The sequence below is a fragment of the Amblyomma americanum genome, chromosome 10 (genome assembly GCF_052857255.1).
Source record: "Amblyomma americanum isolate KBUSLIRL-KWMA chromosome 10, ASM5285725v1, whole genome shotgun sequence".
In the NCBI taxonomy this organism is placed as follows: domain Eukaryota; kingdom Metazoa; phylum Arthropoda; class Arachnida; order Ixodida; family Ixodidae; genus Amblyomma; species Amblyomma americanum.
Genome location: NC_135506.1, coordinates 66749014 through 66821102, shown reverse-complemented (window position 1 = coordinate 66821102; position 72089 = coordinate 66749014). Strand labels below are relative to the sequence as shown.

General features: G+C 46.8%; 1 protein-coding gene across 1 annotated transcript; it reads left to right on the top strand.

Annotated features, from left to right (window-relative positions):
• Positions 1-31634: 31634 nt before the first annotated feature.
• Positions 31635-50407, top strand: LOC144108790 (uncharacterized). The gene is made up of 13 exons (XM_077641972.1): positions 31635-31814; positions 32445-32696; positions 33113-33380; positions 35395-35560; positions 38086-38258; positions 40095-40165; positions 40728-40975; positions 41301-41535; positions 42419-42549; positions 44005-44137; positions 45377-45525; positions 47170-47520; positions 50090-50407. The coding sequence occupies exons 1-13, from the start codon at positions 31781-31783 to the stop codon at positions 50369-50371; spliced, it is 2493 nt and encodes an 830-aa protein (XP_077498098.1). The 5' UTR covers positions 31635-31780; the 3' UTR covers positions 50372-50407.
• Positions 50408-72089: the final 21682 nt, after the last annotated feature.

The following is a 72089-nucleotide window of genomic DNA, read 5'->3' as shown; positions in this document are numbered from 1 at the left end:
TCATAATAGCATCCTACAATATTCCGCAGTTGCCTCAAAATTGAAAATGATGTCCAAGAAAGATGACTTTATGCTTTTCCCGTGTAAATATGCTTCGTTTCCTTTATCTTTTTTCCCCGTGTAAAGCTGACGGCAAACCTGACTTCTACACCTGATGCTAAAGAAAATATCGGAGGGTCCTTTCCTTACTCATCGCAAGTGGCGGCAGCGAAGTGCAGTCAGCAGCTAAGAAACGGGCTAAAACAGTCCCTGTTTTGTAAATAAATTATCATAATCATCATCATCAGCCTGACTACACCCACTGCAGGGAAAAGGCCTCTCCCATGTCTCTCCAATTAACTCCTTGTAAATAAATTACGAAGCTGTAAATATTACATTCACTGCATTATCTGCTAACGAAGCTGTTCAGTTGGGTAGATTTTTACACAGCATCCTGGCTTATGTGCAGCAGTAAAGAGGCGCAGCTCCGTAGTTGACATTTATGTTTATATCAACGTTAAAATGTCTGTCTCCTTTATGAATCCCTGCCTGTATAATGCATTGTTATTCGTTGCTATCGATCGAAAGCCATCTGAACGAGCTCGCGCTTATGAAAGTTATCGAATTTCTTGAGAAGGCCCCGTTAGGCCTTCAGTTAAGCGTTGGTGGCAGTGGTACTCTGCTGCTGGCTACAAGTTCGAGCGGCCGCCGACGGCCATGACATCTTTATTGAGGTGCATGTGTAATGCATAAGACTTGTACTGAGTAACAGCTACGTTGGCGTTGAACCCGAGGAGGGCGTCTGAATAAATCCGCAATACTGCAGTATGGAGAGGTGCTCAGCCCTCAAAGTTTATTTAACAACTAAAAACTGGTACCCAATAACCTGAAAAACCAATAAGCAAAATTTTGGGTAGCACAGCAAGCCATTTAATCAAATATGTCTATTTACAACGCGACACCTGTTTAGAGGCCACAAACATTGTTAAGCCGTAGAGATATTCCATCGCATATAAAAAGTAGCTAAGCCACTGCGCACTGAACGCGTAAGAGTGAAATATAAATGATCCTGAATACCCGGTAAAAGGATTCGGTTGTCAAGATAAGGTTACCTGCCGCATTTCCGATCAAATGTAAGTTGATAAGACCGATACGAAAAACAAACAAACAAAAACACCCGAACCAAAAAAAGCCGCTTGAGAGACACTGGCTACACAGCAAAAAAAGATCAGTTCCTCGTTCTGCAAACATCCGCCGCATAAAACAAGCTTCCCCCATCGTCTCGCATATTGCGTGCTGGGATGCTGCTCCATCAATCATCCTAATACGGAGAGAGAGAAAAGAGAAGACAACAGGAAGGTGCCGCTTTTATAACCATTCTTCTTTACCACAGCGGTGAAGTGAATCCCGGCGGCGGCTACTTCAAAGCAGATGCTCGCCTCTTCCAGGCAGGTCGGTTTTCCGAGGCCAGATTCCTCCGGGCCGAATGGCTGGCCCCGGTGTTTGTCTAATGAGCACTTCGCGAAAGACGGTCTCGGTCGCGGACGCATTGTTGGAGCTGTCGCTGCTGTGATATATGGTCGAGGGCGCGTTTTCCTTTTGCCGCTGGTGTGCCATTATAGTGTTCTCTTTAGAGCCTGGGAACTATAACAGAACTCCACCTAAAGAGAAGAATTCTATCCGGACGCTTCTCCTATATCGTGCCTTTCGTACCGTCCAGTTTGCTTGCATGCTCTTCTTTCATTCTTTCTTATTTCCTTTCTTTCTTTCTTTCTTTCTTTCTTTCTTTCTTTCTTTCTTTCTTTCTTTCTTTCTTTCTTTCTTTCTTTCTTTCTTTCTTTCTTTCTTTCTTTCTTTCTTTCTTTCTTTCTTTCTTTATTTCTCTCTTTCCTTCTTTCTTATTTTCTTCCCTTCCTTCCTTTCTTCCCTTCCTTTCTTCAGTGTTTCTAGTCTTTCTTTCGTACTTTATATAGTTATTTCTTTCCTTTCGTTCATTTTCCTTCAGGTATGTGTAGATTAACGTGCCAGAGAACATCGCACAGCACAAGAATGTTTTTTATATTTCGTCTTCATCCTTTCTCTCCCTCTGGACTGCCACTATTAACAGCTGCATGTATGCACATAAATAGGTAAGCACTTCCAATGCTGCCGCGAGCTGTTATGGCTGCGAAAAGAGAGAGCCCTAACCAATGACCATCGCAGGCGCCGCAGCTCGCTAGAGGAAAAAAAGGGGTAGACGACGTCCATAATACGAGTAAAGGAGGACATGATAGAGAAATGTTTCACTGGTACCAGAAATAGACTTCTACTTGATGCACGTAAATGTCATTATTTTTAATTTGCCGTGAAATCTTGTAGACTTTTTCGCCTCCGTGTTCTTCAGCAGCCACGACTTAACGCTGAAAGAAAAAAGGGCAATGAAAATTAAAACACACAACGTAGCAATAACGGCAGCAGCAGTCTGCATAGGCGAGAAGCCACTGTTCCTTTCATTCATTCCTTTTAAAAGGCAACGTATGCAACTACTGCTATTGCGCTAGAATACCCTTTGCGCATGAAAACAATTATTGACGGCTATCAGGCTAGTGGCTCTGCCGGCATAATAATAATAACAATAATAATAATAATAATAATAATAATAATAATAATAATAATAATAATAATAATAATAATAATAATAATAATAATAATAATAATAATAATAATAATAATTGGTTTTTGGGGAAAGGAAATGGCGCAGTACCTGTCTCATATATCGTTGGACACCTGAACCGCTCCGTAAGGGAAGGGATGAAGGAAGGAGTGAAAGAAGAAAGGAAGAAGAGGTGCCGTAGTGGAGGGCTCCGGAATAATTTCGACCACCTGGGGATCTTTAACGTGCACTGACATCGCACAGCACACGGGCGCCTTAGCGTTTTTCCTCCATAAAAACGCAGCCGCCGCGGTCGGGTTCGAACCCGGGAACTCCGGATCAGTAGTCGAGCACCCTAACCACTGAGCCACCGCGGCGGTTCGGCAGCATATTCCCTGTGGCCAATTTTCGCGCGCACATAGCACGAGCGCTCCACATGAGCCGGTGACACTTCATGTCCAACTAAAGTCGGAAGCCGATAACTATAATTAAAGAAAGGGAGAACACCTAAACGGCGGAGTTAGATTTACGCGACTATAAATGACTGTGTGCTGGACCAGGTTAATTAGAAGTCGATGGCAAAAGATTTTTGTCCAATGGTGAACTAAAGGTACCCAATAAAAGGGACGATCATCAAGGCGAGGTTTTCTGCTGCGGGTGGTGTCCTTGTTTCAGGACTTCAGTGGCCATGGCTGTCCGAGCTGGACAGAGCGGTCTCCTACTCATCCTTTGTGTAGCGTGTTTGTCGACAGGGACAGGGCTGTCTACAAACACGCTACACTAAGGAAAGAATTTCTGGGTATGAGTACGACGATTTCGTTTACTGCAATTGTTTTGATTCTCGACGTAGGTCATCTTGGGAACCATTCTGAGACCGTGTGCACGAATCCACTTTCAATACGACCTGATTGGCCGTTCTGGTGCATAAGGATGGACCCCAGCAGTCATTATCTTACCGATTCAAGGCAAAAAGGCGCGCACTGATGTCTGGTGCATAAGTGCTCTGTATTAAATTTTATTTCGCCCCACCTGGTTCAACTTCAACCTTCGCTCCACTTAAAGCTAGAACACAGAATAAAACATAGGCACTCCGGTACCCAGAGTGGTGCCTCAATGTGTTCATAAATAAAAAGAAAAAAAAAGTTCAGCAGCATTACGATACGTAACAAACAAACAAACAAACAAACAAACAAACAAACAAACAAACAAACAAACAAACCTGACCACAAGCAGATGAAGTCTGAATATCTTTAACGTATACTAATGATGAAAAAACCGTTACAGACACATAAAAAAAATTGTATGAAGCCCGGACATAGTTTCATTTGAGTGCAAAGAAAGCATCTCTCAGAATCCCGCCAAGGCGTGCTTCAGCACCATTCATGCAAAGCCCGCGAAACGAGGGTGTGCCATACGCACTCAACTCAGGAGGCCTAAAGAAGACCTAAAGAATACGCCGAGTCTGCGTGTGGTTAGTATTTACTTCCAGTGGCGCACCAGACAAACATATGGAAAAGAAAAGTAAAAAAAAAACAATAGATGGGCTGTTGTAAAACTGCCATGGTGTGTGCACGGGGCCGCACCCAGCTAGGTCGGTTCATTCCGAAGCCACTGCTGCCAGTCCTCCTGAGAACAGCGGAAACAAGCCGTTTTACGACCCCGTAAGTCAATCCTGTCATACAGATGCTGCCCACCTCCCCCTCCTCCTTATTTCCTCCTCAGCTCTGTCTGTGCCCCTCAACGCCCTCACCTGAACTGCCCCCCGGCCAACTTACTTAAAGGAGTACAGACACCAAATTTTTTCTTGCGTGTTTTCTTCTTTCGAATGATGCGTTAGACATCAGTATACATGTTTCATCCCGTGGTATTCGCCTAAGAAAGCAAAATCACTTACAATATTGAATTTCTCTTTGAGGCTTTTTCGGTTCCGTTTTTGTCAGGCTAACGATGGCTGCGACGCGTAGTTTGTGTTCAGGTCACGTGAGGCATGAAAAAATAGCGATATAACTACTGATACGTTGCTTGTCATTACAGATCGAAGCAGGCTGACTTAAGTGTGTAGCGGGAGCCCATGTATCAGCGATTATAGCTTTTTTCGTGGCTGACGTGACCGAAAAACCAACTACACGTCACAGCCATCGTTCAGTTAATGAAACCGAAAAAGGCATCAAGAATAAATTCAATTATAAATGATATATTGGTAGTAGGCGAATACCAAGCGGTGACCCATGTATTTAAGTTTTTAAGGCATCGTTTGAAAGAAGAAAACATTAGTGTCTATGGTCATTTAAAGATGTAGACACAATCAGTTCACGATTTCGCGTTCTATTCTTTGGAATGGTGCTGAAGACATTAGTAGACGCGTATGACCACGTGTAATTCGTCTACGCGCGTTATATAGTTACTGACTGAGTTCATATTATTTCGTGCTGTTTAGATTTGAACCGCCGAGCAGTCGCTATGACAGCAAAGTTTCTAAGTGCCGTTTCTGCAACTTTATCTGCTGTATTGTCGAGCTAAAGACTACGTGTGACGTTTCGTGCCCATTACGTTTGCTTTATAGCCTAATAAATCATGAAGATGATGAATTAAAGTTCCCCAAGTCACGCGAGACACAAAACTTCAGTATAATTGCTGCTTCTCATTTATAATTCACTCTAACTAACGCCAGCCTTCCCAAAGAGCCGGAATTACGACGAATGAAGAAGCAAATACAACATCGCAGTTGTTATTTTAAGCGTTCACGTGACCGGAAATTGACTTTTCGTCATATAGCCACCGTTAAGCAGTCTAAACATAAACCCAAACAACACGAGAGAAGAAATTCAATTATATGAGTCATCTGCCAGGCTTAGAGGTATTCAACGTGGAGATTTATGCACAATATGTGCTCAGTTACTGAGAACACGGACCCACAGTCTGATTTCTGTACTGTTAGCTGGCTGTACTTTATCTCACCGCCTAACTACCGCCTAATACCTGATACCTGGTTTAATATCTGCACCGGGCCCTTGGACCTCAGATATTAAAGTTATTTTTGGAATATGGCGGAGTGTTTGGCTAGAAGCACTCTGGCACGGGTCGGCCCGGTATCGCATTGCCTCCGGGATCGGCCCTGGCCATATTAGCGCGGCGCGTCTTTTTTTTTTCTTTCACTCTTTGCTCTCCTATCCTTTACCCCTCCTACTTTCAGCACGCGGCAGCGAGCATGGCTCGGCTTAAGCCAGTAGGCAGGCCCGTGCACTTTCCTTTTCTTTCTTCCTCTCAGAAACATCAGTCAGTCAGTCAGTCAGTCGGTCGGTTGGTCGGTCAGTCAGTCAGTCAGTGAGTCAGTCAGTGAGTCAGTCAGTCAGTCAGTCAGTCAGTCAGTCAGTCAGTCAGTCAGTCAGTCAGTCAGTCAGTCAGTCAGTCAGTCAGTCAGTCAGTCAGTCAGTCAGTCAGTCAGTCAGTCAGTCAGTCAGTCAGTCAGTCAGTCCGCCTAACTAGTCTGTAGGCGTTTCTTGCTGTATCACTGTGCTGACTACATTTAGCACTATATTTGCTGCATCATTATTTTCATCTACATGTTTTCTCCGTGTCATCTGCTGCGATGTGTAATGCGGAGGTTAGGCCTCGTCAGGGGCCAACCAAGCCTCCTTTAGCGCACACCATGAAATGTTGTCCGAAATAAACTGATTGATTGATTTATTGATTGATTGATTTTAGGGTTTCATCGAAAAGAGATCGAAAGCGAAGGGGCACCGGATCTGTTTCATAACATGGTTGAGATGCAAGACATATTTGGCCTGAAGACTTTTCACCAAGTCTGCACATGCGTTCTTTACAATGTTTCCTGAGTTGTCCTATGTTCTGTGTGGTCCTGTAGCCTTAGGTAGTCGCTCTCATGACGTAATAAGGATGGGAAATGTGAGGGCGCTGCAGCACGTTAGGCAAAATGCGTGGCTCTGTTCTGTCAAGGAAGCAGCCTGCGTAACAAGCAGCCTTAGCACTGAGAGAGCATGAGAGGAAGAGAAGTGAAAATTTGGCACACATGTGAAAAGTAGTTTTGGAAAATAATTAAATTACGCTGCTAATTGGTTTGGTAAAATTGTGAAAATGTGATTATTAAACAGCGCAAATTAGTGCTCACAAACTGCAACGACATTTCATTACAGTAACTTACAAAAGTTAAGCATTTGCTTGTATAATAGGTTTTAGTTTTCGCGCCATAAAACTCAGTACATGGTCACAGCACACCTGCTTAGAAAATTTCGGAATTTATTGCAGCACAGGAGCAGCTGTGCTTCAACGTAGGCGTCAAAAATTTTGTTCCCCTTTAGTCGCTCTGCTCACAGAATTCAGGGCAACCAGGTGTTGCCCACGGTGACAAACTTTTCCAGACTTGGGTACGACTCAAAAATCGTTAAATCGCGTGACAGCGTGTGCGCGTGTGTGCGAAGTGCCAGAAGCTACGCAGCTACAGCGCCTGGGTGACAGCTCACAGAGTCACACCTGCGCACACCCATTTCCACTCCTCCACGTGCGCAGCTTCGCTGGCTTGCTGGCCCAGACTTTCTGAGCATTAGCTCCTGCTTTCGAGGAACCCGACCCGAAAAACGAAAGACCCTTACCCAGCAATTCTGGACAAAAGCACAATTGAGCGCGAAGTCGATTATGAACGCAATTTCTTCATATAATTTCAGATTTAACAATAAGAATCAATATATCCGCAGATCACCCGACGGCAGTCTTCTATTTTTTTTCTATTCACGTTTAGCTATCATCGAAAGCGTTCCTCACAGGTTTTCTATGGAAATCTTAACTGTTCAATGAGATCGATGGAAACACTGTAAAAGAAATAATTTGCTGCATATCCTGATAATGGACCATTACCTTCAATATTTCCATAACAGTGTCTTACAATTTTCCAATTTTCAAAATTTTTGCCCGAGAAGGCTGGACACGCAAATCTTTACAGAGCCAAAGAGCAACGCGGCACTTTATGGCTGCCTGTAGACACGCGACGTTGCTTTGACAGCAAAACACGGTTTTATTGCTAATAAAGCTGCTTTTAACAGTTTTTCTCCAGTCTTCCAGCGTGCTCCCTTTAGGTATGCTGCCCTAGCTCTGGGGTAGAGTTCCGGAACTCTACCGCAGAGAGAGTAAGTATTTCGTATTTTTAGTGATGGCCATCACTAAAAATACGAAATACTTACTGTTCGCCACGGAACCAAATTCCCTCTTCAAGACATGCGAAGTTTTAGCAGTTACGAAGATTTTAACCGAAGTTTCCATCTCCTCTATTTGTTAACTTCAGGGCCTTCGGTGGCGCGTTCAAAAGCCTCCCCCCATTGTTAACTGCCGCAAGTTACTATGCTTTGCAGTGCAAATGCACATCCGTTGCCAGAAATAAGCATTCTCTATATTTAGTGATCGAAATTCATTCCGAAACTTGGGCAGCATACCCTCCCCAAAAACGGAGTATACGCTAGAGGACATCTTACTCACTTTTTGCTCCCATATAGGTGTATTCGTGTTTAAATGTTTACCGGTTAAAGTGAGCGGTGGTTTTGTCCATCCTCGTGTGACCCGCGCCCGGAAAACTGTGTCGACTTTTCGCAGTTTACTTGAGAAAATGTCCGCGATGGCGACCTCATCAGCATCACCATCATCATCAGACCAACTACACCCACTGCAGGACAAAGGCCTCTCCTATATCTGTCCTATTAACCCTGCGTTTTGCTAGCTGCACCTACCCTATGCCTGCAAACTTCTTAATCGCACCCACCCACCTAACCTTCTCTGCCCGCTTTCGGTCTCTTAACGTTACACCTATCATTTTCCTTTCCATAATGGCAACACCGTAATGGCGACCCATGCATTCAATTTTTCAGCCTGTTCTGGCTTATAACATCTCTGTTTCCGGGAGAAAGCAGTGACTTTGTCATTCTAATGCGACAATCTGTCGATAAAGGCTAACTTCAATTTGTCCTCAGTACATATTTAATAAATCTAATTTCGAAAGTAAATTAAGCGCTTATTCGAGTAATGAACGCATTCTACACTTTGGCTGTGAAAAAGCAATTTTTTTCTCCTCTCCTGGAAATCGCACCCCTTTCTTTCTCCGCCAATTCTTTTATGAAGCTGAAAGCGAATAGGAGGGGGCACCCTTTTTGAATGCCGAAACACATACAAAATATTATAAAGATGCCATTACTCCCATGTCAAGACTACTATACCTCTTATTGCAGGACGAACATCCAATAAGGATGTTCCGAAAGGAATTCTACAACCTATAGAGAAAGCACGTCTGGTCACAACGGGTGTTTATATTCGACAGGATTGCAACAACTTTTTGTTGTGTGGCTTCGCGCTGAAAGGTACGCGCAAGTTAAGGCTAGAGTAAAATGCAGTTTGCGGTCAGTATTACGGGCTGATACGGCTGCTATACGTGCGAGAAGATAACACTCGCTCACTATGCTGCTGAGCATATAAACCGTGCTGAAGAGATAATGTGTTTTAACAGGTGCAGGATAAAGCGCTTTTATCTGTTCAAATTGTTTCTGAATATGTTACTCCGCGTAATACCCCCCCCCCCCCCCTCCCCGATTTCGAAGACTTTTTGACGAAAAAAGGGCGTCCATTATATGCGAGTAAATACGGTATTACTTTTGCAGCGAAATTATTGCCCCAGAGTAGCTCATTACAATACAGATAACCGAAAAAGAAAACAATATTAATGATGTAATTGCATTGCGGTAATAAGTTACTTCTATTCCTCTACAACCTCGAGCAGCTGCGAGCACTAACACTAACCACAGGTTCATTGATGTTTGATGCAGCTTATACGAGGACTAACCGAGAACTGTATAAAGTACTTTTTTAACAGCGACATTATATGCGAGTAAATACGGTATTACTTTTGCAGCGAAATTATTGCCCCAGAAGAGCTCATTACATTACAGATTACCGAAAACGAAAACAATATTAATGATGTAATTGCATTGCGGTAATAATTTACTTCTATTCCTCTACAACCTCGAGCCGCTGTGAGCACTAACACTAACCACAGGTTCATTGATGTTTGATGCAGCTTATACGAGGGCTAACCGATAACTGTATAAAGTACTTTTTCAACAGCGACATTATATGCGAGTAAATACGGTATTACTTTTGCAGCGAAATTATTGCCCCAGAGTAGCTCATTACATTACAGATTACCGAAAACGAAAACAATATTAATGATGTATTTGCATTGCGGTAATAATTTACTTCTATTCCTCTACAACCTCGAGCCGCTGTGAGCACTAACACTAACCACAGGTTCATTGATGTTTGATGCAGCTTATATGAGTACTAACCGAGAACTGTATAAACTACTTTTTCAACAGCGACGTTTCCAAGTGTACGAGATCACTTCGTCAATCTAGTAGAAGAGAGGTGTGCTCGACCACATGTAGCTTCTTCTCACAGAATTGTAGCTGGAACGATACCTGTATCCCAAGTGAGTGTCTAACTGTATCCTGTAAAGTGAGTGTTTAAAACAGCATCTATAGCCACTACGCCAGCGCGCTCGTAACACGATTTAGGTGGCGGGCTTGCTACATAGGAAAATTGATGAAAAGACGACGCAGAGTAAGCCATTATTAGGCTTTCTTGTTTTCTTAGTTTTTTTTAAATAAATAATTGCGTATCGATCAATAGCGATATGTCACGGCAGAAGGCGTCTCCGCAACATTTTGTTCCGATGCGCTGATGAGCTGATGAGCCCGCCACATTCATGAATGAAGAGGCTTAACTGCAGTAGAACGAACTACATCGACTCACATGTCACGTCGACTCACATGTCACTGACCTCTCACAAAGCAGCATGAGAAGAATCCGGGAGTATATCTTACGTCAAAACCACGGGAGGTACAAAAGGGCTAACCCCTCCTTCCCGCCCCCTTTCCAGTTACACTGGTTTCTTCTCTGGCACTATTTCAGCACCGACCGACACGCGCGAAGCCTTCCGTTTCCCACCACCCACCGACAACACACAAGCTCTTAAATCTCTTCTCAGCTTCTTTACACCCTGAAACCACGCAGCATCGTAGACCGTGCCACGGTCACCATTGTGTGGCAGAAAGTATAGGGTCTCGTTTCACTTTGCAGCGATTGGAAAACCTGAAACTTCACAAACCACTTTTCTCTGTTCGAACAGCAATGAGTAAGTTGGGGAGGTGAAGTCAGGAAACTGCTTGGAACCGGGCTAATTGGACCCCAGTGGGAGAGGGCTTCGTCCTGCAGTATATGCAAATTAGTTGATGATGACGGCGATAAAGAAGAAGAATAAGAATAAGTAGATGTTCAACGTTCCCTGGTTTTAAAATTTTATACAGGAAACAATGTGTGTGCAAACAGGAATGCTTAAGCTCTGGAGAGACCCTGCGCGCCAGTTTGATTTATGCACGGCCTATAATCGGCGCTTTAATCTTACACCAGACTCAAAACGAGTGCTTTGGCAACGCACAGTTTTTCTGAGGCTAGCAAGACGCTGTTTTGTCAAGGACCTTTCGTACCACCATTCGGTGATGTATTCTAGAATTTGTGCACGATACAAAAAGGCCGCGCGTATCGCTACAGTTTGTGCCTGGATTCCGACGACAAATTCGGCATCGCCTCAGTGCACAGCGCATCCGAAACATGACGACTTTCATTGCTGGCTTCAAATAAAGATACCTCTGGTATGAATGCCACGTAAGTGTCGCATGGCGTTGCAGACCGAACGTAAAAATCCCTCGCCTCCCACTGCGGAACGAAATGAGCAAGAAACGACCTCCTCTCACTTCCCACCCCCTGCAAAGAAAGATCTGAGGACAACTCTGAGAAAGCGCGTCTAGCTTTGCATTCAGAGCAGCAGGAGGGATATACGAGACAGCTGGGGTTGCCGCCGAGGGGTTCAGATGTTGGGTGGAGAGCGTGAGACGGGGAGGGAAGGCAGAGGGCAAGAAATACTTGGCATATCTCACGTCGCGTCAGGGAGGAGGCGTTTCTCAAAGGAGGGGTTGCTCCTCTTGGGGGGGGGGGGGGGGGGGGGGGGGGGTTGAGGTGGCGCGGGGTTCGGAATGTGTGAACTTCGGCACGGCGTCGCATCCGTGTGAAAAAGACCGACCAAGGGGGCAAGCTCACTTTCCAACCCCACGTGAACAGCCGTACTACCTTGTGTGCTAGGAAAGAAGGTCCGGCTCTTTAATAATAAACGCCTTCTTTTTCTTGGAGCCAGGTTTGGCTTCTGCAACGTGAAGGACCGGATGGTTAGAGGGAAATACAGCTGGAATCCTTTCGTACCCTGAATTCTTCTGAGCCGCGTTAGGGATAATGTGCTAGAGGAATAAAGCGACGGCGACAGCCGGGCTAAGCAAGTTCATTGGTTAGCGGTTCAAATAAATATCCGCTGTGAGAAGTATACTAAGCCCTACCCTTGCTGGATTGCGTTTCGCTCTCTTATTTTTATGCTGCAAGCGGCAAACTTGCACATGATATATGCGATTATTGCGTGCTGAAAGGAACAAGGAATTTTAAGTTGGGTTAAATTACTAGTTACAATTATTTTCGCTTTGCTGAATGGTATAAGCAGTCGGAGAAGAAAGTCAAGTACCATGACATTCTCCATAATCGGTGAGGGGAATGAATTAATAGAAAGTAATAAAGTACACTGCTCCATTTAGCAGTAATTTCCCGAGACTTCATTAAGGGTATATACCACGAGAGTAATATGAAGAAGCCAGGGAATGTTGCACGGATAATGGATTCCTATTGTTTTATTTTTTTTTTCAGGACATTTCAGAACCAGTCGCCGATTCCTATAGGCAGTTCAGCCTTTTGTATAAAAAATCCCAGCTCGGTCAACAGTGTCCGGACCACGATACCTAGTACCTCCTCGAGCCGCAACTCGGCGCGTGCATTGCTTTCGTTTTGTTTTCTCTTTGAGCCAATGTTCATTTGAAATGCAAGCGGGAGCAGCTTTAGAGGCCTCTACTTACACCAGTTCAGTTGTATGACAGGCGTGGTACAACATGCTTGGTGGGTTCCCAATTGTTCCCACCTGCAACAGGCCAGAGTGACATGCGAGCATGATGGCTGGTCGCCATATACATTGGTCGCAGGTGCTTAGCTACCAGTTAACCAGTCTGGCGTGATTACGTAGCCGCGAAGGCCGTACAGTCAATATACCAACAACTAAGCTGTGCCGACACTTATGTACTTTATTGGAATCTTGCTCCTCTTGTCAGGCGCTCCGGAACATTGAGGGGGAGGGGCGAATGCGTCCTTCCATTCTGCACTCAAAATAGGGTTCTTGGGTGGCTGCTTATCGCACTGGGGAAGGAGTTATGAAGAGCCTCTTTATTTTTGTCACACATTAAACGGCCACGACGTCTGTACGTTGGCCCCACCAAAGCTAGTTGGTAGTCCAGCTGGGGCACCGCCAGGCATGCGCGCCAGGATGGAGGCGGAGATAAAAAAAAGAATAGAAACAAGATTTCGTTTCCCGCCAGCATATGTGAATGGCGGTGCACCAGTTCGGAGCGAAGCTCAGTGAAACCGAGCGAGATCGTAAATCTAACAGACACTACTTCGGCCTCGACACGACATCGAGACGGTTAGAGTTCGTAGCCTTGAGCTGTACTGTACGCTGCAGGCTTTGCAGTGCTTCGCATGTCACGTCGCATCCTGGGCTGGCCGACAGGCCCTACATAATATACGACTCCCAGTCGGCCTGTTTCCGATCACCGAGTAACGGGAGGCAGGCGGGCCCGCTAATCTCGCCGAGTTTTAGAGGGAAAGGGAAGGACATGGCGGAGAAAGACCGCAAGTTCCATGGACGAACGCAAGGACAATCAGCGACAGATCGGCCCGAAGGGGGGGGGGGGGGGGGCACCCACGAGACAAACCTCACTTCTCGCTGCGGAAAAAGCGTGTTTTCACTTAAGGGTGTCTCGTTGTCCGCAGCTCTGCAGGCCCACCGAGGCACCCTATTTCCGCTTGACATGTCGCGCCATCTGTCAGCAACTGTTTAAAGCTGAGACCAGAGCGGTCGCTGTGGCGGCGGTCAAAGTTCACACCCGGGGTCAAGATGGGGGATACCGTTTCCTTCTTATCGCGACAGCGCAGAGTTGAAGACAAGAGGCGGAACTCGTTTTGGAAGATAGGGGAGAGGTGTGGTAACGTGTGGTACTGGAGGCGATAATTGGGGGAGGGGGGGATGAGTAGGGAAGACGTGGGGGCTGTGCAGATTGCACAGCGATATGGGGTTTGTAGGTCGCAAAACTTGCTCAGCAAAGACAGCTGAAACCTGCATGCGCATGGTTTTCTTCTTGCTGCAGTTCTTCAGGAATGAAGTCTGGGGCAAGAAAGGAAGACATGCCATCTTCTGGTAGCAAATCCAGCAAAGAACTCGAGCTCTTAACGACCAAGTGAACACCCTGCAATGCTTTGCAGCCTGCTTCGTAATGCCCATTAGGATCGTCGGGCGGCCACCTTTATTTATTTATTATAGCCTCAGGGCCACTACAGCATTATAGAGGGGTGTTCTTACTAAGCTACGGGTAGGAGAGGAGTTTTTGGTTTATACGAAAAATAAAGTCAATAAACGTACGCCGAAATAACTTCTTGAAATTCGTTTAACCCGCAGCGGTGGCTCAGTGGTTAGGGCTCTCGGCTACTTATCCGGAGTACCCGGGTTCGAACCCGACCGCGGCGGCTGCGTTTCGATGGAGGCGAAACGCAACGGCGCCCGTGTGCTGTGCGATGTCAGTGCACTTTAAACATCACCGGGTGGTCGAAATTATTCCGCAGCCCCCCCCCCCTACAGCACCTCATTCTTTTTTTCTTCGCTCAGTACCTCCTTATCGCTCCCCTTACGGCGCGGTTCAGGTGTCCGCCGAGATGTGAGACAGATACTGCTCCATTTCCCCAACAACCAGTTTTCCAGTTAAATTCGTTGAACAGAAAAAAAATCACTATCCTTCACATGCACTCCATGGCTTGCTGGCTATTGAGTACAGGTTACAACCGGTGGCAAGGAATAATTAATAAAGTGTAAAAGCGAGGAGCGGAATGAGACGGCAGAATCGTTGGATTAAGCAGTTTGGTGGCACGTTTTGAGGAATTGCTGTAAAGAAACATTAAAAAGCATAAAAAGCAGTTCCCTGGGAAGAAAGGCCAACCCGTGGGAAAGTGCAATAAATAAGGCAGAGACTCCACCAGAAGCCAGGACCCTCTTGGCGACACCCGGACGGCGGCACCCGAAAGAGAGCGGACAAAAGGCCACCCAGAGCAGGGCGCTTTTAATTGGCAGCGACGCAGAGAGCCGCGCGGTCGGCAACAAACGGCGCCTCTGCTGTGTACACTTCACGCCCGCGAGCGGTCCCACTGCCCAACTCCAGATGTCGGCCACGGCGCAAGTGTGGGGGTGGGGACGTGACCGCCAAGCCATGCACACGTGCCGGGGGAGACAGAAAGAGTGCCCTGTGGACACAGAGTGAAAAAGCGGGTGGACGGGGCCCGTGCGAAAAGAGGACTCGTCGGATGAAGACGTCTGTAATATTTCCTGAGTATATAGCTAATGTTTTGGTTGTCGTTATACAGCTTTCGTCCCCGTGCAATTTGTCCGCTATTGCTCGTACCCTAAAATTTATAGTTCAAGATTGTAGTATTAAGGCGATAGCCTTCAATGGCCCATACTCGCGTCCGTCCGTTACATTTTAGGTCACGTGACTACGTGAAGCTTGTGATGTAAAGTGATATCTCCGCCACACTCGTGCCAGCTGCTTTTCTCCTCTGTCGTGAAATGAATTCAAGCGCGGCAAATTCAAATCAGCGCAATGAGTCGCACACGGCTTTCGCCTTCCCGCAGTTAAGAGATATCTAAGTGCTTCCAACAAATTTTATCGTTAGATTCAAAAGCTAATACAATTGCTACGCTACTTAGACAAACTCCAAATACAGACCGAGACCCTCATCACGCTTCGTCTATACTAGCGTAGCGAACTCGCAAACCCACGACGTTGTCAGATTCTTTACTTGATTAAGGAGCTTTCGCATGACGTGTAACGACACTGACAATGTATGGAACCCTAACAAGCCGCCGTCAACTCGAAACCATGCACAAGCACACACACACACACAAAAGTGTCATGTTCTGTCTTCAGTGACGGCTCAGCGACGCTCCCATTGGTTCCGTCATCACGCGTACTACTTGATGAACACTAATTACTCCTGGATTTAAGCCCCAGTCACCTTTTCTCTTTCCAGCTCGTAACTTTGTACTTAAGAAGTGTTTGCTGCGTTCATATTCTCTTCTGTGAGTGAGGGATAGAACACTGCGTCGCAAGAAACAATTACACTTGTGTTTGTCACAACCAAATAAAATTATTCTGACACGAAGGATACCAGACAGAAAGGATCGAGTGCTTCCACTTTTTAAAAAATTTTAGTAAAAAGGTGATAAAAGGGTAAAAAGGTAATAAGTACAGAAGTTACTAACCCGGACTTCGTTTTACTACTTCTATTATTTTTACCCTGTTCAAGGCATAGTTAGTAAAAGTAGCCCTTGCTACCTTTATTTTAGTAACTATGGTCGCTAGTTACTACCTAGTTAGTAACCGTTCGTTTAATCTTAAAATAATGTCAACGAATATAACTGACACAGACTGCTGTGCGAAAGAATAGGTTTTGTAATTAAACATTTCTGCAGGGGTGTGCGGTTAGGTAGACTAAGCTGTTTCTACAATCTCAACTTGATAATTAACGCTGCCTTAGCTCAACGGGTAAGAGCCACTAGCCCGTAACTGAGAGTCATATTTGCGGAGTAACTGAGAAAGGTTCTCCTGTGCACGCGCAGTGCGCGTGTGTGACTCTTTCTGGTTTGTGCTTTTCTTGCATTCGGAACCTTTGTGTGCGCCCGGTAAGGTTGTTTGATGCCATCACCTCGCATACTTTGTGCACGTAATGCGCAATAAGCCTAAGACCAAATGTGCGATTTACGGCCAGCACACTCTGATATCCCTGGCTGGTTTCGGGAATTAGTTAAATTGACTATGTAGCAATTCATTTTTCCAGTGTGCACAAATTTAACAAGCCCCGCCAGCACACCGTACGAATAACCTAGCAACATATGCGAACGTTTCGATTCATTTTCCTAGTAAACACTACTACCTTCCCGTTACTAATTGCTATAGCAGTCGTTACTAACTCAGTGGTTATGGCGCTCGGCTGCCGGCCCGAAAGACGCGGGCTCGATCCCGGCCGTGGCGGTTGAATTTCGATGGAGGCGAAATTCTAGAGGCCCGTGTACTGTGCGATGTCAGTGCACGTAAAATAAACCCAGGTGGTCGAAATTTCCGGAGCCCTTCCCACATAGCCCACATAGCCTGAGTCGCTTCGGGACGTTAAACCCCCATAAACCAAACCAAACCTAAAGTTAGTAAGTACTGCTACCTTTTTTCTAAGGTTGCATAGTGGCGATGTGGTTAAGCGATGCGGCACAGCCCCGGCAGGTGGTTGTTTCAAGCACAGCACCAGCCGGTAGGGCTTGAGCGAACCAGGCTGCTCTTCCGAAGCAACCTCTCGCGACCAATCATTAAACTGCCACCTGCCACGGCGGGAAATTTGCACACAATCCATTGGGTAGGGAAATAAATTGAATTGAATTGAACGTCGCAAGGTCACGTGACCTAGGTGGCCTACTTATTTCTCTGGGGATTTTTCAAAAGCTAACGCCACCGACGACGGAACGAGGTGCCGTCAACAAAACGTTGACTGAGGATCATACGGAGTGATGCGGCGAAGCTGCGACTGCAGGGGGAGCTTTGCCTTTCGCTTTGGATTGGTCGCCTCCCCACTCCTGTCTTTGAGTTTTATTTCGCCGTCACTTTTCCGTTCCGCTGCCGCCTTGGCTTTTGGGGGGGTGGATGCTAACTGAGGGCGGACAAACATAGCCTAGCCGGGATTTTTAAGGCGAAAGGCTTTAATGCCTCGCCGTTGTCCGTCCGTACGCGAAATCTGTCACACTCTGATGTCATCAGTGGCATAATTGCTATAGCCCTTATACATCTAGCAATTGCTAAGTAATAGACAATTAGCAATTCGTTAATTAGTCATTAATTAGTAATCTATAAGAAGTAAAAAATAAAAGGTGTAGAAAATTAAAAATTACCGCTAAAACTAAGAAATAAATAAATAAAAAGTAAAAATAAATAAAATGATAGATAAATAAACATCGAAAAATTAAATAAATTAACAGATTTTAAGCAAAACATAAGAATAAACACATGAAAATGCAATGCCTACAGGCGCCGTGAAAAAAAAATCGGTTCTAGAAGTTCCATGCTTTGGCATTCCTGCACGCAAGCAGACTTAAGTGCCCTCAGATTTTTATTTTTTTTTGAGTGAGAGGAGGGAACGTAAATTCTTGAGTTCCAGGAAAGACGTCGCAGGTGGCAGGGTTCATTAACGCAATAGCATTTGGGAGCTCATGTCGCGGAAAATGCCATGTCGTTGGCGGTGGCGTCGGCGTCGTTGACCATGAACGAAAAATCCCCGAAAAAATCCGTAGAAATGAAACCTAGGAGGTAAGTGGGCCAGCTAGGTCACGTGATTTTCTGGCGTCGTCACAATCTGCCCACCGGATTGTGAGCAAACTGCACAGAGTGGCAGGTGACAGGTTTTTGTGAAGAGCAACCTGGTTCGCACAAGTCTCACTGGTGGCAGCACCTGCCATCGCAAGGCAATGCTGCATTGCTTAACAGCTGCGCCAATGCACCGTGAGAGGCATGTGTACTCTCAGGGATATATGAAAGTTCTGCAGAAAATGCGAAATATTTTATACATGGGCACTAATCCATTAGCTATCGCGTTTTACACTTAATGCAGAGCTAATTGAGTGTCCCCTCCAATTTTTTTCAGCGTGACACAGCACTTCGCCGTAGTTACATCTCGCTTATTTGCCTATATGAAAGATTATGGTTTATGAGGGCCTAACGTCCCAAAGTGCCTCAGGCTGTGAGGGACGCCGTAGTGAAGGGTTCCCGAAATATCTACCACATGTGGTTCTTTAATGTGCACTGACTTTCGGATCAGCAGTTGACCAACTGCATGAGCCACCACGGCGGCCGCTTATACAGAGTTTCACCCAAGAATTTATTAAGTTTTTCTAATTGGGGCTTTATGAGTTAGAAGAGCGCTTTTTCCGACATAGCATTGTCAGTGGTGTGGTACATCAGAATACAGCGATAAGTGCTAACTAGCAGGATGGCTAACTAATATTGATATTAATATTCATAAATAATATCGGCAAAATGCAATGCCAAAAAAGCGCTGTTCTAACTCGAAAGGTCTCAAAATATAAAGCACCGGACGGGAAATTCGGACGTCGTGGGTGCGGATCCCAACAGCGATTCTTTTTTTTGTTCTGCTGTCTACCTTATTAAACAAATCTCCCAATGATTAAAACCGCATATTAAAAGAGAAGAACACCATCTATGCTCCTTGATTGCCGTGACTGTTGGTTTCCGACATGCATTAAGTCTTATATACATTAACAAAGTCAATTGGGCACCACCTATGAGTCACGTGACGTGCTGTGTTTGAAACCGCCACCTGCAGGGGGCGGTGCCGCATCGCTTATCCACACCACTGCGCCAGAAGTGGCGTGAGCACCCCAACCATTTCCCCAATATGGGCATTAACGCCAAAACGCTATCGCGTTATACCCTTACAGCGGCACTTAATTGTCCCCTCCAGTTTTTTTTTTTTTTTCAGTGAAGCGAAGGGGACCTTTCAAAATGACCGAGAGGGAGCGGTTGCTGGGCGGAGCACTGACATAAAAAATTGCGATGGGTGGCTGGTGGGGAAGGGGGGGATTTTAGGGCCCCTTTATTCGCACCCCCGACCATTCACTATATGCCTGCCACGCCTGCCAAGGAGCTTAAAAGTGCTTATCGCTGGACCTTGCTCACATATAAGGCGCCCTCAACTACTGGTGGTTACTCTCCGAGGTGGCGCAGTGGCTAAGGCGTTACGCGACTGCGTCGGGCAGGTGCACGGGCTGGTAACCCGGCCTCGGAGACTGCACCCAGGTTGGAGAATGGGTGCGAAAACGCCCGTGTACCATACGGGTACACGCACAAGGGGAAGCCTTCCGCAGGACTCCACTGCGGGACAACTGTAAAATAACACAAATAAAAACTATAACAATACTCTAACTGTAGCATAATATAAAAACTAATAATACTGCAAGTGTAAAATAAATATATAATGTAAATAGTAATACCTTTAGCGTAGTGTGTATATTGTGATCGCTTACCGCGGCCGCTAGTGCGCATGCGCAGATGGAGGCGCGTGTGCATTGGCGGCTGGCGGCCGCGGTAAGGGGGAGGCGCGCGGGCGGGTGGGTGGTGGAAGCTCGTACGTGGGGGGATGAATTTTTTTACAGTGTGAATTTTTTTAGCGCGACAGCGTTAAAGGTCCCGTTCTCCAGAAAATCCGTAGTCAGCGCTGTCGGCGGCGGCGTTGTGAGCGAAATACCACGAGCCTTTCTCTGACGGGTGGTCCGCAGAGAGCAGCCTAGGAGGCATGTGGGCCGCCTGGGTCACGTGACCTTGCGGCGTCATCACAACCTGCAAACCATGGGAGGTGGCAGTTATATTAATGATTGGTCGTTCGAGAAGACCAACCTGGGTTCGACAAGCCCCGCCACTGGGAGCACCTGCCATCGCAGGGCAGTGGCACGTCGCTTAACCACTGCACCACTGCGCCCGCGAGGAGGCGCCGTGGTGGAAAGGGGGTGCAGCGTGCCGCACGGTGATTGACGGACTGGATCTCGTAATCCGCTCGCATGGCCTCAACCCGTCAGCGGCAGCGGCTGGTCTTTCTGGAGGAGACACTGAATGTAATACTAACTCGTACCAAACCGCATCCATCCCACTGATCGTCTGTGGTGGTTTTACGTATTTTTTTCCGCTTTTCTCATTCAAAAGCTCTGCAATGCTTGCGAGACGAAGAGGCTTTGTGAAGACTACAGCGCCCACCAGCTCTGCTTCTGTTCCATGCAGTGTGACTGGCTTCGCGGCAGCCTTAAGAGCCCCATGTCGCAGAAAAGCCGGCAGTGTTGGCCGTGAGCGAAAAATCCACAAATATTCCCCAGACAAGCAACTTATACTCCGTTTCATACATAGCTGTCTACACAGCCAAAGGTACGGAAGTAGTCCGTCAAAAAAAAACTAACAAAATGTGTCACTCCGCCTCGCGTCGTGGCTGAGTGGTACGAAGCGCGGGCATGTTTGTTCATTTTGTGAGGGGGCCCAGGTTCGATCCTCAGCGTAGGTTTGTTCTTTTTTTTATCTTTTTTCGGCGAATCTCTAGATAGAAAGTCTAAATGCGAGCCATATATAAGTGGCCTTTTTGTTATCAAAATGAAATGACTTCTTTAATAAGAAGCGTGCTGTTAACTTTTTCCGCAGGGAAACGAAAGTGAAGTGAGAGTTGGCAACGGACGTGCTGAGAGGCGCTGTTTTTCGGTGTTCACGGATTTTTTCGCATGCTGCACACAATGAATCATTAATTGTGGGGTGATAGAATTCAGCGTGGCTTCAATTATTTTACTCCGCCAGAAAGACCTTCTTTCTTAAACCTCACAACTGTCCGAGGGCTCACTCCGGTCATCTCGCCCACAATTGCGAGAACGTCACGCACAGTCTTCTCGGGGTGGAGCTTCCTTATGCTTGCGTAGACATTAACTATCACCGCCTTGCAGTCTTTAGAAAACTTTGGAGACTTCACCTTGGAAAAGAGGCGAACAGGAGATGTTTTCGAAGTCGAAGCGGGGGAAGAAAACAAGCGAGCAGGTGACAGCGACGCCATTTTCACAAACAGACCTGCCGGCTCAGCTGCGAAAACCTGATACAGCCGGCGCCTGAGAAAACGAAAAATCTGCGTCACTCGGTTCTGGAAAACATAAAAGAAAAATCAATCTATTTGCAAAATAAAACACTTCCATCGGTCTACTATAATATCAACTACTGTTCACTTTGCTTGTCAATTCATTCCTATTTTTATTTTTGACGCACTATATTATGATGCGGACGAGGATCGCAAACAGGCACCGTAGCCTTGGCTGCGTAGACAGTTAAGTATGAAACGGAGTATAGGTGGCAGGCGGCCACCACGTCACAAGGTCACGTGGGGGTGAGAATGCTTTTTCGGTATAGTATTGTCGGCGATGTAGTACATCAGAATACAGATAAGATGTGCTACGTAGCAGGCTCGTAAACTAATATTGAATAGTACTTTTTGGTTATTACTTCTAGGCTCCTTAATTATTAACAAGCATGTAGCGCACAGTAATCAATATCGATATCAGTTCATAGAATTCCGAAAACGCGGTTACCCTCCGTGCTGTGGCCGCAGAGGGCATGCGACGACGGTGTTGTTGGATAAGCAACGCAGTTGTGCGATTTGAGGTATTGCTCCGCTAGATTACATACTTCTGCATACCGAGAAGCATCATCTCCTCGCTGCCTATTAGCTAAGCACTGTTTATTCAATATCCTGATCTGCTTAGAGCAGCTAGTCGGTCTTGCATGCAGGCACAAAACCGTGCATTGGCGCGACGAAAAAGTAAGTTCTTGCATAATCTCTGGCTACCGTGACAATTGGGCGGCAGTTCCATCGCTGCCTCAACACGCTGACCACGTGATGCCCCGCCCTCGCGCTGAATCCGGCCCGACAACCCAACAGTAACATGCCAACCTAGTTCTTAGAGGTAAACTTCAACTTGTTTTTTTTTTTTCTGCCGGCTATCTCATTCAATTTGAGTTACTATTTTAATGATGCTAACCATTTCTTCTACAAGCACAGCTACAAATACTGCCACTTTAAAGCTAATTATTGATAAACAAACTGTTCGTGATGACAAATATGCTGATATATATTTCAACTGAATTTTCATCCTACAGGATTGCTGCATTAAATCACCGAAAAAAGTCGGCATTTCGTCGAAAATAATATCCGCAGAAAGAAACCGAAACTTTGGTTCTGAAGTAAAAACCGAGAAAAGTCACTAAATTTTCAAAAAATATAAGCCAGAACTTTCTATTGGGCGAGGAGTATGTGGGCTTAGTCTGTTTCTCAATTTTTTTTTATTTTTATTGAGTGCTCCGGTTGCCTTGTCTTTATAAAAGCGGCAAATGGTATTTTTCGTTCTTTTATTCTTCTTAACAGCTCGTTGTCAATCCTGCACTTATTGCATTTAGTCTGTGTTAATGCAAATGCTTCGCCATAAAGCTTTTTAATTAATGTAGCGAAACGGCCGAACGCCTTCACAGGATCTGTCAAGTTGTAGATGAAAGGCCAGTCTATTTTGCTTACTGATCTTACAAAATCATCAATCGTGTTCTTATTTATCGCTCTGTATGGTGGTCGCGCGTCATGTTTACTTTGTCGGTGTATTTTTGTTTCATGTGTAAAAAATACAAATATCGGCATATTAACACTTACTTCGGATATCAGGGCACCCGATTCTAGACCAGTTGTTTGCGCCGTGAAGCCGTGTTGGACCCGAAACTAGCCCCTGGCTATGGGTCCAGTTATTATTGTACATATTGAATTGTGCTCAGTTTCATTTTCGAAAAAAAAAATCAAGCAGGCTTTCAGATGCATTCGTTCCTCTGATCGGAACAGTAATGACATTTTTGTAGCCATAGGAAGAAAAAAACTAGATCCAAAAATGCCTGCGCGTAGGGCTTTAAATAAAGCAGGTTAATATTAAAATCACCCGTGACAATCGGAGATTTACCAAGTTGCGAGCAGTAATCAAGCATGCCTTCAATGAAATCTCACAACTTAGATACAATTTCAGCAGGTGGCCTGTAAATAACGACAAACATAGCGCTAGAACATTCAATCGTGAGAGGTTCGTAGTGGTCATGCATAACAGTGAAATCAAAAATGAAATCAAAGGAGAAGTCGCATGCAACATAAAAGGCTACACCTCCCCCCTTTTTTAGTTTTCCGATATAGTGAGGAACATCTGTACCCTGGGAAGTGCACCACGCCAGAATCATACCGAAGCCATGTATCAGAAAAAGCCAAAATGTCAACTTATTGGCGTAATTGATCTAGGAGCATGCAAACAAACAGACCCGTGTTTAGTATCTGAACTTTGGGTACTCATGGAACAAAGAAAACCGGTTGTTGTGAGATAAGGTTGTGCTCTTCAAAAGAAACGCTTATCGTAGTACTTCTATCTGTGGAAAGGGGCTGCCATTTCCATGGATCAGTAAACAACAACAAAAAAACTGTTGACTGTCTTTATCTTATTTTATCAAGGTCTTCCATCGTGACAATTCTGATAAACCGAGAGTGGGGAGCACGCCGTACAAACATTTTACCATTCTTGAGCCACGCAAATTGGTAATCTTTTTCATCAGCTTATGATTTCATGTGCCAGAAAAGCTTCTTGTTTTGCACTGTGAGATTTCCATTCAGAGAAATGTTTTACCTTAATTCTTTCAGTTAAGACTTTTTCTCGAGTCATGCATGGCCTGTTGTAGGGGATGTAAAGCGAACCAGGACGGGCGGGAACTTTACACTCTTATCTGTATTAGCTTTCTCGGTTTAGAAGTCTGACGTTTCAACTCGTGATTTCAACGGAATGCGGTGGGCGGCTTGAATCTCTTTCCAGAAAGATGCGCAAGGTGGTTAAGCTTTTCTAGCAGGTTTTCATTTCCATGTAGGGGCAGTCCATGCACTTCTAGATTGAGCCGCCTGCCGTACTGATCGCAATTAAGGTCAACTTGCTGCCGAAGCTCTTCAATTTCATGACCCTTTACTTTGACTTCCAATTTTTCCACACGTTTGCATGGACCTGCAATATCTGCATTTTGCTGCTTCATCTGAGTGGAGAGCTCACATTCTGAAGACATTTCTTGCATGCACTGTTGAACGCTTGCCACTGTTTCTTTGATTTCTGCCAAAGCCTCTACCTTAACTTTCATATCTAGAAGAATGACAAGTTTGCGGTGAATCTCTGATATTTTATCTCAAAGGCTAAGTTAAGCTATGTTGTCATCGGTTGTGGTATTCTAACCACTTCGTGCCTTGCCTGTTTTTCAAGCGACCGATTTCCAGGATTTTAGGGCAGCCTCTGATTTTTTTTCGGTGCGCATGCGCTTAGCGTTACCCCCGAACAGGCGCCCACATGATGACTGAATTGGCATTCTGAGCAAAATAAGTATACTTCGCCATCGCTAAGCGAACTTCCGCAGACTAGGCAGTCAGACATGATTCTAAAGAACAGGATCGCTCAGCAGCAGTGGTAGCCACACAGCCGATAAGTACAAATTAAAAGGAACCAACCTGTAACAGATGAAGAGCCGGGTTAGATGAGCGCCAGAAACATTCGGCACCGCTGCGGCTGAGTGTGTGTGAACACTGCTGTCGATGTGGGCGTCTTTCGTAGTGGTCTTGAGGTGACAAAAGCGGTTCGTATCGATCAACGGTGCAGAGGCGTCGTCTGCTGGTGGTCAGCCAGATCGGGCTTGCGGAAAGGACAGGGCACGTTCAAGTGACGGGGTGAATCCTGTAACATACGAGGAGCTGGCTCAGAAGGGCACCAGAAACATTCGGCATCGCTGCTGCTGAGTGTGTGTGACATAACATCATGACATTACAACGCCCTGTTTTCTTCTCTGCTCTATCCCAGTGCAGGCTGTCAGGCTGGAGAATCATGCCTCTGGCCGACCTCTTTTTTTTTTTCCTCTGAAAATTGGTCTCTCTCTCCACAACTTGCCCAAAGGGCTTTCAGGAGTACGCAAAGCCCGGCGGCCCGGTTCACTAATAATTCCGCCTAATCGCAAGACCTATTCGCAATCGGTCAACTCCTCGGCTAACATCTTGTCGGCTACCGTGATTGGAGAGCGCATGGGGATCGGAACATCGTGAACTGAACTTTTGTACGAACAAGACTCGCAAGTGCTGTCCAAGGAATAAGCACATTTACAGTGATAGCTGTCAGGCGCCCGTCACTGGCTTCCTCGTCGCCGCCGGCGTAACCGGTGGGTGCGGTAATGTCTCGATCAGGTGACCTTATGTCACGGTCGAGCTGGGTCGCTTAAGCCGAAGGGTGGCTCTGGAACAGCCACTTGCCAGCGCAAGGGTGCGTCACTTGACCACCACACCAGTGCGCCAGGAACATATTCCCAAAACTAACCGCCTAAACAGCTATCGCTGAACATCGCGTTACACAGTCGTAACGGTTCTGTGAGTTTTTTCCACCAAGTTCAGCACCTGCAATCGTCGCAAGCAAGATAATGCAAGGTAACAAGCAAGGTAATGCAAGAGTCCAGTCTGAGCCGTCCATTAAACCTTCGACTTACTTTCATATTTTTTTTTTATTTTTTCCTGATCGTTACTTCAGGCCGCGTGCCTGTCAGTCATATTGCCAGCGCAGTGTCAGCTCCCGTTGTACATCGTCCCACGTCGCGTGATAATTCCACAGGGCGAGAAAGTTGCGCTTTCGCTGATACACGACCTTGGCAGACTTCTTACATCCGGCGCCTCCCAGCTGGTTTTCATTCTTCGTTTTCACGTGTTACGGAACATTCTCTTCCGAAGCTGGTCGCCACATTTCGCTGAACTTCGCGGGGCGCTACCTGAGAAAGTTTTTGCCTGCCCGGTTCATGCTTCCAAATTTTTTGGGGTTTGGTTCATTTTCTGACGCTTGATATCACACAACACAGCCAAGCGAAAAACAAAGTATAGCCGAGTATTGAAACACACGAGTATGTATGTATGTATGTATGTATGTATGTATGTATGTATGTATGTATGTATGTATGTATGTATGTATGTATGTATGTATGTATGTATGTATGTATGTATGTATGTATGTATGTATGTATGTATGTATGTATGTATGTATGTATGTATGTATGTATGTATGTATGTATGTATGTATGTATGTATGTATGTATGTATGTATGTATGTATGTATGTATGCATGTATGTATGTATGTATGTATGCATGTGTGTGTGTGTGTGTGTGTGTGCGTGTGTGTGTGTGTGTGTGTATGTGCGTGTGTGTGTGTGTGTGCGCGTGCGTGCGTGTATGTATGTATGTATGTATGTATGTATGTATGTATGTATGTATGTATGTATGTATGTATGTATGTATGTATGTATGTATGTATGTATGTATGTATGTATGTATGTATGTATGTATGTATGTATGTATGTATGTATGTATGTATGTATGTATGTATGTATGTATGTATGTATGTATGTATGTATGTGCTCACGCGCACATGCACTTGCATGCTCGCATATGCATAGAAACCTTATATCTTACTAAGAACCCGCTCACCAACACGTTAAACACCCTCGATTAAGACCAGACGACCGCTATTACAGATGATGCAAGAATGCTGAAAGCTGAGTGCGGATGTTCCAAGCCTGAGCTTTCAGCTCATTTAACGCGCAACCATGAAATCTACGGAGGTGTGAAAAACACTCCCCCCTCCCGCAATTTTATGGTGTGCATTAACTGTGCACAATTTTAGGTGGGAAATGCTAAAAGGGGGTTGCCCATACCACCAGACGCAAAGCCTTGCCTGATAGCCTCGATCGGCTCAATACGCGCGGAGCGCCTTTGCCCCAAGGCGCGCGTTCTGCGCGCAAGACTCGTACAATGGGACTAATGAGGCGACTCCACCCGACGTTTGACTGGATGCCTCCCCTCCCTAAGGGCTTTCCTCAAGCGCTCTGCGTGCATGCTTTTGTTTCTGTCTACCGCTCTCTTCCACCCCGCACAATCGCGAGATTCTCGCAATCGCCTCGTAGGCCGTCGTCTTTCTCCATCACTTTCATTGCCGGCTCGACAATTCCGCCCATTACGCAAGCCTCTGCTGGTCGCCACTGCGTCCCCCGTGGGCGCTGAGCTTCGCTTTGCCGAGCGCGACTCTTCGCCGCTCGGCTTGACCAATCGAGTAGGAATAAAGAGAGAGAGGATGGGGGATTTGGGAAATGAGGAGGTGCTGGATTAGATGGCCACCACTTCGTAATGTTTTACCGTTAGCCCTCGTTGGGAACCAATATCCCCTCCTTCTCGTTCGTGGTATATAGCTCTGAGGCGAAGGCGTTCCCTGGCCGTGGGGCCAAGGCTGAGAGCGAGAGGAGGAAGATGCGAAGAAAGCAAATCTCGATTCAAGGCCAGGGCGACCGCATTTTTGTGAAGGCATGCGTACTATCGCCATCGATGCGAAAACACACAGATGTCGTAAGAAAACAAACGCCACGAGGGAAATACGAAGAGAAAATGAAATGAAGTAGGACAGAAATCAAAAGAGAATGAAAGGAAGCAGGAAGGAAAGAAATGATGAGAGGAAAGAAAGAAAAAAGACGGAAAGAAGGAAGCAAGGAAGGAAGGAAATGAAGAAAGAAGGAAGGGAAGAAAACAATAAAGAAGAAAGGGAAGAAAACATCAAGAAAGAAGGAAGGAAAGCGAGAAAAAGGAAGGAAGGAAATGAAGAAAGCAAGAAAAGGAAGGAAGACAGAAAGAAAGAGAGAAAGAAAGAAAGAAAGATGGAAAGAAAGAGAGAGAAAGAAAGGAAGAAAGAAATAAAGAAACCGTGCCCCAGACGACACACCACGCCTGCGCAGTGGAAAGAAGGAACACGGAGAAAAGAAATCAGAAATGATATGAAAACAAACAGAAAAGTAATGCAGGAGGAAAACACCGCAGGCGAAATTTAAGACCCAAGACTGGGAAACTCGAGTTGGCGTGAGCTTCGTCTGGACGTGCGCCTCGGCCGCTTGGAAACACCACGAAAGTGAAGAGCTCAACCCGCAAAAAACGAAGTTTTCGAATCTCACGAAGTACCGATATATGTAAAAAAAAACGCATTTCAAATTGGAAGGAGCTTAGCTTTGAGTGTTTATTTGCTTCCAGATCTAATCGTGTTGTCGCAAGCGCCGAACCTTCGCCCGCTGGGCTTATGTGCGGTCCCTTTCCTAACGCAATTATTACGAAGTCCAGCGTTGTCTTGTGCTCTTCGTCGCCTTTCCGTACACGGTTTTACCGCGCTAAACGTTGATCAGCTCACTAGCGGGAGGGCTATCGACAATCCAGCATTGTGTAACAACATCGGTCCCGCAGGAGCTCACTGCATCTCCCGCGGGCGGGACAAGAATTGCTCGACGCTCGCTCGTTTGGAGCAAAGAAAGAAGTAAATAGAAAAGAGCGTAAATCCTTCGTTCTATCCCCGGGGCGGCGAATGAGAGAATTAAGAGGCCGTGGTGATCAGCGACCAAGCTCGCGCCCCTTAAACCGGACAATCATGCATGGGTGTGTTCCCTCCGCGGTTCTTATGACTGTCATTACATGGCACCTTTTTCCTTTTCTTCCGTGTATCTCAGCCTTTGGGAGAGACTTCCGAAGCTGCTGCCACCGCTGCCGGCGCATTCACTTTTCGGTCAATCGGGGCGTGTGCTTCGGCGAAGCCTTTAGACGGCGGCGGGCAGAGCTGTGTGTATACGCTAGCCTATCGCTCCACTGCACTCTCCTTGACACTTTGCGGATGACAGCCGCCCCCGGCCTGGTAGGAAGAGGAAGGGTAGTGTACTATGCGTATAAGAAAATATTAAAAACAAAAAGAAAAAAAAGGGAGGAGAAGGGAGACACCATTTCTTTAGGGCTGCGCTTATATCCTTCAATTCACACTGCGGGCGAAGGCAGGGACCTGGGCGACACTTTGAGCGCGCTTTAACTCCTCGGCGAGGCGAAATGGCGACCGATAGCGACGCTATACGCAGGGTCGCGCTGTGTCTCCTTTCGTTGACCCGCTTGTTTGGGTGTGAGCGCGGGTGTTTTCGTGGAAAGTGGCTCGCGGCTGTATACTTGACACCGTTTTCGTGCTGGGCCATGCGTCGGCTTCCGCGACTGAGCGCGCGTGGTCGCGCGCTTTTGTGCGGCGAGACGACGAATACTGTTAACGGGAGGGAGACGTAATATAGGAGACTGAGAACAAGACGAGGACGCAGAGAAGACTGCTGTGAAGGCTACGGAGGTTCCTTGTTGCCACCAAAAAGAATGGGATGAAAAATAATGAAAAAGATGTGTACAGAACCAAGCAGGAGACCGTGAAGAAGATAAAAATATTAACGGTTGGCAAAGAACGGATGACGGCTTAGATAGATAAGATGGAAAAGGCGAATAGGTAAAATGGAACCTGTAAGCAACGAAAAAAAAAAGGTTAATATGCGAACTGCTCGGTACCACTGTTCCCATCGAATGAATTCCGATCGACTGCGCGCAGAAACCGCTGCATCACTTTAATCATTACTGCATCCTTCATCACACATTCGCCCATTGATGACCTGAGGCAATAAATATCGCTTAAAAAACAAGGAGCTGCTACATTACTTTAATCATTACTACATCCTTCATCACACCTACGCCCACTGATGACCCGAGGCAATAAATCTCGCTTAAGAAAAGAACCCGCGGCATTACTTTAATCATTACTGCATCCTTCATCACGCCTTCGCCCACTGATGCCCTGAGGCAATAAATCTCGCTTAAAAAAAGCCGCTGCATTGTATCGAAGCTAACTTCTTTCTAACTTCTAAGTACAATGCATTACCAACTAGCCCCGAACCTTGCTCTTCTGAACTTCATCTCTTGTTCCAGCGCTCGTGTGTGCCGTTTCTTCGTGGTGTCCGTGTTTCTTCGCGCTGTTTATAAGTACAATGCATCACCAACTAGCCCGGAACCTTGTTCTTTTTCTTCCCTCCTACTTATTTGTCCTCGTATTCTTTCAACCTTCCTAGATAATACGGGCAACCCACCAACGTGCAGCCGCGTAGCTATGTGTGCACTCTACGCTCTCACAGATGTGAGTGGCCTGTCATTGAAATTCAAGCGAGCTCCGGCAGTGCGGATTCAGAAGTGCTGCTGCGATGAGTGGACTATTGGGCCAAGATTTAGAATTCATATCCGCGTTAAAAACAAAGTGCAAGTGAAAAAAAGGGGGGGGGGACGAACAATTCCAGAGTGAAGTAGCCGAGAGACACAGCGAAGAAAAGAACTGTCTTGCTCCCTCATCATTCCACTTTCTCTTTTTTTTCTCTGTTACTTACATTAGTGACACCATTCTTCTATTTATGTTTTTCTTGATTACTTTTGAGGGAGGGGCGAGGGGGGGGGGCAAGGCCACACTAACTTTGGCCAAAAGAACTAACAGCGCACCGTTTATTTTTAGCTTTCACCGAACCAAATCTCCATGTTTCTGCGCCGCCACAAGTTGCATTTTCGTAAGCACGCTTCATCCGTGCATGAGCCTGGGCTGCTTTGACCATTTCATGCCTTTGCATCTCCCGTATTCGCGCTGTTGCTGCAGTACAGAGGCGGTGCAGCAAAAAGTGAGCTAAGTCTCAATTGTCTTCATGTCTGCGTGCGTTGGCGCGTTGATTTTTCATCACGAAGTAGCCCAATGCAGCTGTGGCTGGACTCCATGGAGAATGGCTTAGGGCTTGCCTCTTACACCTGTTTTCTTCTTTTCTCCCATAACCGAATAACTGCCGCCTTTCACTGATCACTATCATCCATCGTGCCAGAATCGCTCAGTCGCTGACGCCGCGCAGCAACCACTGTTTATTGAAAGCTGACCACAGTTCTAAGGTTTACCACTGTTACAATCTGTCGTCCCAATAGTCAGTCATCGCTAGGTACATAATGCGTGGTTTTGTGTTAGCCTACAACGCGTTACTTCTTTTCCACTCTTTACTGATCATCATCGTCATCCTCGGCCCCTGCTATAACTGAAGGTTCTACGACCAGGCATATAGCTCTAGCATCCACAGATCGGGCACCTCTATTTCCCAGTTTCGTTTCTAAGCTTTCTCTACCGTTGCGGAGCTGTGCGGAGGAAATGAAAATCGTTTCGTTCAAGTCTACGGCAGCGGTGGCGACGCTTGCGCCACTGGCAGCAGCGCGGCAGCAACCTGAGCACGTGCCCGGCGTCATCCCGTGCGCTGCCATCGGCCTGCGAGCCACGGTCGCCTCGCCGACGCAGGCCGGCCCAGCGACAGCCGCGGGAACGGGCGCCTCGGCTCCGCTTGTCCTGCTCCAGCTGGTGAACACCGGCAGAGACCATGGCGGCGGCGGTGGTATCGCCACCGGCAGACGGTGAGCCGAATGTTGATTGCAGCGCCTAGCTAGAGGAGGCCGACAAGGCCACATTTGAGCGAATGGAATACAGGAACAAGACAGGGGCAAGGGAAGGAGGTAGTGCTGTTCCCGTGTTCCCGATGTTGTGCCTTGTCCTAATCTGCTCTCTGTGCCACTTACTATGTTTCAGCCACTAGCTCAAACCGCTATCCTATCTGTCGCGCGTCCAGGCAAAGCGGCGTGTGCGCCTTTTCATCAGTGATAACTATCTGAAGGCAAGATAACCGCCGGTGCTTAAGGGTAACGGAGTGGATTCCAAGAAAAGGTAAGCGTATATAGCAGGAGGCGTCAGAAGGTTAGGTGGACGGATGAGATTAAGAAGTTTGCTAAGACACAGCGGCCGCAGCTTGCAAAGGACAGGCTTAATGGGAGAGACATGGGAGAGGTCTTTGCCCTGCAGTGGGCGTAGTCAGGCTGATGCTGATGATGATTTGAAGTACTTCACGCGGGGCATGCTATCCTTCAATGAATGTGCAGCAGTTTTCAGGAGTATTCTGAGGCAACTGGGCCACATAGCAGCGACGTCTGATGCAGAGCGCCGAAGTTACTGAGTGGTGAATTCCCGGCACACGTCGTGCATTTGCGCAGCGGAAGGCATGGAGGAGAAGAAGAGGACGGCAGCCAAGGTTGTCACCACGCTGTTCCCGCGGATTCCCAAGGTCACCACGGTGCTGCTGGAGTTCTACATCAGGCGCGAGAGCAAGATCGAGCTTGACCGGGAGCCGCTGCAGCACTTTTGCCAGGAGGAGGTGTTGCTCGCCGCCCAGGACATACTGGAGAAGCTGAACACACAGGTCATCACGTACCAGGACGTCCGGGACACGGCAGAGAACCTCATAGGTAGGAAGGATGTGATTGCAGTTTACATACCTTATTAAAGCTATGGTAGCCGGATCAACTTTCTCCTAGGAAGACCGCGCCGACAACAACATTGGCGTTATCGTCAGACCATATTGAGACCGAAAACTCTTTGAGGTCACTTACTGCCCAGAGACAATTGGAATGCGAACCGCAGGCGATTCAGAATAGTAGACGAGACGAGTGCAATAGGTGAGCGTTTTCACCCGCTCATTTATTCAGCTCTTGGACGACTTGTGTAGGCGGTGCTCGTGCAGGCCAGTGGTAGGCTAGCACAGTTAAACGCTTTGCCAACTTTGGAGGCACTACTTGTTCAAACCAACAGTTGGTGAGACAGATCAGCGAAGTGTATGCTCGCCAGCATAACTATGAAACACTTGGCCCTTTGACTTGAACAGGGCTGCACAACTTGGCGTACAAGAGGGCCCCAGAAATCGCCAAGATTTTGGGTGACCACATCCGCAAGCTTACTATCATCGTGGGCGAGCTGGCTACGTCGCTGGAGAAGGTGTCCGAGGTTCCGCCCACCGATTGGATGGGTGTGGGCGATACGGTTGTGGCCAAAACCGACAAGATCAACATGGCTGAGATTGCGCCCTTCTGGACATACATCCCCAAGATGAAGGACTTCCTGTCTATGAAGCTTTTGGGCGCCGGTGGATTCGGGTGAGTTAGTACTCAAACTTCTGGTTAGTGTATTGTCAGCAGTCAGAACCAGAAACTAAAAAAGAAATTAGCGGGCCTTTGGCCTAAAGGCCTTTACCCGAAAGGCATTTGCCATGATGGCTTTCACCCTAAAGGCTTTTACCATAAGGCCTCCACTCTAAAAGCATTTGGGGCCTTTGGGCCTAAAGGCCTTCTCCCAGGTGTACACCTGGCAAGTCCTTGAAGGCATTTGCCATTAAGGCCTTTATCCCGAAGGTCTTTGCGCGAAGATCTGGATAAATGTCTAAAGGCCTTCCCTTCACCCAAGTGTAGGCCTGCTAGGTGTACATACTTGGCGGGGCAGCCCCAACTCTGTGGCCAGGTGGCCCGCCTGCCAGAAAGTTGACTACAGGGAAAGACGCAGAGAATATTGATGGAATGGGAACTATACTCTTGACACAGTAATATTCTGCCTACACACTAAACAAATTCTCACCCTTAAGGGTGCAAATCTGCTGTCCCCAGACGAACACCCTTTTGGGGGCTAAAAAGGGTGCAGAGATCAGCACCCTTCAGGAAGGGTGTACAGCATGAAAGTTTATGAGGGAGCGCATCAGGCCAAGGCTTTTGCTTCATAGGTGGACCAATGTGGAGGACCCTTCCAACATGCATTCGTAGAGGTGTTATAGAAAAATAGTACCATTTAATGAGGGTGCAACCATTAAATCCTGTAAAGCATTATTAAGTGCACCCTTCCTTAAGGGTGCTGATCTCTGCACCCTTCTTTAGCACCGAACAATTAAAAAAGGGTGTTCGTCTGGGGACAGCTGATTTATACCCTAAAGGGTGAGAAATTGTTTAGTGTGTACTGAATGAGCGCCTTCAATTTGGCCTTTCGCACATCTCGGAGTATCCGCGCAAAGTGTGCCACATTCTAATTTTTGCTAATTTGTGAAATAGCGATTTCTCAAAATTTTAGTGGTGTTATCAAAATGTTTATATAGGTTTTGAATATGGTACATTATCTAGCATAATGTGGAAGTGATTATTGTTTTCTTTAATTCCGTCACAATTTGGGAATCAAAGGGTTAAATAGCAGTCAGAATGAGGTTAATGGCGACGCAGGCCGGGTACTGCTCTGTGGTATTGAAGGAACGGTACGTGTCGGCAACTCCATCTTTAATTTTTTTTTTGTAAAAATTGATTCCGTGCCTCTTTCTGGCTATATATCCAACATTCTTGAATAAAATTGTGAAATATTGAAAATTGCGAGGTGCTGTTATATAAATATTGAAGGTAATGGTCCATTCTTCTGATATGTAGCAAAATCAATCTTTCTTCTAAAGTGTTTCCATCGATCGCACCGAACAGCTAAGACTGCCATAAAAAAATCAGTGGGGAACGGTTTTGACGATAGAAAAAGCGTTAACAGACGTTTGTGTCGTGCCTGTTTATCGCGCTCCTCTCGACAATGTATACCCAGCTCGTCCACCCGATCACTCTTCAGCGGTTTATTGCTGTTAGGCTTAAAGGGGTTCTGAAACATCTTCCGAGGATAGCACAACTGGCTCAATCACTGCACTGTGCTGTCCTGAAAGTCTGTGCCAAATAATACACTTCTACACGCAGCAGAGGACCCACAATCACGTGCTAAAGTTGGCGAGCCCTTCCCGGCGATTTTTTGATGCTCGCACCGTCCTCTGCGTAGTTCTAGCGGGCCGGGAAGCTCCGCTCCCACAGGTGGGGCAAATGGAGTAGCGCCTACCTTCCGGCGTGCAAAAAGTGACGAGAGGGGAGGGAAAGGCGCGAATACGCGGAAATTCAAATTTTGACCACAGATAAGTCAATTTCTACAGAGCGCATTAAAAAAAAATCCTGCTGGACAATATTGGAGAAGCGGCGTGCTTTAACATCCCAGGAATACCGCAACTTCATTATAACTCCTTTCAGAGCCCCTTTAAGTAACGAACGCACGCTATAAATAAAACGACTCGAAACGCAACACGAGTTGTGATCCGGTGCATTTTCTCCGCAGCGCGGTGTACAAGGTGGCGTACAAGCCGACGAACCTGATCTGCACCATGAAGCTGGTGGCGTGCACGCTGTTCCAGAGGCACAAGCAGGCCTGCATCGACAAGGTCGTCGCGTCCGTCATCGGAAGCCCTTTCCTGGTCAAGTACTACTCCTGCTACTGTACGCGAGTAAGTGAACACGCGCGAAGTCTGCTGACGCCACGTGTACTGTTGGGGGCCAAAGTCTCCAGGGCACGCAACCGCAGGTCCTGGCACATACAGGTGCGAAGTGTGCCAACGGTCTGTTGATTTCACTAGCACACATTGGAGAGCCCAAGAGCAACTTTCATCTCCGCAAGTGTGGCTTGCGACCACAGGTTGATAACGAAGCTGCACACGTTGGTTGCCGATCGCGTGTCCTGGAGACTTTCGTCCCCGACAATACCTAGGCTTTAACGATCAATGGGTGGAAAATCGTTTTATTAATGCGGTAAGTGTTTCGGCATCGAGGTATACAGCCTTTCTTCCCTAGAAGTTTGTTTTGGTTTGGTTTATGAGGGTTTGGCCCGTTTCACATGCATGCGATTTTCGCCTGCGACAGTGCGAATTCTGTCGGTCTGCGAATGGGAGGGCCGTCGGTCTAGTCGCAGACGGCTTGCGATCGAGTTCCGTCCGGTTGGTATTCAGTCGCAGCGTCGATGTGTTCGCTCTGCGACTGACCAATGGGGAGCGCCGAGACGGCGTGCGACGTGTGGTCACGTGGGAGCTGTTGCCGCGGTGGAAGCAAAACTATTTATTCTAATGAAAACAAGCCAAATATTGACTTGCATCTAAAAATACGCTGGTCATAAAATCGTCAACACATTCTGTGTGACATTTCTGTCGCGTTTAATAATGGGTTGCCTGTGCAAACGTCAAGGAACCTTGCCTGTCCCTCCGACCGAATTCGTTGTGTCGATGTCGCATGTGGAAGCAGTGACCGAAAATCGCACTGCGGTTTCACCGACTACACCGGATATTTTCGGTCCAGTCGCAGCATGTGAAACGGGCCTTTAACGTCCCAAGGCGACTCAGGCTATGACGGACGCCGTAGTGAAGGACTCCGGAAATTTCGACCACCCGGGGATCTTTAACGTGCACTGACATCGCACAGTACACGGGCCTCTAGAATTTCGCCTCCATCGAAATCCGACCGCTGCGGCCGGGATTGAACCCGCGTCTTTTGTGTCTGCAGCCGAGCGCCACAACCATCGAGCCACCGCGGCGCGGCGGCTTTCCCTCGAAGTGAACCAATAATCGAAGACAAAAATTAAACGCAGGCAGTACTGCTGGCGGCTCTTTTTAGTGATACAAACATACTTTTTACTCCGTATACTTTTCTGGTCAGGTACGTAGCCAGGAGCTTTTTTTTATATTTTCTTCGGCAAGGGCTCAACGTACTTTTCTTGTATTGAGTGCAGGATGGGGGCAGGAGAGGATACATTCCCGACAAGGACACTGCCAAGAGAACTAGGGAACTGGGAGTAATGAGCTTGACTCTGGGAGGGGGTGTCCCTCGAGAAGGATGTGCGCCTGGTTCTGATGATTATAGTTGCTCTGGCGTTTGGCCGCAATTCCGCCCGGTCAACGGTTCAGCCACACAACTTGTGGCGTCGCCACCCTGCTTGTCTCGTAGCTTTCTAAACGGCGATTTTGGCTCAATAGCTGCTCAGAACCTGACCTAAAGATACCACATAGCAAGGGGATATGTTAAATGATTGGCGCGCTGTTAATCTCAGTTAAAAAACAACAGACGAGAAAAATTTATTTTCAGCATGATTCTTCGTACTAGTCTGTCGCGCGTCCAGAAACGCCGCAATAATTCATCAGTCAACAGAACAGATAGAAATGAACTCTTAGTTGTACTCTTGTCTATTATAAATGTTTTGTTCTTTGCCACTATGCAACGCTGCTTAACCAGCAGCTATAGGTGTGCACCGTTATCGGTGCGGGTCACGGGGCGTTCGGCTGCTGAGTGATACTTTCCAGACATAATCCCGGCACTCACTCACTCACTCACTCACTCACTCACTCACTCACTCACTCACTCACTCACTCACTCACTCACTCACTCACTCACTCACTCACTCACTCACTCACTCACTCACACACCCACTCACTCACTCACTCACTCACTCACTCACTCACTTAGTCATTCATTCATTCATTCACTCATTCATTCATTCATTCATTCATTCATTCATTCATTCATTCACCCACTAACTCAGTCACTCACTCACTCAATCATTCATTCATTCATTCATTCATTCATTCATTCATTCATTCATTCAGGCAGTCGGGCAGGCAGTCAGTCAATTGCTCAGTCAATCAATCAATCAATTGCTCAATCAATCGATCGATCAATCAACCAATAAATCAATCAGGTTTACAAATAATCCAGTATCAAAACGACGGAACCGCCAGACAGAGACACCAGCCGTCCTATGCCTTTCCATGCCTTGTGGTGTCGTTTTTCCCCTTTATACGCAACGCTATGCACCAGCGGGTTCAAAAATCCATATTATTACTGTGAAATTTGTCTGGTTTTTCAAACTCGCGCAGAGCAATCCACCACACGTTGAGGCTAATGAGCTACGACGTTTTCCCTTTTCCCCTTGCCGGAATACATAAATGCCCGACGAGCGTACGCAAACCCTAACCTTGATTCCTCCAAGGATGCGTACATCACTGTGATGGAGTACATCTGCGGCGCGGACTTGATGCGCGTGGTGGACAAGGCCATCTACCTGCCCACCGAGGAGTGCCGCATCGTGATGGCGCAGCTCGTGCTCGCGCTGGAGCACATGCACCTGCGAGGCCTGCTCCACAGGGACATCAAGGTCTCCAAGTGAGCACTGCTGCCCTGATGATCAACCGACGCGTTCCGACGCCATTCTGGCACACTTGTCACATTAGGATGAAGTGCGCAATGCTTCTCAAGACGTAAATGTGGTAGAGTAACTTAAAGGGGCTTTGAAACGCCTTCCGAGGAGATCGCATTAACTCACTTAATCACTGCACTGCGTTGCCATGAAAACCAGAGCCAAATAATACTCTTCTACACGCAGCAGACGACCCACAATCACGCGTCAAAGTTGTCAAGCCTTTCCCGGCGACATTTTCATGCTCGCACCCTCCTCCACCCCTCGCATCTGCGTAGACAAGGTGAGAGGTGGCCATTGGTTAGATTCTTGCAGACGTCAGGCAGCTACCGTGGCCGCTGCCAATAAGCCGCTTAGCTCCGGCGGGTCGGGAAGCTCCGTTCCCAGAGGGGGGTCGGCGAAGGAGCGCCTACCTTCCAGCGTGCAAAAAGTGACGAGAGGAGAGGGAAAGGCGCGAAGACGCTGAAATTTAAATTTTAACCACCGATAACTCAGCTTCTACAAAGCGCATTTAAAAAATCCTTGCTGGACACTATTTGTCAAGCGGCGTGCTTCAATATCCCAGGCATGCCGCGACTTTATTAGAGCCCTCTTCACAGCCCCTTTAAGTTGCTGGGCGCTGCAAGGAACTGCAAACGTTGTTTCTTTTATGGCATCCTTGCTGCGCGCTGTTGATCTTTCGGCAATAGACCCTGGAGGAACCAAAACGAGTATTGTGCCTGGGCTATCAAGAGTGCGCGGCCCACCTCAAAGATAGCGCTTCCGTCCTCTAACCACGATCAATTCGCCGCAGGTTGAGCCTTATATTTATGGTGAATGTAATTGCAGCTTCAAGAATGATGCACGAAGGAAATGATTAAGGGACAGAAAGTCGTGGTTATCCTTTCGTTTCGCTACCGATTCTGCGGACGTCGTCAAAAGACGGTCGTGTAGTTGATGAACTGAATTGCGTCAGCTTTCTGCAATACATTTAAACGTCGAAAGCACCAGAAGTGGTTTGTTTGCTACCACTGGTGACGGGACAGTCTGAAATTTTTAAAGTTCTGATACATACAGCGGGCTGGATTTCAAAACGGGGGTATATAGTATATAAGATCTGCGAGTTCTGTCAGTAGACAGGTTGCACTTGAGGCGTGTTTTTTTACCATAACTACTTCCGAAGCTCTTCTTACGCTACACGTCTCAAAGAAATGGCATAATGAATAAGCCGAAATTTGTGTGACATGTGAACTTAAATAAATGTTGTCAAAATTTATCTCCGTAGTTAATACAGTCCTTGAAATCTCACAGTCCAGTATAACATGCCATACCTAGCATACTTGATGGCGAAGAGGAGCTTATCATTAGCAGGAGACTTAATTTCGCTCTAAACGGTCGTTCCTGCACTACGAGTTAATCTTGGCTTCAAAAGGTGCACATCGCGATTACTCTTGAACATGCTCTTTTAAGATTCGAGCATATTTTCATCGGGAACCGAACCATGAACAATAACAGGAAGGGAATTTCAAGGAAATACCGGAATGGTTAGATATTCAGTGCGCTTTGCCCTATTTTCTCTTTCATAGTTGCAAAAAACAAGCTCTAGCTAACTTTCGCACAGAGTTTTGATCATAGTGACGGCTTTAATCATTATATAGCATAGAGGAAGGGTTCAACGCAGTCTCTGGGGCTGAAGTCAAGGCCAGCCAATGCCCCAGGTTAGCCATGCGGACCCTACTGAATGCACAGACATATATAAAATTTCGAAAATCCTTGTAGTACAGGTTAGCGAAGTGCATTTGGAATTTTCTTTCTCCTTTCAGCATGTTAATTGTTCCCGGTGGGAGAGTAAAGGTCATCGACTTCGACACGAACAAAGTTTGCATCGGGCACTGTAAGTCACAGCGCTGTTCTCTAATATTAGAAAAATAGAAAAAAAGTGTCTTACGCCACTATGAACAAATTTCAGCCGACCCTCAGTAAACTTGATTAGAATAGTAATTGTGCGCAAACATGGTTCTCAAGGTTACGCGTACTGTTCGCTTACGATGATAGCTGCAAAGAGTTTACTTAATATTACTACAATCCTAAAAATGAATTTAATAAAAAGAGACTGCACGCCTTTAGCAAAGGCAGGGTCCTAAAATATTAATAAAAACGGCATCATTTATGGAATCGCAGGTTCGAAACGGGAAGTGGTCATCAAAGTACCTAAGCCTTGAGTCCCACATAAGCACAGCCCTACGCCTTGTCTGCGCTTATGTGTAACTTTCGTCCCGTTTTCTTTGCGCAGTTTTACTCGCTTCCTAAAGTAGTTTTTACGCGATAGAAAGGGAGTGATTGTAAGATGGCGACTTACTTAGCACTTAGTGTGATTGAGCGATTAAAAGCCTTGATGGTGAATAAGTCGCCGGGCACGAGTGACTAACCAAGTGGCGGTGCCCTGCGGTGCGCAGTCTCCAAGCGTGTCTGCAAAGGCTATTTCACCAAGACCGCGTTCGAGTTTCACGACGGCGAGTCGGCAGGTACCGTTCCTTACATGGCCCCAGAGATCCTCAAGCGCAGGCCGTACGGCCGCTCTTGCGACTGGTGGTCGGCAGGCGCTACCCTGTACAAGATGATGACCGGCCGGGTGCCCTTCCGCGGGGAGACCAAGCAGGAGCTCACGGACAAGATCATCAACCAGCCGCTCAAGTGGCCCAAGGTGCGCAGATACAACGGATCATTAGTTAAGGCAAAAAATTAACGGGGGTTTAGCTTCGGCAAGCCAGGAGCCGATCACGTGACCCGATTTTGGTCGACCTTGACGACCGCGATGACCTTGAATTGACCTTGACCTTTAGCCTTGGCCATTGGTCTGACCACTGACCATTCACTGGTTGTCCAAACTTATAAAATGAAGGCTTGACCTTGGCTGAGCCTTGAAGGTCATGGGAAGTGCACGGCGATCTCAGCCCTTTACCTCCAGTAGTGAAGTTACCGCTTCAAAAGTCTGCTCTGTTCTGATCTCGCCTCTGTTCTCGCTTAAGGTCGAGGAGCACCCGCACTCGGCCACCCCCGAGGCCAAGGACATGGTGTTCAAGATGCTCAAGAAGAACCCCGTCGAGCGGCTGGGCTCGGCGACGTACGCAGAGATCCGCGAGCACCCGTACTTCGCCGGCTTCAACTGGAAGAGGCTGGCCACCACCAAGGACCTCTGCAACATCCCGGCCATCGGCGAGTGCATGACGCGAAAGAAAGACGGAGACAAGCCTGAGCGATTCAGTGAGCCAAATTCATTCCCTGTACACAGTCAGCCACACCCTTCACCTAACACATGTAACTTCTCTTAACAGCGTGAAGCGTTACCTATACGTTACCTATGCATCTATGATCTATAAGGTTTGCAGTTTAAGCACTTGTCATTTTCCACCCCTTAATTGAGTCACAGTAACGCATTACCTTTGCGCATTCATATCAATCCAGTACTTTTTACAGTCCCCGTCTTAAATGTATACAGCCCAAGGGGGTTGCTTCTAAGCTGTTAAGCGCGGCTCCCTAGTACATCTAGCAGTCCAAAACTTGGGAGGGTTGAGGACGGGAAGCTATTCCTCTTTCGAGAGATTACAGTAGCTGAGGATGCATTACTATAAGTACGCTGCAGGCCTCACAAGCAAACCCCTCGGGCCGTACACTTTTGAGGGGGCTGTACTTCAGCTGCTCTCGACCACCATCTTGTAAAGTCAACTGCTTTTTGTCCGAAGCAAGGAATTTCTGAACTTGCGTCCTGCATTATAGCGGCCTGTTATCATAGTCACGCGAAGAGAGACATCTTCATTTCAGCCAGCACTATACTGAACAGTTTTACAACGATGACATCGCGCCAGCCTCGTTTTTCAATTGACTACGCTCTGGTGTCGTTCATTTGTTCAGTTGCTATATTTACCTTATCATTCTCTTTGAATTAGTGCGGCTGTCCCTTTTTATGTCTGCGCCTTGCTTGTAACCCTGATCTATTCATTCGTAGTGCCGGTTTTGTTTAGAGTTTCTCGACAACACTACTTGCTTTATTTAGGCCTTTAGAGTAGTAGAATAAACAAAAGAAATGAATGTAGGTGCTGCTCACTGAAGGCGCAGCTAACCATATATTGTTGGTGGCTTTGCGCAGCCGTCAGCGCCACCAGCAACACCCTCAAGAGGAAACTGCTCAAGGTCGACGAGATGGTGGACATCGAGGCACAGACGCAGCGGCCTCTCTACACTTACGCCTCCCCGAGCTTCAAGAAGATGATCAACTTCGTGAGTTAAAGCGCTTAACGTCTTTCACTTACCTCTAACCTCCGCAAGGGCGATTCTTTAAATAGTCATCTACAATGAAATACTCCGAAAATCTTATCATTTTTCATCTAGAGCGGGAGGTCTTCTTCGACAGTAAGCGGGGTCGCCCGTTGCGCAGTGAGAACGTTGCCCAGACATGCTCAGGCCACAAGTCCTCAGCAAATTTCCTTCTGACATTCTTATAGACACTCTATGGACAATCTATAGATAGGCTTCAGACGGTATGTGGATTGTTGAAAATATTATAAGATACGGATCGATGACCCGCAGAGAGACCGCAGGGAGAGTGCGCTATTTGTAGCCATGTTGCCTTGATGCACTTGAGATATATGCGATACCGATGTCAATCAGGTCCCCTCCCTGCTCTGAGGTAGAGAGGAAGGTGTGCTATCTTTTATAACCTTCGTTACCTCGGCAACCGCCTGTATTAGAGGTGGTTGCCTCCCGTGGAAACTGGAGAAGACTGTAGGGACAGCTATACTGCCTCTTTTGAGTATTTTGAAGTGCAGCAGGCCTAGGAAGCCGTCAAATATGGGTGTGCACAAAGCGCCGCTATAAAAAGTTCGAGGATTCGACTCAGCAGCGATTTAATTGGGCTATGCTCATTTTCTTGCTTTGTTAGAAAGTTCTAATAGTACGTTATACCAAAAGGCAGAGCACAAACGAAGAGCGGGGAGTGCAATTTTCTGTTCACACTCTATGCCCTGCGTTTGGCTTCGGTGTCCCTTCTAAGTTCCAATGTTTAAGGGCAACAGTGCATGATTCAATTGACCCGGTGCTGGAATCTACGTGTTTCGTGTGTGACTGGAACGCGCTTCCAAGAGGGTGGAGTCTATACCTGAATAGAAAAGAGCAAGCTTAGGTTCACGTGAAATGACAGATGGAAAGCGTTACGTGGCCATAGCAGTCAATGGCATTTAGGAGTGCCCGTGTCATTAGCTGCCGGTGCTCTGCCCACGCCCATGTATTGTTCTGAAACTCGTGGTTATCTGACTGTCACGTCATTTGCTACATTCGGATAAACGTGTCAGCAGGCTCAACGCATTTTTACAGCTGGGAAATAAAATAGGCCTGGGTACCCAATATTTGAATGAGGACACGAAAGGTGGCGCCCCCATCGGCCACATTTCCAGGGATTGGCTTGAAGTCTGGGGCACTGTTAAATAACTCTTATTCACTTAACGAGCTCCGCTGTCTCAGAGGTAACATCTTAGCCACGGTGGGAAGCTTGCATACAAGGTTTAGCTTAACGTCCACTGGAAAAAGTCGGCTGCTTAACCGAATGACCTGCAGATAAGACCTGGGGGATTTTTTTAGTTTTGATAGAGCAAACTGCTGCTCCAGAAATAGGTAGTCAATGGCTTCTTTTTCGTGTCGTCGGAAGCATGAGCTAAGCTGCTTCTGCGGCCCCACCAGGCAAAAACGGCAGCCGGTCCTGTGGAGGTCAAGGAATCCTTCTTCAAAAGTGATGCCGGGGAATCGGAAGAGCTGGACTACAAGAAGGCTTCGGATGTGGACGTGAAGGCCGGTATCAGCGCCTACAGCGGAAGTAAGGAACATTTTCACGACTTAGCCTGGATGTGCTACGTCTGTCCCAAGGGACAGCCAGGACTATTTAAATCGTCTCCGATTAGCTACAGTTTAGGCCATTACAAAAAAAAAATTAATTGGGCTTAGTGTGGACAATGCGTTTATCTTTTTCCGCAGTCTAAGTATTTATTTACACGCTTGTATGGCCCACTTAGAGACAGTTCCTACGACCATCGATTGATAGTCATAGCCTTTTGCCTTACGTAGCTTCAGTTGAAAAATGCTCGCAGATTGTCTATATTCCATGTTTATTCCATATCTTTATCCTCTTAAACTTATAGCAGATATTCGTATATTATTGTCTATAGGCACCTCTGCCTGTATGTACCCAGACTTGCATCCTATTTTTTCGCATTTATATTTTTAACGTTATTAAGTGTTGTGCCCTTTAACTTTTTTGTTCTGTTCTTTCGGCTATGATGTATTAGTTTCTCTTCTGTATGCTTATCAGAAGAACATTCCTGAGCCTACAGTACGTAGTATTATTTATTATTGCACTACGTTTTTCTTCATAGTTTTCTATTTTTAAACTTTTTTCCAGCATTGAAGGTGTGGCTAGAATGCTTGTCTAGTTTCACACTTCGTCCTTTATTTGCCACAACCTCCCCCAGTGCCCATAGTCCAGCTGTAAACGCTTTGTGGCATTAAAGAGGAAAAATTAGATGCTTTAGTATCCGTTCTACCGAGCACGGCTGTACTTCAAATTCACCCAGTAAACATGAATTAACCAGTAATTGATCAACAAGCTTCAATCCACGCCATTCGTTTCGAGTGTTGATTCGAACTATAGTCGGATACAACTCAACAACGCAGCGGATTTTCCCCGTCAAAGGACCCACTTCCAACCAATGGCGTCGGTCGATTCTCATAACCCTGCTTACGTGACAATGCAGAGAGCGGTGCCACAATGGAGAGAGGGGTATATACCGCGACTATAGAGGAAAGAAATTATCCCCTTTGTCCTACCACTCCCTGATTTGTCACACTATCAGGGTCATGGGAATCAGCCGACGCCATTGGCTATAAGGGGATTCTTTGACGGGGAAAGCCGCTGCGTTCTTGAGTTGTGTCCGACTATATGCGGAGAAAGTAAGTCACCGAGCGTGTACTACGCGGAGAGTACGGCGCGGTAAAGAGCATCGTGACGTAGTAACGGGCGGTACTCTAATGTTTCCCTTTTGCTTTTCGTGGCCTTCAGCTGGAGCCTCAGCGGACAAGTCCATAACAGCCAAGGAAAAGATGGACGTGATTATGTTTCGGACGAAGAGTCTGGGCAAGTACTGGAGCTTCGGTATCAACATCGTGGATGTCGTGGGAGAGAACAACAAGAAGTTCTTCATGGTCGAGGTGAGCGCGGTTTGAAGGCATTCAATTCTGCGAAGAGAGCGGGAAGATATTAAGTGAAGAAGCGCTAAGAGATGAAAGCCTAGAATCTGCTTCTTCACGCAGCCATCCGCGCCTCCACCCGAGCTGTGTATAGCTATATACAGCTCGGGTTGAGGCGCTGATGGCTGCGTGTTCAGAAACAGCCTTATAGTGCCGATGACGTGCCTGGTCGGCTTTTCGCTCTCTACGCGTTGCACATCTGCGGGCTAGGAGGCGGCGCGAATATTTACAGCTTTACTCAAAAGTACGCAGGGCGCCGAGTTTTGATTCTATGCTATGCAACGTGGGCTCCCGATTTCTGAAATGTGTGAGCCACTATAGTCTTTTTCCCTCCAGAGCTTTCATACAATTCCAGGGGGGGATAAAGGTCACACTGTGTAGCCCAGCAAAAAATCCCAGTGAGCAGCATATTTTTCGCAAATGGTGTAGATTCGTGCGCCCACATGTAATGCTCGAAGTATCAGTGCGAGGGGTGTGAAAGCAGCCACGCTTCTTGCAAAGTTGTCTTGTGTGACCAGGGCTTCACTAAACTTAAATTTCAAAAATTGGTGTACATATCATCATTGACTACCCCTTTAAGCTCGATAATCGACTAATAAATCTGGCTGCCTGTTTTGCACCTCTAAATGTTTTTTTTTAAATGTATAGCATTCGCGAGACCTTTGGGAGCTGCGTTATGAGGGTAACTGCAGAATATGAAATAAAATTTGGTTTGCAGTTCCATGCAACCAACGAGGCAAAGAGGGCACTGTATTACGGTATCGGGTTGTCAGCGTGCAGTCGTGTCCAGCATTGTTAGGCAAAAATTTTTGAATAATTCAACATTGTAATCTACTAGTCGGAATATTGAACGTAATGGTCAATTGTTCCGATGAGCAGCAAAATCTTTCTTTTAAAATTTTTTCCATTGCTCGCATCGAGCAGTTAAAACTGCCATAGAAAAAGAATGGGCAACGTTTTTGTGGGTAGCAAAAACGCTAATAGCAAAAAAAAATTCAAGCCTGCTTACGGGAGATGTGCGGACCTTTATTTGCATTTTTGTTATGACATTAGATTTGCATATATAATATATATATATATATATATATATATATATATATATATATATATATATATATATATATATATATATATATATATTAGATATGTATTTCCTGTGTGTTATATACCGAGGCCACGCTTTCTAATGCAGTGGTTTTCCATCTCGTTTTATGCACATAATGTCACAAATTCTTTGTATTTTGTTGCCGTAATGTTATCACGTCTGTGGAAGTTCGTTATGCATTGTGCACCGCTGCCACTGTTCTAGGGGCCGGAACCTCGTCAGGCCAATTGTATTTTTGTCTTGGCCCCCTCTTTCTGCCCAAAGAGAGAAAATAGATTTCAGTTTCCACTATATCGATTGTTATAGTCAAATATTGCAATAAATGAAAAAATTGCGTTCATAAATTCTTTGCCATTGAAAAATGATTTTATGCAGAATTATTGGGTATGACAGGCAGTGTACCTCAAGCAGCGCAGGTAATTATCCCAATATTGGAAATGGATGGTTTCACTCCGGCCGCCGACGCTGTGCTGATGAAAAGTGCAACTCTCCTTGCGCAGAAAGTGAAAAGCGGCAGCCCCGCTGAGGTGTCCCACGTCCTGGAGGGTGACGTCATCGTGGCCGTAAACGGCCAGGACATATCGGAGCTACCCATTGCCGAAGTCAAGCGCCGGATGCAGGACTGCGGCGACCAGCTGGTGGTGACCGTGCTGTCTTCGAGCGCCTTCCGGCTGCTCGAGTCCCGGCGTGACTGGGACCAGATCCTCAAGGCAGCTGGTCAGGACACCATCTCGGTCAGAGCCATCAAGACAGCCTGCAGCGGCAGCGGCTACTACGGCTTCAAGGTCTTCGAGGCCAAGGCCTGGAACGAGGCGAAGAAGGCTCTCGTACACTGCCACGTCATCCAGAAGGTATAAGCGCGCACGATTTGTTGGCACAGCACCGATGAACGGCTGCTTATTGATAGTATACAGGGTTAGCTACAGAGCCACGACCTTGAATTGGGTCATGGTATGTGTACCCTTACAAGGGAGACGAATTGTACGAGAACTTGGGGGGGGGGGGAGCTATTTGCCAAATACAGCGTAGTCAGGTTGATGTTGATGATGATGACAGCGGCGATGGCAGCGCCACTCACCGGCGGGTGATTGCCACATCGAAAATGGCTGTAATGATACATTCTAAACGCCGGCTTGCCATCGGAGCTGTGAAGAGCGGATTAGAGCCGTGTTTTAAACTTGGAGGACGCCAGTTCCGAGTCTGCTATCTCGAAACTATCCTTGGGTGTGTTCAATCTCTTTTAGGTCGCAAATCGGGATGCTTAGTGGCTTGTAGCGTGGTCTAGGATGCTTTCGGTAAATGTTTTCTGCCATCTTTCTTTACAAATTTCTCACACGGTTGGCCAATTAATTTTGTTTTTTTAGCTCAAATTTACCGGCTAGATTTACAATTTTACATACGATCTTGGGTTTGTTGTTCCGTTTAGTTAAGGCCCTGTGACACTCTCCACACTCCCCGTGGTCCGTAAGTAGGGTTTCATGCTTTGTGCTTGTACAAGCTGCAGTTGGCCAATACGCATGGTATGCCTTTGATGCTCTCTCCATTACTTACATGTCGTATGGACCGCAACGAAAGCGAAATTTATAAGGAAAGCACAGAGCCACTTTGTTAGAAAGGAGAATTCGTCGAATGAATGTAAATTCTGGAAGTTGGTAGTCATAGAAACTCAGCTTTTGTTAATATTTTCAGATGCAATAATGCAAGAATAGAAATTCCAGTTTATCTGTGAATTTATTTTCCCACTGGAACTTGTGCCCTGCTGCTTTTGTGAGATACACGTCTTCCGACAACCTCATGAAATTATGGCCCTGGAAATTCAAATTGCAAACATCAACGGTTTCCTGAGCCTTATCATACGGTCTGTCGCGCCGTACTGCACGTCCAGTTGACGTTTATTCCCGTCGCAGTGTTCTTCAGTCTTCTTTTCGCCTCTGATCAATAAAATAACTAGTTCGTGATCCTCGGTAAAAAAGTAATAGATTTGTTTGAGGCCAACATAGATTTTGCGACGGAAAATTAAAATAAGTAGAAGTGGCGAGCGGCATCTAAGCGGGTCAAGTATCCTGGGTATATGTGCAGGATTTTATGGCAGGACTCTCTCTTTATTGACAGCGACGGACCCAAAAGCATCGCCCCCTCCCATGGCCATGATGAACAGAACTTTTATCTCTCTTATTTTCCACTCTATTTATTCCTCTCACTTAACGACATGCCTTTCTTCAGCCTCTTTATCCAGAGCGCAATAGAATCCCTCAGCGCGAAACCAAGTTAGATGAGCCCCCTCTGTATGCTCCAACCTCAAAGAGCACTGATATTTCACAATGTTCAGACAGCAGCAATCGCCTGGTGATTTGAGCATCCGCCGTGTATAAGGGAAGTGCTAGGCACGATACCCAGTGCCACCGGGTACCAGCTAGTTTTATAGTTTATAGCTTTCGTTCAGCTATATAGCGCGGCGTTCTACCTGTTTAATCTACGGGGTCAGCCGTAAGACCTGGATTACATAGTGCATTGTTTTGTTCAATTTAATTTAAAATTGGCAAGTGGCGAAGTGCAGAGAGAAAAATTCCTCACTCCACGTTTATGGGAGAGGAGGAAGAGGGTGGAAGGAAAGCGCTCGTGTTGTCCAAGTCTAAATTTCTATTTACACAAGTCGGGTTTGGCGCTCTCTCCCCTTTGTGCATTTTGCCGTGAGCCTGAATCTATAGAACATTTTTGGCTGTATTGTCGTCGATTCAACTCTCTGAGAAAAAGGTTGCTGGAGGAGCCTTTGCAGCATCTTTGCCTTATTTTGAGCAGCCCGCTCTTGCTATCATTTGGCGCCACCACATTTGGGTTCAGTCACAGATCTGTTTGTACCGCTGTTCTAAATTTCCTGATAGAAACTCACCGACTGCCTTGCTAAGTGTTCCAAAATTTTTCTTTTCTATCAATTATTACATTTTGACTTAATCATTACTATTTAATCCCTCTCTTTATTATTATTCTTATAATTTTGAAATCAAAACTCTCATCCCATTTCTGTTCATGAGGAAGAATTCACCGGTGTTGCCCTCCCACGTGCTTTTCCTTTTTATTAACTGCGTTCAGGTGAGTAGCCACCCGATTCTTGGCCGATCCCCCAGTGTGGGTATGTGCCATCTTTTGATAGGCTAACAACAACAAAGACAACCAAGTCTTTCTTTGTCCATGTTCTTGTGCGCTTTTACGTGTTTTCAATGCGCCAAGTCGACCATCAGTCTGTGCTCCTGGGATTAATGACAATGGCTAGACCAAAGCTATAACCGTTTTGCTGATTAATGCTCTAAGCCGGTAAGCTCAGCCCAGAAGATTTCTTAAATCGGCCAACAGCCCGCGCTGTTGTTGAGGTCATCTGTTCATCCCATGCCTTCCCTGACCCCTCTCCATGCTGGCGTGCAGACCCCTGACGTGCAAGTCGTGACGCCCAACAAGTTCATCTTCCCGGGTGACGTGCTCGTCATGGTGGACGGAGTGCCGGTTGACAACATGGACCAGTACGGCGTCAAGGCTGCCATGTCCAAGGGCGCCAACGAACTGAACATCACCATTGCGCCCATGTCGCCGCTGAGGCTGAAGAGGCCCTCGTACACGCGTCTGCACGAGACGGTCATGACGGACGCCAACGTCCCGGAGCCGTCGGCAAAGGCCAACATTGAAGCCGCGCCGCCCCCGGCTCCCTGAGCGCATCAGGATCCCGCACCCTGCTACCGTAATTGTGCGGTTGATTAATCTGACACTGCACTCAACTTCACAGGCCATGACTTGGCTGAACCCGTATTTCACGCAAATAAAGCGACCGAATGCATGCACCCGTCCGCAGGGTCGTGGCGCAAAAATTTAACCTCCCCCCTACGTCTGTGCATGAAAGCTGGCGTCGTGGTGTAGACCTTTCCACGACCTTCGGCGCATCTGGTTTTTTTAATCGTTAAAAGGGGACGCTCGAGCATCGTACCTCAGGTTTTCAGATAATCAGGTACGAAGATGCGGACAGACGTGGCAGGTTTCTTTATCGCCCTAGTGACAAATGTGGCGTTGTACTTCGACGTGTTTGTGAAAATCTCTACAGATTGTGTGTGTGAACTGAATCTGTAGAACTGCTGGTGTCCATGCAGGAAGCGCCTAGCTGCGCGGCGCTTTCTGCATGGACGCAGGATTTGAGTGAGAACACACACGATTACCCGAGTGGTGTTTTAACGCTCGTATCGGTGGCGGAAGATAATGCAGAAGTCTTAAGCAGGAACCATGAAGGCTACACTGTGGGTGCTAGCACATTTCGTTACTGGGGAGACTGCTCGTCCTAAGTTGGTCCACTTCGCGATTCAAAGGGCGTGAATTGGATTTGTACAAAAAAATCGTAGTGGCTGAGTAATTCGATGTGGATCAGGCAGACGCGGATTGACAACAGTCTTCATACATCTAACTCTCGCCATCTGACAGGTTTCGCAGCGGATGAAAGGAGTGTTAAGCTGGTGTACAAGGCGCGTGTGTCTAAAAGATGGACGCAATGGTTCATACTGATTAGAGAAATTGTGTGAGGAGGACTGACGGCGATAGTGATATTAAGGGACGACGATCCCTTGATTTAGTGGTGTCAAGTGGCTTCGTGGCGAGGGAGCGAATACTTGTTTTGCTGGCGCTATTCTACCGGGATACAAGCACCTATAGAACTAAGTGGTAGGTGATGGTACGTTGAAACTCAAGTAGAGAAGTTGCAGGGCACTGGCGATTCTGCTGTTCTGAAAGGTGCGCTTTGAAGCACTTAAGGCTGTCACACCTGACACTGCTGTTCACTCACACCGCATTGTATCTTATAACATTTTAATTCCTCACAGCAGGCTGTTCGGCTATACAACTAGTCATTAAATTGTAAATCTTTAAAGTGGCCGCTCATTGGCGTGCTTTTTCCCGTCCATTAGGCAGAAAGGGAGAAGAATTAAGCCAAAACACACGTTGTTCGACAGCACCTTTTATGGTTTATGGGTGTTTAACGTCCCAAAGCGACTCACGCTATGAGGGACGCCGTAGTGGAGGGCTCCGGAAATTTCGACCACCTGGGGTTCCTTAACGCACACTGACATCGCACAGTACACGGGCCTCTAGAAATCGCCTCCATCGAAATTCGACCGCCGCGGCCGGGATGGAACCCGCGTCTTTCGGGCCAGCAGCCGAGCGCCATAACCACTCAGCCACCGCGGCGGCTTACGGCACCTTTTAAAAGTTGTTGGGATTCTCCGATGCTAAAGAGAATGGAATGCCCTGCAAGACTGCTCAAGCGTTGCTCTATGGAGCTGAAAAAGCGAGAAATTGAAGCAGGTACTGGGTTTCACAGAAAATGCTTGTGCTCGAGCGCAGTTGCATATAGACATAAAAGCTACACTTGTGCAACCGCCGTGCCCCTAACAAAGCGGCAGCGCAATAATTTAGTTTTATTAATGCGAAACATTACTATAGGCTATGTTGGCGGGGTCGTGTCACCAAAACTTGTCATCAAAATGTGTCGGCAGCAGTTGTGGGAAACCCTGAAGAGATGGCGTGAAACGAGTGGCTGTAATCGAAAGAGGATGGTGTGAGGTTGGTGTGTAAAAAAAAAGCATGCCCATAGAGTGATAAGTTAATTAATTAGGGCCAAAAATGTCCAAAACGTGCGCTCAAAAGCGTGGCGCGAAATTTAAAAAAAAAAAAAAAAACGGAAGCGTGGGCAAAAGCCAACTTGGCGCGAAATTTGAAAAAAAACCGGCAGTGTGGGCGAAGCTAGAGTCACTAAATAAAGACTTAGAGTATCGTCACTGCAGCACGGCGGTAAGCAGGAACGGCCATTTTGTTGTTTATCATTGTTGCCAGATTGCCGCTTCGGCGACCTCGCCGCTAACTTTGGCCCGGCCATTTTGTAAACAACGCTGTTAGCCACCCTGCGCTGCGGCAGGGATCGTAGACGTACGCCATGGAGGAAAGCGCATGAAGCGTTTTCCATCATTCTGCGAGTTGAAACAGCCAACAACGCAGCAAAACGGCATCCTCGTATGCTCTTGTGCAGCTGAAATGCTGCGAGGCGCGGAATCCCTGGTCACTGAGTCGGTCACCGGCAGCACTCGCAGCACTAGGACTACCACAGTTGCCCGACTGAAAGCGCATAAGCCACAAAATGGCAGCCCCCATGAACCGCCGCAGTGTAAACAATTATCACGTGATGCAAACTGACCAATGATCGTGGCGGCGGCACATAACAGTAGGAGAAAAGAGTGCCGGTACTCTAAGTCTTTATTTAGTGACTCTAGGCGAAGCTATTGCGTCGGCGCCAAATTTGAAAACCCGAAATGTGTATTGAGTAAATAATTTAGTGTAATTACAGAATTAGTGTGTGAATTAAAATGACGAGTAACGAATTAAGGCTGAGTTAAGAATGAATTAAGGAATTAATCAACGCTTTCGCATTCCTCCAATGCGGGTAGCCGTAGTGACCTCTTAATTTTTTTCTCCGCAGCACACCTCTCCGGCGCTCTGTAGAACCCTGCTCATGACTACCCCTATCTCTTCATGTACCGTTATGTACGAAGTGAAACCCAAGAGAAGGCTAACCTTCCTGCAGCCTTTCCTTCCGAGGACCCGTGCTTACAACCTCCCTTGCGGTGAGGGGGGAGTATGAGAATAAGAGGAAGGCAAGGGCGAAAGTTAATCTCAACAAGAGAGCAGACATGAAGGATGTAGCGTCGTCTCCGCCTGGACAGACTGTCCTCCGGCGCCGCGGGGGAAGCCGGCCTCAGAGAGAGGCGATGACCTCGAATCGCCTCGCTGTCTACCCCGGTCGTCGCCGATGCGCGATAAGCGGGAGATTGCGCGCTTTGACCCACTGAACCGGCGAACGTTTGACTTTCGGCGCCAACGGGAACGTGCTCTTGGTCACGCAGAAAGCCAGTCGCCGCCGTTTGTTGTGGTGGGGGTGCGCTAAAGGGCTCTCGGCCGGTGTGCCGGACGAAGGAGTCACTTATTTAATTGTTATTTATTACGCATTTTCTGATGACTCAGATGACGTTAGAAAGGGGAAAAAGCAGTTACACTAACAATAGAAAATAACGATGAACAGTCGGTTATTTAAAGGGACACCGAGGACAATTTGAAATTGTCCTGTTGTCCGCTATTGAAAGCTTTTACAAGTTGCAAAAGGTAAAAGAAAAAATAGAATACAAGTATCAGCTTCACTGACTGTTTCACAACTGAACTCCGGTGGAGTCAATGCCGAATTTCAAACGAGGATTTCTGAGGATAGGCATTATTACAATTTAGTTCTCAACAGTGACCACAGAGTCCTCAACAGAGTCATTTGCGGTATTGACGTCACGACTGTGAATCGAGTGGTGCGAGAAAAACGCGCTGCATTTTTAAATACAATTTCCTCAGCAATAAACGAGTATTTTGCTGCTGGGAAAAAAGAAACGTCGAGAAAGCCACAGTTTCAAACAACTGGTTTTTATAAGAACAAAAATTGTGTGAAGCTGCACGCCCCTATAGTGTCTCTTTAACGGATGCACAGAGCGAAAGGAACCAGAGACAACAATAGGGAGACGTTTCTCTTGCGCTATGCTCCCATTAATACATTTTAAGAGATGAACAGCTGTCTTTAATTATAAGCAACACTAATGTAACTCATGTAGATCAAACTTCTGCGGCATCATAGCATAGGATTATGTCAACCGGCTGCCTCACTTTCCGCTTTAGTTAACCTTAGGACCTTTAGTTAACCTTCAATAAATTATTCTCGTATCTCTGTCGCATAACGAAGGCACGCAGTACAGATGATAGGGTAAAAAGCAAAAATGTTCAAGAAAGCATGGGAAGATTCTCTCTGTATTGGAAGCATTCACAACAGCAATTACAACACGCTCCAATAGAGAAGAGTACAAGAAGGTCATCATGTGACTGTAAGGCAAGATATGGCGGATCATTGGCGCGTGAATCATAGTGCTTTGCAATGTGGTAGGGCTGGGATTTTTCCCTTGGCTGTTTGTTTTCATATATCCAGCATGTAACACTGTAGAGCCTATGCAAGGAAGCACCCTGCGCCGAATGCGGCCTCACTCAACTAATTTCCTAGACGCATCTGCTCACTTGATTCGCAGCAGCCCGCTGCTGTGTTTTTTATTTATTTACTTAATAAATCAAAGTGCTACAACACCGCCAAGCATTACAGTTGGAGGGGAGATAGATAACGAAAGTAAACTAACAACACAAAAAAACGTAGCAAGTTATATAGTTTTGCAAAAAAAAAAAAATGAAGAGGAGTGTCTAATAGGAAACAATATAGAATAAATGTGTGCCAAACAAAATTGCAGTGCCCAGGTTTTCAAAACAGATCGATTATACGGACCATCTGCAATCTTTCTTCCGCATTGCATGCCCTGCTTACTGCCATATCCTGTAGCTCGCAGCTAGGATGTCTAACTCGCATGTTCTTTTCAACTGGCTGGCTTGAGCCCATTATGGTTGTTCACAGGGCAAAAAGGATCACAGGAACACTAGAACCAGACACACATAACCCTATAAACTCGTGACCTTATTCAACAACTTGCACAAAATCTCAGCATGACAAGCAAAACACGACAGGGAAGGATGCAAGAAGATCATCATGTGACTGGAAAGCCAGTGATTCAAAATCTGAACTAATAAATTTCTTTCCTTGTTAAGTGAACCGGCTGGTCACTGACGCACGAATCACTGGGTTTTACTATGCGGTAGGACTCGATTATCTTCCTTGTTAGCTGGGATTTGCCCCGAACCATGACATAGCAGTCTCTAAATACCGGCTGGCATTTTCCTTCGCTTAAAACGCCACAGTTGGCAGCTATGTTCTCAGGTACAGCTATATTTTCGACTTTATTTTATTGTTTGTTCTTTCTGTGCTCCCCTATTCATAACCAACAGCCTCTACCCTTGCGTTACACCTCTCGTTTTTCTTTTCGTAGGCCGCTGCGCTGGCCTAAAGCTCATGTCTTTTTGTTAGGCCCCAAGCTTCTGCCCCATATCTGAGTACACTGACAAAAAACACCTCCTTTTTTTGAAGTATACCGGTAAGCTGCTATTCATAACGTGACTGCCTAAACAAATGCACTGCGCCCCACTGTTCCCTTCCTAGTTGTTTCTCCTGCCTTTGTAACGGAAACCCGCCTACCAGAAGAGTCTCACTGAGCTTTGGGTTCCTCGTTTTCGAAACGAGCGAATTGTCGCTCCACTGGTTTGACAGCGTTTTCATGTTTGCCAAGCATGAAACAGGGCGCGAAACACGGTATGCGACGCACAGACACAGCGTCTCCACAAAGCGTCGATAGCCGCATGGCCCGGGGCTGTGCGCGGCTGGGGCGTTGGCGAAAAGCGAAAGTTGCGGTCGCTGCTGTCGCCTCCAAGTGGGCGAAAGTCGAGGACATGCCGCCCTGCTTTGGCGCGCACTTTTTTCTTTCTCATTTGCGTGTCTCTCTTTCATCTTTGTATCTTTTTTCGCCTCGGGATATAAACACACCTCCGAGGACCACCGCGCCGTCTGAGAGAAGGAAAGCGACCGGCCCCAATGTAAACAAACAGAGATCGGTGCCGGCGCCGCTGGCACGCGACTCGATATATTCATTAGGTATTAGGAAATGAGTACTGAAGGTGCTGTACTCGTTGCATACAGGGACTTTTTTTTTTTTGCGCACTGCAACTATACGTGCTTGCGATACGAAGTACCCTACGTTGCGGGAGGCAGCTCGAACAGCGCGATTTTGTGTATGCATTACGATGTTTTAGAGTAACTAAGCGACGAAGTTTCGCGATATGTACAGGTAACGGCAATATAAACCGGAGCACATTATGAGCATCCACCTCAATGATAATTACTCGAAATGTGAGTGAAAAGCATAATTTTTCATGGTAGTTCCCGTTTCTCCAAATAATACCCGAAATAGATTTTGAATCCCAGTACAAAAATGCAAGACGCGCTGCTATATGCAAATTCGAATTGATTTGTTCTCATTCATACATGCACCTACTAGTATATTAATGCACACCGATTACAAGGAGAAAGAATGGGTGTAGATACGATTTATTTATTTGTTTGCGTGCCCCAAGAGCAAGCACGGGCATCACATAATTAAGAGGGTATGTTCAATACAAAAAAAAATCTTCACAGTGCAGGCAACTACATAAATACAATAAATATCAGGAAAAGATACCATGCGTCACCGAACAAAAAGGGGGAAAAACACTGAGAGTGCAATACAAATATTAGTGAAATGAGCAGGAACAATTAGATAGGGATATGTTTAAGTATAAAGAACAATCAAGCGTATATGGCGGCGACCCCGCCGCGGTGGCTCAGTGGTTACGGCGCTCGACTACTGATCCGGAGTTCCCGCGTTCGAACCCGACCGCGGCGGCTGCGTTTTGATGGAGGCAAAACGCTAAGGCGCCCGTGTGCTGTGCGATGTCAGTGCACGTTAAAGATCCCCAGGTGGTCGAAAATTTTCGGAGCACTCCACTACGGCATCTCCTTCTTCCTTTCTTCTTTAACTCCCTCCCTTCTCCCTTCCCTTACGGCGTGGTTCAGGTGTCCAACGATATATGAGACAGATACTGCGCCATTTCCTTTCCCCAAAAACCAATTATTATTATTATTATTATTATTATTATTATGTGGCGGCGCTTTCCGGGGGTTAACCATTTTAGTAAAAAGCTCGGCTTCTAATTAAATGCTTAAATCAGGTCAAGTGTGACAAAGTATTCTGCCGTCTTCATATTTTTCCTGATGTACATGAGGCGTGTCATCAGGTGCACATCATTAATAGCAAATCCTGATTCAAGAATTCAAACCGCGTAGTCGAGTGTTCGGTGGGCGTTCCGCGGCAGTTCAGGAAACAGTTACGCCACAAATGTCCGTGGTCCTGCACCTGCACAGGAGGAGCCTTGAACCGTGACATGCCAACCTTGTTCACTAGTTTCAATAGAGGGGAATTTTTCCTTCAATGCAAACGGCGGCAGCCGCATAGTATGGCAGATAGTTGGGAAAGTCGGTTATTATGCAGGCTTGAAAAAGCGCTTAAAAAAAGTTGCAAGTTAGCACTTGACGTTGTGTTCTTTCTTAGTCCCTTGTCTTTTTGCCCGCTTTTTTAAACCATACCTCATAGTATTGTCGCATCGCGAGTGTTAGAGTTTTTCGCGCCAATTGCTGGAGCCGGGAACCGACGAGCAGAGTGCGTCCTTGGTGCCGTCCCTTTTTTGGTTTAGTTGTGGCGTTCTTGGTTCGAAGAAGACGCAGCTCCCCTGCGTGCGTTCCCCACTTCAGTTCGCTACGCGCGGTTGGATCAGGTTACGGAGTCGGTTTTTTTTTGCTGTGGACACCCGGCCGTGTTAATAATAATAATAATTGGTTTTGGGGGAAAGGAAATGGCGCTGTATCTGTCTCATATATCGTTGGACACCTGAACCGCGCCGTAAGAGAAGGAATAAAGGAGGGGTGAAAGAAGAAAGGAAGAAAGAGGTGTCGTAGTGGAGGGCTCCGGAATAATTTCGACCACCTCGGGATCTTTGACGTGCACTGACATCGCACAGCACACGGGTGCCTTGGCGTTTTGCCTCCATAAAAACGCAGCCGCCGCGGTCGGGTTTGAACCCGGGAGCTCCGGATCAGTAGCCGAGCGTCCTAACCACCGAGCCACCGCGGCCGTGTTCTGGCGCCGTTTTCCGGGTCTTGCCGTGCAGGGGCTCTCTGGCCCGCATCATGCGTTTGGTTGGTCGGTGTCCTTCGTCACATGGTTCGAGCACAACACACATACACAAACGCACGCGCATTCCTTCCCTACTCGTACAAGGGTGCGAGCTCGGGCCGCTGGGTGTTTTTTTGTATTTTAGTTTTATAAAGTGCATGTGTTTGCTGTCGGCATGTCTTGAAAGGATGGTCTCGGATTGGTTCCGGTAACGGTCTTCCTGATTGGTCTAATTGGTCCCAAGAAGGGCTTCCAGAATGCTGTCGAAGCTCCTCTGGTTGGCTCCGGTAACGGCTTTCTTGAATTGCCGAAAGAAGGGCCGCCAGATTGCTGGCGGAGTGTATTTGAGAGCGGGTTTTTCAACGCCAAGGGGTCCCGAGAGAGGAACGGCTACCTTCCGGCTGCTGCTCGGGACCTCCGCTCAATAGATGTTGCGCGCCTCGGGTGTGACTGACTGTTTTGCTAAGAGATCTCATATATTTTGTCTCAGTTTGTAAGTTTAACTAATGATTCGGGTCTATCTTTAATAAATTAAGTTGATCAATGCATCTGCCTGCTGACCCCCTTCTACGATGCGGCGAAGCTCTCGTCACGGCACGGAAGCACACTTCGTTACAGTATGTGGTTGTGGTGGTAGTGGTTTTTTTTATTAAAATAATAGTAAAAAGGAACAAAAAGATTTTTGCTAGCCCCGCCATCTGCCATCGATACTGAAGCATCTGAGCTGGGGCAGCATGTCCCGTCCTCAAATACCGCTTTCACATCATGGCAATTGAGGATGTAATTCAGGTGGCCGCCGCTGGGAGCGCTCTATAATGTGCATCGTGGGGCCCAGTGTTCTAGCGGAGTTAAGTCAAGTAGGCTATATCTCGAGGGGTGTGCATATTTGCATGTGTGTTGGTGATGATGATGTCGCAAAGGTGCCATGGCACAAGATGTTTTTGACTGTACTCATGGTTAGGTCAAACACCCATTTTTCAAGCATTTAATCCCAAATAAGCCGATCACCAGGCCAGGGAAAAGCTTGTTCCCATTGTATCACTGAGTGTCCAACCCCGCACGTCCTGCATGCCAGGCGGATGCTCAAACCACTAGGTCACCGCTGCAATGCATATGTATTGGGACAACACACATGGACATAGACTAGAATAGTCTATAGCGGCACAGTTGTTTTTACTTCTGCCTTATAATTGTAGTCAAGCCTGCGGTTAATAATGGTAGTATTCTCCCATTGATCAGCACCACAAAATTAAAAAAAAAGAAACATTCCCCTATGCATCTTGGTTTCGGTGAGTGTTAGCTCCCTTCATAAGTTTGTCAAACGAGCCCCTCATTTCCTTTATCTTGTCTGCTAATAGCTTAACGAGGGTCTCGGTTCTGGCAGTCTTGATGCCATAGGTAGCATAAGAGGGCTCTCATACAGTTTCCGCCCTCGCCGTTCGATGACGTTCCATGCCGCACTCGCGGTAATGTAGGAAGTACTCTGTCCGCCTCTAGGAACGATGGTGACGCTGGTGAACACTCTCAAGTTTCGCTTACACGCAAAAGATAAATGCCCCTTAAAGCTGAATATTGGAAAACCGTCGACGTAGCTCAGTTGGTAGACCACCGGATGCAAAACCCGGAGGTCGTGGGTTCGAATCCCACTTGTAGCACCGTTATTTTTCTTCGGCTTTATGATTATTTGTCTTCAAGCAACAGATTAATCAAAATATTATTCTATCATTTATCAACACCGCAAATTAAACAATTGAAACATCCCCCATGCACCTTGGTTTCGGTGGCTGTTGGCTTCCTTCATATCGACTAGTTTATGGCGTACTAGAGTTGACCAGGCATATTAGACTAGGCTAGTATAAGTGGAAGAGGAGGAAAAACATTTATTCAGAGCATAAAAACTGAGTGGGTTCAGTACGAGAACCCATTGGTCGCCATCATAATCCGGCCCCTCTCAACCAGCGATTTCTGGTCGAGGGGGCTGTGGCTATGAAGGGTTGCCTCCCAGCGCTCATAAGTCAGATCGGGATTGCTGTCCAAGTCTGAGTTTTCTTGACATTCCCAAACTGCGTGAAAGAGTGTGCCAACTGCTCCACAGAAGGGGCAGGACGAATCGTAGGTGTCTGGGTACCATTTACTCATTATGTAAGGATTGTGCACAGTATTAGTTTGTAGTCGCCTGATTATGTGCTCTTCATATTTACTTAGGGTTTTGTGAGGAAGAGGATATTTCCTTCTTCTGATCTTATAGTACTCCGTAATTTCTGCGTAGCTTAGTAAGGGTGAGGGGTTGTCAACTGTGTCGGAGAGAGGCTGCGTGCCAGATGCTCGGAGGAGGAGAGCTCGAGCAGCTGTATTGGCCGTCTCATTGCCCGTCGTTGAGAGGTGCCCTGGCGTCCAGAAGATCTGGATGTTGGAAGGATTAGACCTTTCCAAAATTTCCCAACACGGAGCGCCAACTCGGCCTCTGAGGTAATTGCGTACCGCTGCTTGTGAGTCGGACATAACCGTTGCCTCGCTGTTCTTTGATATCGCTAGTGCGATAGCTGCTTCTTCAGCCGATGTGGTATCCACCGCTTGGATAAGGCTGCTTGCAATGATATCCCCCCCCCGGGGTGAAACTGCTGCAATTGCCGCGACTCTGTTAACGGGTCCAGCCGCATCGACGTAGATCGTGTCCTTGTTTCCATCCCAGCGCTTAGAGAGGTGTCTAGCTCTGGCTAGTCTCCGTCCTCTGTTATATTCCTCATCCATGCGTTTTGGTATGGGGTGAGTCGTAATGTGTGATCTCATCTGCATGGGCATGTCGATCTTGCCAGCGACTTCCCGGGGTGGACTGATTCTCAGCTTCTGTAATATTTTCCTGCCAGGCTTAGATGTTGAGAGCCTGACAATTTGATTTACACGGTGGGCCTCTATTAGTTCGTCGATGGTGTTATGGATTCCCAGCTGTAGTAAGCGCTTAGTGGATGTGCATAAAGGGAGTCCCAGCGCCGTCTTAACTGCCTTTCGAATAATAACATCTAGTTGGTCTTTCTCCTTTTTGCTAAGCCGTAAGTACGGTACGGGGTGGCGTATGTTTACTTAGAGAGAATGAAAGCCTGAACTAATCTTAGGGCCTCCTTCTCTCTTAGCCCATTTCTTTTCTTGATTACCCGGCGTAGCATACTAGAGACTTGTTCGGAATAGGCTTGGAGCTGTCTGATTGTAGTGGTGTTAGTGTTGCCGCTGGGTATGATGGCTCCCAAGATCTTGATCTCTTTCTTGATCGGAATGCTCATACCCTGGACCGTAACGGCGACAGAGGGAGTGGACGGCAAAAGCCCCGTATTCTGCTTCTTGCCACGGTCGATCAGGAGTAACTGATTTCTCGGGAGAGCACGTTAACCCATGCCTCGCCGCATGCTGGCACACGACATTCGCTGCTTCCTGAAGCCGGCCTTGAATATCCCCTTCATTACCGCTGCAACAACAGATCGTAATGTCGTCGGCGTATATAGCGTGCTCAATGCCTTGGATGCGGTCTAGCTTCTCTGGTAGCCCACGCATGGCCAGGTTGAAGAGAAGCGGAGACAAGACCGCTCCCTGCAGGGTGCCCTTGGAACCTAGATTGAACGGAGAGGAGGTCCGATCACCAATACTTATTGACGCTTTTCTATTGGAGAGAGAGAGAGTGTGGTCACCACAGTTGATGCTGTTAAGCTCATCCAGTATTCCCTGGTGGATGACAAGTGGAGCTGGTGGTGTTGAGAGGAGGAAGTTGAGTGTGCTGCAACAATTACCGTCACTCCATCGCACAGGAGCCCGGAAGGCGTGAAAGTATTTTATTTAGTTTGGATCTTTTGCGCTGTCTTGTGGCTAGATACAAAGCGGAGACGGTGGCCTGAGAACATGTATATTTAGATAAATTTCGACCGTGACACAACACAAACCCTAAGTCGCCTCAGGAACCAGCCATGCGTCACTCGCCAGGCGGAGCACGCTTCGTAAAGCACTCGCTTAGGTCAAGATTCGCTCGCATGATAGCGATTGTGGCCTGGAGATGCCGAGGACGATAGCCACTACTTCCGGCTGGGCAAACAAAAGCAAAAAGAAGTTCAGAGTATCCCAAAGTCGAGGGATAGTATATTATTGCCCAAATAATCACAGGGGAAGGCCCGGGCATGTCACAAAAGGGCAAAGTGTGTGTAGCATAACTGCACGTGCCACTGGCAAGCTATGACACATTGAAGGAAAACTGGAAATGAGGCCATATATATATATATATATATATATATATATATATATATATATATATATATATATATATATATATATATATATATATATATATATATATATACGTATCAGCGACAAAAAGTTATGCAAAGGACGAAATATCGAGGTCGAAGTCGGTGGCTCGTAGGAACGAACACTGCTAAATGCAAACTGGCGCGGGAGCCAGTCAACGGAGCACGACAAGCCGCTGTAACTGTTTTCGCTCATTGGCTGACATGGAATTCGGAAGTGCTTTGTACGCATGCGCGTCAGTATCAGTAATATGGTCAAGGCGCACAAACTCGCATGAATATTGATAAGTGAAAGACCAGTACCCATCACATGCGCATGAGAATATTAATGATAACGGCTGCGATAACTTCTAGGAGAGCTGTGAATGCTGTTTGAACGTTGTAGTGTGTTCCGTTTACTTTTGCCCACTGCCCTCTACTTGCAAGCCGCAATAGGTATTATTCGATTTACGATGACATATTCCTGCCACCGAGCAAACAAGGGAAGATAAATGAGTGGAAAAATGTCTAGTTTGTTCGTTCGCGCTCAAAGCCGTCGTCTTAATTCCCATATATCCAGAATTGGCCATTCTTGACTTAACATTCATAGATCCCTTGGACTCCTAATACCACTCTTGGAGCAGTGGCTGCAGTGGTTAAGCGATGCGCCACTGCCCTTCCGTGGTTGGCACAGGCAGGGGCTTAATTGTTTACATTCTTTTTAGGCTGCCCCACCATACTTTTTGTCCTTCCGTGGCACTTAATGGCACGGGCAGGGACACTTCATTTTTGAAGCGAAAAGCTTCACTACGCTAGTCAACACCGCGCTTCGCGTGAGCCGGCGTATGTCGGAGCACGAGTGACGTCACGCACGGCGCAGGTGGCCGCCGCCGACTCGTCGCTTGACCTTTCGCCGCTGCCGCGGGTGACGTCACGCGCGGCGCAGGTTGCCACTGCCGCGAGCTATGCGTCATCGTTTGACGTTCGCCGCAAGCGCGTGTTTATCGCGGAGGCCGACTATATTGCCGCATGCCAGAGAATAGGCGTGCGCATTCAACACGGAAGGAGGAGCGATACTACCGATACAGAAGTGCTACCACAGGAGCTGGCCGAAAAGGAGCGAAAAAATGAAAGGCTGAAAGCTCAACGAGCGTCCGAGACACCCGAACAACGAGAAGAACGTCTCGCTAAACGACGCAGCAAAGCATAACCATAAGCTAAACCATAAGCATCACCGAACCTTTTCGCTTCCAGATAACCAGGCTTAACCTTAGCTAAGCCCCAGTCATATTTTTTTGTTCTTTTTATCGTCCCCCAATAATTTTTGTCCTTCCGTGGCAGGTGCTTCCACCGGTTCGGCGCTTTGTGAGACCCAGGTTGCTCTTCCAGAGCAATCGCGAATAATCATTAATTAATCTGCCACTTGCCACGGCAATCAGTTTGTTAACAATCCGGTGGGCAGGATGCGATGACGCCACAACGTCATGTGACCTAGGTATCCCATCTAGGCCGTCGGAGCGGCAGGAACAACCTTCCACTCCGGTTGCGAGTCTTAAAACAGTCGCCATCGCCAGACAATTTTTACGACACTGCGGCACTGCCGCTCTGGCATTAAAATACCGCATTGGGTCGCAAACCAAGTTGGCGCGCCCGGCGGCTCGCATCATTCTCGTAATTAATTTCAAGGTAGTCTTTTAAAGCATGCAACACAAACGACACGAAATGCATATGACGTGTCGATCGCCTTGCATGCTTTTCAGGGGCGTAGTGAAGGCAACTACGATACTCTAAATGCCAACTAACCCAATTCCTTGGTCTTCTGGTCCCCACATTCGCACGCATGTCGCTGCTGCTGATGCAATAGCGCTTGCGAATCCTTCCCGTTGAATTTGAATGAGCCTGAAATGAAGCAAGCGTGCGCTCAGGTCGCGCAGACGCAACAATAGGTGCGCGGAGGGGGCCGGGAGATCCCTATACGCCTCCCATGCAACCCGTTCCTCTTCCCCAATTGCAACAACCCATTCAACGAACCCATTGAGTGGAGATATGAAATGGTAAAAAGAGAGGGATGGAGGGGTCAGGATTCGAAATGTTCTTTTCATGTCCGACGGGTTTCAACGCATCCCTAAAGGGGGAGAGAGAGAGAGCGACCTGACGCAACAGATTACGTACTTTCTTACTGTTCGTTGTCCTCCTTTTTTTGCTATACAAATGCTTCATGCAAGCGCTTGCGTTGAACTGAGAAAGGGATCGTACCACGGATGCTGTAGTTGCCCGGCTTTTGCTCAGCGGTACGGCTCGAATGCAGGAATTACATTTAGCTTCGCTCCTTGGTGGTGTTGCTTGCGATCGCTGTAGCTAAACGCGACACAACCTGTCCGCCCGCAAGGCCCAAATTTTTTCGCTCCCAAGGTCTGTGTCCATGACCTCCAGAATGGGGCTTGTTGGATGAGGGGGTGCATGCGGGGTACGAAAGAGGATGGCAGGTGAGGAGATGCGGGAAGTATCGTATAGAAAAGCGAACAATAGTTTGTAGAGGGGCGCCCTTTACACTTGGCTGTGACATTACGCTTTCAATTCCGTCTGTTTTTGTTGTTATTTCGTATTCAAATGCAGGATGCGTCGTTTACGTTTTTGCGTTAGCGCTAAGAAAGAGGTGAAAGGAACACGCAGAGAGGGAGCCGGAACGGGATGAAGACTGAAAGCCTCAGGCTTTTTTTGTTTTTGTTTTGCATATCGCAACTACTTTCATGAGAAAACAATAATCTAAATGTATGCAAATTAGGCACCGATCTGACTCGGAGCTAAGGCAGGTGGCAAGCACTTTGAAGGATTATTGGCTCGCTCTAAGACGGAGATCATGAGCTCGGTGCGCCATCTTGTGTGCGCTACTGTCACTAGAGGGTGTGCGAGCGGGACGGGTTTTCTGTTACCGCTCACCTTTCAGGTTTCTTTTTTAATTTAATTTCGTTACCCTGCCTAAATCAGTGCGAAAGATGTACTAGTGCTACTGCGTGAAACCAGTTGAGTTCAGAGTTTCTGGGCAAACCTGAGTCGCACACGTCACATGTACGAACAGGTTAAGCAAATCGCATGCATCCATGCATCCATTCCCAAAACGAAGAGGTACGCGGTGGCTTGGTTTTGCTTTGAACATTTTGGCCAGCTGCTTCCAAAAAAAAGAGTAGCTGAAAATTCTCTGAAGAGACAACATCAGTCCTGGCATCATGCTCACCAAACATGAAAAGTCTAGGTCAGTAGGAAAAGAGCTTTAAATAAACTTTAAAACTTCACAATGTGCATTTTGCCCTATTCCATGTGGTAAATTGAAACGCCCTTTAAAATCACCATATTGTGCATCCCTGCAATGAATACACACGAAGTTGGCTCTATGGACATCTAGACACTCTTTGCGAGCCTACTCGAATAACAAACACTATTGAAACCGAACCTAATACAGTTTTGTTCCATAGCCAACAACAGTACACATAGTCCACAGTCCCAGCAATTGTGGACAAAAGCTTTTTTGAGCGGGAAACCGTTTGTGAGCTCAGTTTTTTCATATAATGTAATATCTCACTATAACAATCAATTTATCCGCAGATCACCCAACGGTAGTCGTGTATTTTTTTTTCTATTCACGTTTTTGTTATCGTCAAAAGCGTTCCCCATTGGTTTTCTGTGGCAGTCTTAAATGTTCCATGCGATCCGTGGAAACAATTTAAAAGAAAGATTTCGCTACATATCAGAATAATGAAGCATTACATTCAATATTTCCAAAACAGTGTCTTACAATTTTCCAATTTTCAAAATTTTTGCCCGAGAAAGCTGAAAATGTCGCAAATTTTCCCTGTTTTAACGTCACAGTTGTTGCTTTTTTGCTAATGGACACGAGATTTCTTTCGATTCGTAGTGCGTGAACTCGCGAGGTTTTTAATGTACATTATCGCAGGTCGCACCGAACACAGCTTGCTACATTGTCAGAATGCGTTGTGCAAATAAGGTGTTCATGCCCGCCGGACAGAGTGCGACGCTGAGGTTTTTGCATGACTTTTGTAGAGTTTCTACTTTTCATATTCTGTAATTTTGTTTACTGTTAAGCTGTGGACGCATTGGGAATACCGAAACGCCTGGTCAATTGCACCGGTGCTCCTTGCGTCTCTCGAGAACTTCACGTTTTCTGCGCGATAGTCGGCAGTCAGTGTTAATCTTTTGTACGGTCCGACTATCAAAGCGGGAAAAGACGTGTAGAGCTTTAGAGCAAATAAAACATTACATTTATTTCAGTCCCATGAGAACAGCCCAATGTTTGCCCAACGTTTGTTCCATTTTGCCCCTCATGTAGCCTGACACTAAAATAATTATATCTTAATTACTCTAGGCGCGAAAATTCTTAAACACTGCGTAAGATGAAACCAATAACCAGTTGTAATAATTGAAAACTTGCGCTAATCAATGACGTCAGGCTGATTGAGCTGTACCGTTTTCAAAGATCTGGCGTGCAGAAGTTCGATCCTTATCGACCGCTTTCTTGTTCACCATGGCTCCCTTCGCAAATTTTTCGTCTTCTTATGAGAAGCCAATCTGGCCGACTTAGAACTTACTTGTGAGGGCGTGTAGCGGGTCACAGCAAAGTATCAAGTTAATACGTTAGTTAATAAAGTTAATAGAAGTTATGGGCCGCTAAGTAACAAAACAACGCTGTTTGCACCATGTCACGCTTTGCACCAGCCTGCCTTACTGCTCATAACCACACGTCGCCAGTGGTTACCTCGTAAAATTTCTTGAAATGCTGTCACTCCGAAATTCATTTGGATCTCGCGACCGTAGAGTGCGCATTGATTCGTTCGTTCATTCGTTTTGTTCGTTAATTTGTTCGTTCCATCAGACATTGAGTCAATCAATATATCAATCCAACTTTTATTCCCACCGGGAGAGAAAGTTTGTGGTAAGGGTATCACAAGTGGATTGAACGATGGCATTGTCCTCTTGCATAGCTGGCTTACACCAGCGAAGACGAATCTAACAGCTTTCACAGCTTTAACAAGAACATTTTATGTTTGAACAGGCTCTGGCCATGGTGTGTCATCTAAGATATATGTACTAAATGCTCGTGGAAGCTCAAGGAGAGAGCGAACGAAAGAGAAGAGAGGAGAAAAAAAAACAAAGTGGAAGCGACGCGCCGATGAACGAGTAGATTCGAGAAAACTAAGCAAACGCAAAATGGAATAAGGATACGTAAAGGATCGATGAGCACGAAGTTCAAGGATGACGGAAAATGGGCAACTTGCCAAAGGGAAGAACTACTAGGAAAGACGGCCGAAATCAAAGCTAAACCACATATAACAGCGCTTTCTAGTAACTTCGAAATAAAGCAAGCGCATAAGACAGCAGTGGAACAAAAACAGAAACAAATCGAAAATGCAAGGAAACTACTATCTCCTACTGGATCGTTGAAGGCTGCCTCGTGCATGTCATCGGTGGCATCGCCGAAAGCTTGTTTCGAAAAAAAATATCAATAAAATGCGCAAACTTCCTTAAAGGTGCACTAAAGAGGAATATGAACTCGTCTTTTTACCGCGGCAACTCTATCTACACGTTCCGGACATTCTTAGAAACTTCGAATTATTGTCCTGTGCGGCCGATTTCTCTAATTTAAATCAGATTAAACGTCCCGGCTCCCGCCTTTTTTTTTTTGAACTCAACGCGGTGGGTAGGCGGAGTCAGCCAACGCGTGGAGTGCCTTTCAGCCAGTCCAGTGGCGGCTTCGCTTTCGCTTTTATTTTGTTGTTTAGGTTTCTGTGAATAAACAGTTTCAGCCACAGACAATATAGCCGCAAATTAGGCCCACGGGAATAAAAATACATGTGGACTCTTTGATTTCGTATTACTCGCGGATGGCAGAGCGGCTAGTCGCCGCGGGACTGGCTGAAGCGTTGGTTGAGTTCTCCTACCTACCGCAATCAGTTAAAAAAAAAAAATGGCGGGAGCCGGGAAGTTTAATCCGATTTAATTAAGGCAATCGGCCGCACAGGACAATAATTTAAAGATTCCTAAGATTGCCTGGAACGTGTAGGTGGAGTTCCCGTCGTAAAATTACGATTTTAGAATCCTCTTTAGTGCACCTTTAAGCAATTCTTACTCCCTTCTGTTTTTTATTTCTTTAGAGTACTGACTGGGGGATTTCTACAGGCAGGGCAGAAACTCATAAAAGAGTCAAACAACGTTGGAAACGGTATTATCACTGTTATTATCATAATTCATTGCAACTGAGGGACAACACTAACATATGATTCATGGATGGTAGCTGAGAGCAAGAATAAAAGCAAGTGCAACTCCTGGAAGCACCTGCACGCGTTATTGACACGTTGCGACAAAGATGTAAAAACGAAGAGGAATTGAACTTGAGTAAGAAAAAAAAAAGCTAATTGAAAACGACTCCTTGTTCGCGCTAGCGAACCATTTTCATTTTACCATTACTGCAATACAACATTCATACCTATGCGAGGTGTGAGTTTACCGGGGAGAGGGGCATATGCATATACAGAAGCCCCAACTTCTTTCGAGGACGTCGACCACTCCACAGAGAGGGGACCAATGACTGTGCGAATACGAAAACGAAAGACACCCGACATGAACACGGAACGAAATGAATAGTACCCCTTCCTTCTTTCCTTTATTCTTCGTCCCTTCTCCTTTTCACCGCATTGTATGCACTAAAAGCACGATCGTCACACCGATGTGGGACGTCGGTGCAAAAAAAAGAGAAGAGAGAAGGAAAGTGAAAAAGACAACCAGCGTACAGAAGCTGGCCGCAGTACGCAGACAAGACCGTGAACATATGGCGGCGCCGACCGATCTCGGGGGAAATCCCCGCCGGCGCCTACGTCCTCGGTTCTCACGGCCAACTCTAGGAGTCGAAGACAATGGGAGCTCAGGAATACTGGGCGGCCTGGGAATCCATTGTGATGGGTTCAGGCATCGCTTCGAGAGCCACGTCACGTCATTTGTTTAGGCTTCGCGTTTCTTTCTTGCTCTCTGCCTCTTTGCATGCTCCGGTAGGATTTGCCGCGCGCGCTTTGCTCCTAGTTTGTTGAGTGGTTTCGGGCAACATGGTCCCCTCCCGTTTTCGTATTGAAATGCACCTGCACCCGGAAGGGGTGGAAAAGCCAGGTCAACAGGTCGCGGTGATGGCGTTTAGCCTCAAAGAGAGTGTGGAAAGAAAAATGCATATGAAACGACAAAAAAGGTGATTTTTTTTTTATTTTACGCTCTTCGATAAAGGCTAATATGCACTTATGTGCGCACTGATTTTTTTTCGCCATTTACGGCCATAATTTCATCGCTTGCTTCGAGACCAGCGTTAAGTCGCACCCGATCACTCAACACTTACCAAGCAGCTACCTCTCAATGTAAAAGATTCGGTGCATTTTATTATTAATTTTTCTTCGCCTGCGTGTGGCGTTGCGGGGAGAAAACGAAACAATGTACCGTGGGCACAGAGTGTAGTTCGCAGCTACACGTTCGTGCTTTGTTTGCTGCACGTCTCTGGCGTGCTTTATGACACGAGCGTTGTTTCTCACAGACATGTAGAACTTCAGGAAGCGGCAAATGAGGTATACACATCCCCTGACGCCATAAGCATGCACGAGCCTCTCCGTAAATATACGGGGAGGCAGCAATGTTTATGCCTGCTCCTTTCGCCTTTCTCCTGGGAAAAATGAAGACACCACCTGTGGTACTTTTTTTTTCGTCCAGTCTCTATTTTCATGTAAATAAATGTTTTCTACTACTATACTACTCCCTTAAAATGCCTATTACTGGTGTGCTAAGATGGGCATGGGAATACATTGCTCTTTCAATTGGAATTTACTATTTCAGTTATATCCCCTAATTAAAAAACGCAGCCCTTCAGGTGCAGCTTATTAGACACTACTCGTATCTGTGTTTTTTCGCTTCATCATCATCCTACTGATTATGAATATATTTATTCCCCACTGACCAGGTCTAACGCCCTCACCGAGCATTGATTGCTTTTAACGATAATATGCGAAGGAACTCATGCCAGTCTCAAATAGCTACGCGCAAAAATAAATTAATAGACAAACGACCAACCTAACAGTTGAAACACGAGACACGCCCATCCGACAAACCGCGAGCGAATACAAGCGCTTCGCGATCTATAGTAAGGCGCCGAGGTTGCACAGTGGGAGAGCGCGCACCGTAATGGCGAGGACCAGCAGCGTGAATCACCGAGGCTGCTCTCGCGACAGACGCTGCCGGCGGTTCCCAGAAATCCCGGGGGCCTCGGCAGCTTGCGAGGAGCGTAAACGAGTTCTTTACGAGGCCGGGACGAGCAACACCTGACTCGTGACTGCGCGCACTTCGACGAGGACGGGGCTCCACTGCCGCCAAGCCGTGCGAATGTTTACTCTTCCTTTCTTTTTTCTTTTCTGTATTTTTTTTAGTACGAAAGCCCTACTGCACGGAGGCAAGCCCAACCAAGAATCTTCTGGCTTGCATGACCATGAGGGTGCAGAAATCGCTGGCGGTTTAGCATTGCTAAGCACGACATATTATGCGAAAGTACAGTGTTTTGCAAGTGGACACCACCGCCACGTACCTGAAAGCGCGATTGAGGTCTCCACTGACCCCTGGAGCCAGTTACGCGTGTGTTCACATTTTTCATCGTCAGTACCAATTTACCCCATGCACGCCTGCGACATATGCTCCAGTGCCGTGTCTCGAGGAACACCTCTCATCGGGTGACGAACTCACGGCATTCCATGAAATAATTTCTCATTATAAGCTCGGTCGTAAGACATATCGAGCAGCAGATAAACAGCTCAGTGGAAAAGAGGAAATCATGGGGATGAAATTGCAAACCGGGGTGTTTCCAAACCCACAACTGTACAGTAAATGGCATCAAGAAGTGTTTAATCTATATAGATGTGCGCACTGCAAAAGCATTACAGACCTAGTCCACATGGTCTGGACCTTCCCCTCATATAACGACCCGAATAGAAATGTATAATCCTGGGAGACCTTATTGCTCAACCACGAAGCAGAATTAATAACATCGCCAAGTCATCGGTCTCGCCCTGACCGCCGCCGAGTCCCAAGGGATTCCGGCCAACGGTTAGGGGAATGAATGGGGGTTTAGGCTAAATCCTTCTCTCCCGTCATTTTTGACGGGTGCAATTTAAAGTTATTTCTCTCTCTCTCTGTAAGCACCAACGCGCATTGCTCTAGTGTCGTGTTTCTGCCACAACGTTGTCCACGCCAACGCATGCTGCCCACACTTCTCTGTCACTGCCGGCACATAGCTGGAATTGAAGAAGCGCAGCTTGTTTGGCCAGTTGGTGCATGGTACGTGGAAAACCAGCGGAAAGGACGCGTTCACAA

Coding starts and splice junctions, on each gene's coding strand:
- LOC144108790 (XM_077641972.1), top strand. CDS start 31,781: ATGGCGGCGGCGGTGGTATCGCCACCGGCAGACG. Junction 35,561..38,085: donor ACTCCTGCTACTGTACGCGA/GTAAGTGAACAC, acceptor GATTCCTCCAAG/GATGCGTACATCACTGTGAT. Junction 42,550..44,004: donor TCAAGAAGATGATCAACTTC/GTGAGTTAAAGC, acceptor CGGCCCCACCAG/GCAAAAACGGCAGCCGGTCC.